The 72,089-nt window shown below is 38.6% G+C and overlaps 7 protein-coding genes across 7 annotated transcripts in view; 2 read left to right on the forward strand and 5 right to left on the reverse strand.

Moving 5' to 3' along the window:
- LOC140243437 (uncharacterized) overlaps nucleotides 1–1,897 on the reverse strand; it is an 8,780-nt gene extending 6,883 nt beyond the window's left edge. Inside the window, exon 1 of the mRNA XM_072323115.1 lies at nucleotides 1,892–1,897. Coding sequence (XP_072179216.1) covers nucleotides 1,892–1,897 — 6 coding nt within the window. The remainder of the gene's footprint in view (nucleotides 1–1,891) is intronic.
- A 6,136-nt stretch (nucleotides 1,898–8,033) lies between these two features.
- LOC140244120 (uncharacterized) lies at nucleotides 8,034–10,737 on the reverse strand. The gene is made up of 2 exons (XM_072323764.1): nucleotides 10,576–10,737; nucleotides 8,034–9,511 (listed from the first exon to the last, which is right to left on the reverse strand). The coding sequence occupies exons 1-2, from the start codon at nucleotides 10,735–10,737 to the stop codon at nucleotides 8,072–8,074; spliced, it is 1,602 nt and encodes a 533-aa protein (XP_072179865.1). The 3' UTR covers nucleotides 8,034–8,071.
- A 15,450-nt stretch (nucleotides 10,738–26,187) lies between these two features.
- LOC140243439 (uncharacterized) lies at nucleotides 26,188–27,474 on the reverse strand. The gene has a single exon (XM_072323116.1). It carries the CDS (start codon nucleotides 27,472–27,474, stop codon nucleotides 26,188–26,190), a length of 1,287 nt encoding a protein of 428 aa, XP_072179217.1.
- Nucleotides 27,475–29,875: 2,401 nt separating this feature from the next.
- LOC140243257 (kelch-like protein 5) lies at nucleotides 29,876–37,740 on the forward strand. Its single transcript, XM_072322926.1, has 2 exons — nucleotides 29,876–29,905; nucleotides 36,294–37,740. The coding sequence occupies exon 2, from the start codon at nucleotides 36,307–36,309 to the stop codon at nucleotides 37,738–37,740; it is 1,434 nt and encodes a 477-aa protein (XP_072179027.1). The 5' UTR covers nucleotides 29,876–29,905; nucleotides 36,294–36,306.
- A 5,967-nt stretch (nucleotides 37,741–43,707) lies between these two features.
- Nucleotides 43,708–44,910, reverse strand: LOC140243440 (BTB/POZ domain-containing protein 17-like). Its single transcript, XM_072323117.1, has one exon. The coding sequence runs from the start codon at nucleotides 44,908–44,910 to the stop codon at nucleotides 43,708–43,710; it is 1,203 nt and encodes a 400-aa protein (XP_072179218.1).
- A 13,628-nt stretch (nucleotides 44,911–58,538) lies between these two features.
- On the forward strand, nucleotides 58,539–59,993 carry LOC140243441 (kelch-like protein 4). The gene has a single exon (XM_072323118.1). It carries the CDS (start codon nucleotides 58,539–58,541, stop codon nucleotides 59,991–59,993), a length of 1,455 nt encoding a protein of 484 aa, XP_072179219.1.
- Nucleotides 59,994–65,431: 5,438 nt separating this feature from the next.
- LOC140243442 (uncharacterized) overlaps nucleotides 65,432–72,089 on the reverse strand; it is an 18,983-nt gene continuing 12,325 nt past the window's right edge. The window contains exons 3-4 of the mRNA XM_072323119.1: nucleotides 68,240–69,563; nucleotides 65,432–65,514 (exon numbers count right to left, since the gene is read on the reverse strand). Coding sequence (XP_072179220.1) covers nucleotides 65,432–65,514; nucleotides 68,240–69,563 — 1,407 coding nt within the window. The remainder of the gene's footprint in view (nucleotides 65,515–68,239; nucleotides 69,564–72,089) is intronic.

A 72,089-nucleotide genomic window follows, 5' to 3' on the forward strand; every position in this document is an offset into this window, starting at 1 on the left:
CTGTTTCACCTTTTTGAGTCCTCATGCACGTAATATCAGATGGTGCGACTGTTTGTTAGTTTTGTGGTGCATGGTCACATGATAATTCTGCTTCTGTTAATATTGCAAATACGTTATATAATGTATATTGTTGAAAGCACTGGCCTCGACTAGCCTGCACGCTATTTCCGGTTCTCTTTTTTTTTTCTTTTTTTAAAGCAACAATGTTGTTTTAACTGGCAGATTAACCAGTTGATTCCACTTTAAAATTATGTTATAAGCTATAATAGCTATAATAGCTGGAAAACATGCTACGTTAGACGAATGAAATAATCTCGGGTCTCCGAAACAAAAACAAAAATCAATAATCTTTTTAATAACATTCAATAAACAAAACACCGCGGAGGGGATCTTCATAGTGATGATGGTGAAACAGAGGGAGATTCATTTGTTTTAATGGGTATAATACCTACAACATCTTTTTTTCCAAGCTTTTTAGCCCTCCATGGACTATTTTGTTAATTTTCAGAGATTTCAAGAGTGACTGTATGTTTCTTTCTTTTTTTTTTAGCCAAAACATATTTTATCCGTTTTAAAGCAAAATGAAAGAGACAGACTCGGTTCCAGCCCCCCCCCCCCCCCCCCCCAACTGTCCCGCGGCCTTTCATTGTATTCCCTGTGACAATCGCTGTTAGGATTTTCTACACTAAGCCTAAAAAAACAAACATTCCAAATGTGTTAAATCAGAGGTACAGCTATATCAACAGAATTGTTCTTTTCAGTATAGCATTATCACACGACGTAGGCTAGACCTTTCAATGTAATCTAATCAGTCATTAAAAGTGAGAAATTTGCAATATACTGTACATAGGAGCATCGAACGGCATGCACAAAACTGTAAAGGCACACTAAAAGTTGACGGATGTATAGTTTGTAGAATCAAAGGCCAGATTTCTGTCAAGAAGCGATGATTTGACGAATGATGTAATCAATAATTTCTCACTTACCAACTCTGTCGCTTTGAATCAAGGTTACAGAGTCACTGATATCATTAACTTTGAATCAGTGAGAGAATGAGAACCAGCGATACGTGAATATCCCGATTTAGAGTAATCAGGAGGTCTGTGTGCAAAAGAAATAATACTGCGGTTCATGTACTGTATATTGCAATGGTGTTGGTGTGATATTGACGCAATAATGGAGGGCTCCTTCACATTTTTAACCTTCCCTACATTGTTTTTACTGGGGAATCCCACTACGATGACAGCGAACCAAAGTTAAACTGCATTGCTTTCGCAGGCATTTGCATATTTGAAAGTGTGTTTATGTGAGGGGTGCGCGCGTGTGTGTGTGTGTGTGTGGGGGGGGGGGGGGTTGCTGTTCACACAACCCCGCTAACTTGTTCGGATGCCCCCCCCCCCCCCGCCTCCTCCATTAGCTCCTTGTCTATCCTCAAATTTATTTTGGTTTGTTTGTTTGTTTGTTTGTTTTTTTGCTTGTTTTAACTGTTCCATGTTCTAGTACGTTTTACAAATAAACCAGAAGGCATAAACAAGAGATTGAAAGTGTGAATTGTCAAATACAATAAGAAAATATATCTTGGTTAATTTCAAGTCAGATACGGATGACTCTTGTGCAAAAAAAAAAATCAAATAGATCGAGATAGATGATGGAAAATGACTATTACATTTTATTCAAAATTGCGCTTAGTAGATTGGAATTTTTTTCAATGATATGAAAGACTCAAATAAGTATTATAACCAGCTAGGGTTACAGATATCTATTCTGAATTGTATAATGAATGTTTTTCCTGAAATAAAGGTATAAGAACAAAAGGAAGAATATTAACACAAGGAATACCTAAACTTCTCACAATAATGATGTTTGTTTTTTAAAATAACTTAAATCTCACCCTCATTGCCAATTAAGCGCCATGGCCTCGGCCCACAAACGATCCCCTCTGGTCCTCGTTCTTATAAAGTTCATGTCCTTCTGGTCGCAGAGGGCATCCGGATGGGGCTTCCACTCCGCTTCATATCAAAATATTTTCTGTTTAATACCCTCTTTCGTAACCGGTATGGATGATGAAATGAAATCTCATAAAAGATAACAAACGCGTAATTTTAGAACAATAATGTGGAACGCACATGAGCTACACATACGACTATAATGATGTGGAGCTACGACGGGGAAGCTTGGCCTTTCACGAGGCGTAAAACTGAATGTTGATCAGCGAGATTTTTCTCCTCCTCAACTCATTATAAGCTCTTTGATGTTGATACACCCATTGCAGGCTTTTTTTAGCCGTTTCGTTCGTTACTCAGACTTACGCAGGCGTTTGATGATCCGTAAGCTGCGCTGAATGAAGACGGTACCAATACTTATTAGCTAGACGTTTATCAGACTTTTTTCAGCACCGTTCATGGCGAAAACTGTTGAATTTCCGGCCGTCTGTTACCTTCTTACGTAGATATTTAGACGAAGGCAAGCGGAATCGTTAAACGGCAGTATGGGGCAGGGGCTTTAGTATTGAACTATATCACTATAGAGAACATGGCTGAAGGTATTACTGGATTTAATACTTAAGACTTATATTCAAATTCTACATATGATTTCAAGCTATTCAACATGAATGCGACATATTTTCATATTCCTATAGAATACTGTGTGTAATAAAAGAGCACTTGTGCTTTACCTCTTTCAAAAGGCAAGAGAAATAATACGTCAGTAACAAATCGATGAATGTGTACTTCTCGTTAAGAAACACAATAAATTTATGGAATACTCTTTGCATCATTGCCTAATATTTGGACGTCAAGAATTGCTGTGATTTTCTTAACCACCAATGACTTCACATGGATTTGACCAAAATAAAAAAAAGTTACTTTTGAACGGATAAACTGATCTTTCTCAAACTTCTCTAAATGTACACCATAAATCTTCCATATGTTAACTTGAGTCTGACCACATATTAATTTCCTTAGGTTATCACTTCGTAGCAACACTTGAGGAACAGCCGCAGTTATAGAGTTGCTAACATGTTTGGACACCGATAAAACAGCACGAACAAGAAAGAGTGGTTGAGATGCGTTTATCATGGCTGACGCATGTATTAAACGTATCAAACCAGACGATTTAATATCATAATACAGTGACATTACGATGTGATCTCATGCATTACTATTTAAAATAGGAGTTTGATTTAAAGGTTTACACTAGAAAAGGAAAATTGTTGTTGTTGTTGTTTTACTTTTTACATTTTATTAAACCCATAAAGAATCACAGTCCTTGCAAATGATTTGCATGATCAAAATAACAAAGTCACAGAACATAAAAAGAGAAGTTAGCGGAGAAAAAAAAAATAAAAAAAGCGAGAAAAAAAAGAACACTAAAACTTAAAAATCAGATATCAAGACAATAGCCCTGTATTATTATAGTACCATAAAGGGACGAGAAAATAGGTGACGTACGGTATATCAGTGGTAAGGCACATGTCTTCGAAAGGGTAACTAAATAAGCCAACAGGATTGCTAAAGATTGCAATAGATAGAACTTTAATTTCCTCATAAAAGAAGGGGAATTTTTACATCATAAGTCAAGAACTCCCATAGGTTGGGCCAGTATTAATAAGTGAACTCTTAGCAAGAATCGTTCGTAAAAGAGGCAAATGAAATTCATTGGAACGTCGAGTGGTCATTCGAAGCGGGAAATTCATGAAATAATTGATTTTTTTTTTAGACCCCAGGAGCACAGAATCAGAGAAGGACGGAAGTGAATTGTTGTACATCCACATAAATTGCCCTATTAATCAAATAAAAACAAATCGTTATGTTTTAACAGCTTTTTAGATTTTGATTTGCTATGCTATGCAAAACACCAATCAATGAACGAACATGTAAATTTCTCGTTCACCTTATCAAAAAAAAAATAAAAACAACTATATATTTCTAAACAGTACTTTCCTTCCTCATTGTTCATATCATACTATACATTCAAAGTCTTTAATTACAACGCACAGGATCTCGCTGTCTGTGTGCTTTCGCCGTTCCAGCACTTTATCAAAACTATGAGAGGCTACAATATTATTATGTATGAGGTTCCTCCAAAGTCCGGGAATGTCTTTTCGTTACAACATGTAGATGGCTGTCATTTCATCCAACACAGACAAGACGGGTAAAGACGAAAGCAAGTTTGGTAATGGCAAAGAAAAAAAAAACATGGCCGAAAGATCAACAATGCGAGAAGCATATCATGGAGATCGATGAAAGCACCGTCCAGTGCGCGTGAATTCACTTTGAAAATACTAGGATATGACAAATTTAGTGTATGCGTATAGCGTTAAATACAACGTCATTGTCCGATTCTATTCGATATCATTATTCAAATTCAATATTATCATTATCCCGAGGAATTTCTCAATATTATGCTCTCTGCATATTTCTCACCCTTGATTTCAAAACTAACCCGTGTAACAGAACAATCTGCCACTTTAATAGATAATATTTTTTTGTAACGTAAACCCTCTTCCTGATTCTGCTATTATACTTATATTTCTGATCATTATGCTATTTATATGTGTTCATCCTTACAGTTAAAGACTAAAATAGCTCAGAATTATGAAAGAAGGCGTAAGTTTACACCTCAGAATATAGCCCGGTTTCAAGAATCTTTGATGAAAATTGACTGGTCTGATTTATATGTGGTGGAAGATACGAATGTAGCTTATGAATTTTTTATAAATAAGATTGTTATTTTGTTAGATACACATATTCCATTAGTTAAAAAGAAGTTGGGTAGTTATAAACGTGATCCAAGATTGCAATGGGTGTCAAAATCATTATTACGTTCAATTAATCGTAAAAATAATTTGTATTATGTAAGTAAGGCTAAAAAAACACAGCAATCCCGTGATAAGTATACTGCATAGAAAAATACTCTCACAATGGTATTGCGTAAAGAAAAAAGGAATTATTATATGAGAAAATTAGATTTGTTTAAAAATGATACGCGTAATACTTGGAAATTGATAAATGAAACATTGAATAAGCATAAGGAAAGAAATGTTATTTCTAAAATTAAGAATAATGGATTTGAAATAAAAGATTTACGTATGATAGCAGAAATATTTGATTCACATTCTTCAACTGTTGGCCGGAATCTTTGTGCAAATATTCCGTTGTCTACTAAAGAATTTTACGATTACCTGGACGTAGGTAATCAAAATTCAATCTTTTTTTCCCCTGTAACAGTATATGAGATTTTAGATATTGTTCATAATTTACCTTCTAAAAGAAGTTCTGGTTATGATGATATTGATAATATACTGTTAAAAATATAATACTTTTGTATCATTGTTACCTTGGTCAATTTATGTACAGTTTGTAAAATAATTCACTTCCTTTAGTTTTTGAAAACATGTTTAATAAGAATAGAAATATTCATAAATTCCCCACTCGTCAAACAGATGAGTATCATTTGCCCCTTACCCGAACTTTATTTACAAAATCCACGTTTATTTACAGTGGCCCAAAATTTTGGAATTCCCTCGAGAAAAATATAAAAGATTCCATTAGTTTGAAATCATTCTCTAGTAATTTAAAGAAATATTTGATTAGCTCATATGTACCCCATGAATAGTTTGACTGTTTGGAATTGTTGTTCTTTTTACTTCACCCTGCATCGAGAATGCTGACCTGCCCTTCGCTCTCTCTACTCCCCCATCTCTCCCTCCCTCCCTCTCTTTCCCTATCCGTATACTCTCTTCTGTGTGTGCACAATGTATGTGGATGCATACATGTGTGTGTACGTGCGTGTGTGTGCGTATGTGTATGTGTGTATTGTGTGTGCTTGTGTGTGTGTATGTGTATACATGTGAAAGCGTATACTTCATGTAACCATCAGATTCGATTGAATGAAAACTGTATACTTTCAATGATTAGCTTGTACGGTACATGTATCGTTGTATTGTGTTATAAAGTCATATATAATTAATGTATTGTAGTAATGTAACGTAAGTGAGGGGACTGCAATCTACAAGTTCGCTTTTTAGCAGCCCCTCAATTTTCATTTCCATGAAGTTATGTATTATTATGTTCTAATATATGTAATCATGTCAAAGTGTATTACCTGTGTTTGATTGGAAATGAAAATAAAAACATGCATGTGAACATGCATGTGTGTGATAAAATTTTTCCTTAAAAGCTAAATTACATTGCAAAATCAGAAGATAATGTAAAGGCAAATCATATACAAACTTCCATGACTTTCCCATGGCATATAATTCTGCATTTCCCAGACTTTCCAGGCCTGGAAGAATATTTTCAAAATTCCAAGACTTTTCCAGGTTTTCCATGACCGTAGGAACACTATCCCATGATCCGAGCTCTGGGGACCCGAGGTACCACTGTGACAGATGTAATCATGTGACAGAGGTAGTCGTGTAGTATAGAAATCATTGCAGTTTGTTTATTTATAGTGACCTATGGCTGGGCCTGTCGATAAAACAAAATTACTAGCAACCTCCATTCTGCACAAAATGTAGAAGATACCTTTCCGAATTGAATCCACTATAAATACTGTTACATTTTCGAATCGCCGTCATATATGCATGCTATGATGAATCATGCTGTGATACATCATGTAGCGTAAAATTTTGAAACTATGTAGTTAAAACAAAACTGTCACGATATTGGTTCTATTCCAAAGTATACTTTCAAGTTCAGATATATATGTTTTTTTTTCGTTTTCTGTTGTCACGCTACCTCTTGTTTTCATCATCGTGTTGTTTTTTTATGATCAAAGCAACATGGATTCGTACCACCAATCGACCACTACATCATGTTCGTTCGGTTCAGGAATTTTTACCTGAAGTTGAGAATTGCAGTTTCCCTTGAGCATTTATGAGATCTATAAACCGACAATATACATTTCAGTTCGAAATTTTAGTATTCAAAAATTTAAGTAAATCAGTGCAACTCGGAGAAAAATGCACTAGTAATAGGTGTTTTTACGAAAAATTTCAAGTTCATAATATCTTTTTAAATTTGTTTGATGTACCAAATATTCTCAATGAGGCGGTTAAGTTTTTTGTTGTCTCAGGATTTTGTTGTCTTTCTTAGCACATCTAAAAGCATCCGGTGTTCTATGTTTACATAGCCATATAGGGATGTGACATGGTCCGCCCTCTTATTATTACAATATCATGCATATCTGTCATAGCTATGGTGTATTCCGAGTGGCTTTGTTGATCGTCAGAGCCCCGTAGAAACCAACACTCAATTGGAGAAGCCTGCTTCAGAGTTTTGCTACATTGAATCAGCACAAAGAATGGCGGAAGATTAATTTACGTAGATTTTAACAATGATTTCATTTTGGGATTATTGTATCTAGTATCTACTGAATCGAACAACGGTTGCCCACTTAAGCAATAGCATCTGAACATTGGCCTATAATACGAACAAGAGAGAGTGAATGAAATAGCCTATACGTTTTGCATGTTTAGCATGGCTGATACATTTCGGTATAGGCCTATAGTTAACATCACATGCAGATTTGTATCTGACTCATCGATCCATTATCGTAATTAGGCTAATGATGATATGATATGATTTATATAGCGCCAAATCCACTCTGCAGAGTGCTCTAGGCGCGGAAGGAAGAGAAAGTGAAGGAGATAAAGGACATACAAATATCAAGTACATGTAATAAGTAGTCAAATTGAGGCTTTAATCATGACGTCTTGCTTTGTCCATGTTCCAAGCAATGAAAAATAACCCAAACAAACAAGTATAATCGAAACCTCCTTCTTGCAATGAACCAAATTGTAACGGTGGTGGTAAAAGTTAACTCTGTCCACCGTTTCATAGATTTATCCATGGGCACGTAGAAACCATTGCAGTTGGTTCATTTACAGTAATGTATCGAAAAAATCAATCCCACCTTTATTTCATGCATACCGTTTCGATTTAACAGCACCCCAGATAGATATCTGACACGTCCTTATGTCATGAAACATAATGATTACAGGTCAATAATCAAACATTTGGAGAGGATGTAGACGTTGGTTTAGGATGTAATTAAGAATTAAACGTTCTTATATCAACATCACGAGATTTTCTGCTGTGATGGTTTCGCTATCGCCATCTTTATCATGTTCACCATCTTCTTGTATTTCGATGATCAAAGCTACACAGATTTGAAGCTCTTCACCCTGTTCCACGGGCTGAGTTAATTTCGTCTTGCAGTTGAGAATTTCTGTTGGAATTGTATGAAATCCTCTATTACGCCTACCGACCGACCCAATATTTTGTGACAATCCTGTGTCATGAAGCGCGGCAAAGTCACTATTCTTGAAGTATCTGGGTGTTTGTTCTCGATGAGAAATTACGACAGCAGTATAATATTTCTGTGTAGCAGAAGGCAACGCTGAACTTAACTTTATTTCGATCTGGTCTTCTGACACTGGGTCTTTTGTCACAAGCACTTTCATCTTGATATCCTTTCCTTGTTCGAAAATCTGTTTCTCTCCAACTACTTTCTTAACGCAAGGAGAAACACGAAAAAACTTGTGCGAACCAACTGTGCCATAAACGTTCCTGTCGTTGGTCATGTGGGATCCTCTAATCCGGTCTTCGGAGCCATCGCTGTTTGGTGGACGGAGATAGAGCCTTGGACCGGGAAACTTCTCTGGTAGCTCTTCGTGCGAGCCTTCGCGAAAGAGTGTCTGTAGCTGCCACACTTTTAAAGATAAATCTGGGAGCTTTTCGGAGGCCCTAGAGAATACAGCAGTGGTTGTCACCTTCAGCAACTGCGCGGCATTCATGAACGGAAACCGGATGCACTTGATGACCTCAACAAACATGTCGTCGTCTTCGCACTGATTGAGCCACGGTTCAATCTTCTCAAAGAGGGCGTACTCGCCCTCAACGACCAAGTCGGGTCCACTGTCCAGTACGAGCAGCATCGTCGTTGCATCGATGTCGAGCAGCTGTTGACCTGAGAGAAAGTTGAAATTCGTAAGAAAGGATTTGTGGCACAGCTTCACGATGTCTGGCATGTTGAACTCTTGAGCTGTCGGCAGAAGCGAAAGCATCGTCACCACGTCACTGCTGTCGATGAACTCATTACAGAGCAAATGAATTTCAGGGATCATATATTTATCGGCCAGTCGGATCAGCGACAAGACGTTGTGACTGGTCAGGGTTACCGTGGCAGTGTACAGGAACTTCAGAAAATCCACAAAAAATAGTGCGTCGGGGTATTCCTCTACGAGCACCTGTCGGATGACTTGTCCAGAAGCGTTGTCGCTACTTTCGTCACAGAGCTCATTGTTGGGTTGCCAGATGGGATCAGACAACATCGTTTTAAAGACGTCACTCCAGGCGCAGAGAACTAGACGATGCGCAAAGAAAGTGCGATCCCCTACGCTAAGAATCAGATCACTAAATTGTTCCTGGTCGTACAATGCTCCAAAACCAGTGTCTCCACCAGGATCCTCCTTTCGAGTTCCTTCCTGCAAATACTTGCGAGCAGCCTAATAAAGGATAGAAATAGATTAACTGATTTACAATACCCGTTTTCACTGCCTTTACCATCAGGCCCTACAGAGTAAAACACAAAACAAGACTATTCAACTTTGGTAACGTACAATTAAATTAACACATGATTTTCAGATGCATACAAACCCATGTAATAATAGAACTATGTCATTACTTGTACGTATTTTGACTTCAGTGCTGACCCGGGATCACACCTCAAAGCACCAGTGGAAAAGGCCCTGTATATATATCAACTATCAATGCACCTTTTTCTCTGGACAAGTTTTATTTGGAAAGCAGGAGACACATTCATTAAAACGTACTGCTCACATCGGATTAGAGTTCAACATTCACAGGACATACGCTATAACAGTCCTGAAACATTTTGTTAGACTTAGGGAGTCTTGGCCGGGATAAATGGGTTCATTCCTCCCCTATCTTTGATATTCAAAAAGTTGAACTTTTGAGATAAAGTAAAGAAAAAAATGATAAAGAAGAAGCATGTATATTGTGCTTGAAATATTAAGGATATGGACTTTATGTACAGATTCACATCTAAGAGTTTACATGTAAAACCGGTTAAGCGCCATTTTTAAACATTTTGAACATGTTAAAGTAAGTCTATCATCAGAATGAAATAAAACCTTTCCAGTGTTTCCTAACTTTTTGCATTAAAAAATATGCAATATTTTCACATTATTTTCCTCTGATTCATTTAAGCAGCTTTAATTTGCAAATATCTCAAAGGGAGTTTTGAGCTCTAACTCTTCATATAACTAGTACAACCTCTTTATCTTGAAAACTCTACGCCTACGGTTCTTTTCGTTTTCGTCCCTATCCGTATGATATTTAAGCTTTGTGTCAATACAGTGCACTCCCGTTATAACAGACACAGTCATAACGAAATTCCGGTTAAAACGAAGCAAAAATTCAGAATGCAGCTTCATCAATTCTACGTATTTTTATTATTTGTTCGGTTATAACGAAATTTCAATATAACGAAAGGACTTCATTATAACGGGAGTCTACTGTATGCTTCCATCACATGAAGAAGATGTACCTGAACTTTTTCAAGTTGTTTTTGGCGCACATGGGAATCATCTTCGCCATTCCTTCCTGTCTCACGTGTCCATCTCGAGCTGAAGTAATCATCACTGTACCTATAATAGCCATCGTCCTCATCGTAGGAGTCGTAATACGGGGAACCATATGAATCGCTCATCTTGAAATTCTTAGGCTGTGAAAAAAAAAGTCATGTGCGACTTTTGTAGAATATTCAGAAAAGTTGCAATTAGAATGATATTCAAATGTTTATATGAGTAACACGATGGTTACGCAATATTATACGCCATCTCTCCTTCTCTTAGTTTCGTAGCCAGGATTTAATCTTGGGGGAGGCTGCGAAGGAGCGAACGACCGAGCCCGAGAGAGCGGAGCAAGGGGGAGCAAGGGGGATGGTGTGGGAGGGGGTGTCGACCCTGGCAGCACTATTTTGATGTAGATTATTTCAACAATAATATTGCTATACAAAGATATCATTTATTATTTGAATAAATTTGTTCTCGCTGAGAATATCACGAAATTCAACGTTCTGACGCATATCTGGAAATTTATCAATCAGAAAAGTGAAGTAAATTTGTGGAGGGAAACAAAGCAGGAGAAGGATGTGGGAGCATAGGGGTATTAAAAGGCCAGAATTCTACGTTAAAAATAGGACGACCTTGTTTCATATAAATGAATTTCACGAAAATATGTCAAGTTTTTTTTTTTTCATACGTAATTATGATGTTAACATGTCTTACGTCAATATTCCTAAATGGGTGTCGGTCGTAATTGGGTAAATTTGTTAGTCGTCATATAAACTTCTTTTATGAAGAAAGTATGGCGAATTTATATGAACAAAATGTCCCCTATTCGTGACCACTATAGCGTTTATTTTTCATAAATTATCCAACCTGTAGGTTACGTCGTTTAACCCAAATATGACATGTATTGGCTCAAAAGTCACGTTTACGCCACTTTGTTATTGATCATGCTTTTCCAAATTTTATGTTTCATCAATATTTGGGTTGAGAAACATTTGATACCTCATGGAATTTTAACTAATATTATCTGGTCACAGTTGAATCCATTTCACCCAGCTTGTGTATGTGCCGGTTTGTTCAACTGGTTTCAAATGAAAGTTCCTGAATCGCATCATGGACCTTTTCATTCTGGTCGAAACCAATGTTATAAACTGGCAAGCGGTAAAATATACCATTTTATTCCACGTGAAACAATTGAAAGAAATATAAAGACCCGCAATAATTGCGAAAGTATCTCTTATCGAATATTATGTACATATTATATGACCCTGCATTACTAAAACAAAAGAAAGTCGCCAGACATAAATTTTCAGTTAAGGGCACATTTTGAAAGATCAAACTCTAAGCTTCAAAATGTATAATTTAATGTATAACTTAATGTATAATTCAATTCAAACGGACTCTCCAAGACTATGTAAATATTGGGAACAAAGCACGCACTCCATGAAAAACTGTTAACTGAGAAACACGGTTCTGAAGTACAAGGTCTACTCAAGCGTTTAATATTTCCAAACCGTGCTATAGTCATGATAGCTGTGCGATGAATGGGACAAAATAGGATGTAAACCTTCGGAATAGCAACAATGAAAAGCTTTTAAGATCAAACTGAAATTGAGCATCCTCTATTAACACAATTTGTCTTTGATTAATGTCAACTTTCATAGCGGTAGATAGCATTATCCTTTCAAAAGTTAATCGTATTGAGTTTGAAGTGAAAAGTGTGCAAAGGATTTTAAAGAAATAAAAAGGGGCCTCTGAGACACACCTGATCTCACTACTCTACAAAAAAAGGTTGTAGGAAAACTGCTGAAAACAAACTTGTCCATTCATTTTATGATTCCAGACTTGTTAATAGGAATATTGAGAAGAGGAATAGCTCTTTCAGAAAATATACAAAACTCAAGATTTGCTTGGTTGACCTGTTTCACCTATTTGAGTCCTCATGCACGTAATATCAGATGGTGCGACTTTTTGTGGTGCATGCATGGTCACATGATAATACTGCTTCTGTAAATATTGCAAAAGTAATACGTTATATAATTATTGTTGAAAGCACTGGCATCGACTAGCCTGCACGCCATTGCCGATTCTTTTTTTAAACCAACAATGTTCTTTTAACCGGCAAATCAACCAGTTGATTTCAATTTAAAACTATGGTAAAAAATACTAAAACATGCCAGGTTACACAACTGAAATAATCTTGGGCCTCCGAAACAGGAAAAAAAAAGAAATCGATATATTTTTATTAACATTCAATAAACAAAACACTGGGTGGCGGAGGGGATCTTCATGATGATGGTGAAGCAGCGGGAGATTCATTTGTTTTAATGGGTATAGGGCCTAAAACATTTTCCCCAAACATTTTAGCCCTCCATGGACTAATCAATGTAATCGCTGTTAGGATTTTCTACACTAAGCCTAAAAAGACAAACATCTTAAATGTGTTAAATCAGAGGTACAGCTGTATCAACAGAATTGTTCTTTTCAGTATAGTATCATCACACGTAGGCTAGACTTTTCAGTGTAATTTGATCAGTTATTAAAAGTGAGAAATTTGCAATAGGGCATATACTGTCCATTTATTGGAGCATCGAACGGGATGCACTATACGGTAGAGACACACTTAAAAGTTGTCGGATGTATCAATAGTGCGTAGAATCAAGGAGCTACTACAGACATGGAGTCCCAACAGAGTAATTTACGACCGAACTCTTTACGCAACGCGCTTAACTTCAAAGTGCCGCAGCGACGTTATCACCAAAATCTTACCCGCGGTGACAGCTGCAGCGCGCTTTCAAGATCAAGTTCGATGCCGCAGCTCTGTCCGTTAGTGGAGGAGAGTGGAAATTGTCGAAACAAACACACGTCTCTTTTGTGCATGCGCAGTCCATAAGTCAGCCATTTTAGTATGCGCAATCGAAATCATCGAATCCACAACAAAATTTCGAATCTGGTAGTCGTTATTTCGCGAAATTTGGACCTGAGATGGGTGAGTTATGATGAAATATGTATAAAAACATGCCATATTACCTTCACTTTTTAAATTCCTCTACATGAAACATGACTTTTGTGGGAACTTTTAAAGTAATTTCGTTCGAAAGAGGATACTTCAACCTTTCGAATGCAACCGAGCATGAGAGTGCCAACAGGTGCCAACACATATTAAAATGCATTGGAAGTGAGCTGACGGTGGGCGACACTGTCGTCTGCTCACGTCTTCATACAGTCCCATTTGTTCATATTTGTGTTAGTCGTCAATTCATGACAAAGTTTTGATCTCTGCCCAAACTCAGACTTGATTACGAATACGATCCATATTACCTTCGCTTTTTAAATTCCTCTACATGAAACATGACTATTGTGGGAACTTTTAAAGTAATTTCGTTCGAAAGAGGATACTTCAACCTTTCGAATGCAAGCGAGCATAAGAGTACCAACAGGTGCCAACACATAATAAAATGCATTGGAAGTGAGCTGACGGTGGGCGACACTGTCGTCTGCTCACGTCTTCGTACAGTCCCATTTGTTCATATTTGTGTTAGTCGTCAATTCATGACAAAGTTTTGATCTCTGCCCAGACTCAGACTTGATTACGAATACGATTATCCGTTCATCACGATTAATTAACTTTAGTCTTAAGATTTAACTTAAGTCTAAGAATATGAATAAAACTAAATTGTTACTTAGTTTACTATAGATCAAAATTTAGAGTAAGAAGCTTGATAAAATAAATATGTGATACTCAGTCATGTCTTAACTCACGAAATTCGCGAAAATAAAATCGCGAACATTTCAGGTAATTCAGTAGAATCTCATTTTGTCATGTTTTCCCAAGCTAAGTCACCAATGAAACTCTTAACTAGATCTAGATCTTAGTCTTAGAGTTAAAACTTAAATCAGTAAATTTAAGCCGTTTCGGCTTTCTCCTTTGCCTTTCCATCCCATGCCATGGTCTGTTCCTTTCCCCTAGGAGCTATTTTTTTTTAGTAATAGTACTGTAGTAGCTCCTTGCTTTCCCTCATATTTTCACAACTACGGACACGAAAACATGCAGGTGGGTACCTGTAGCTGTAGTGCTGTACTGTAGTGTAGAATTGGTGTATAAAGACCGATTTGGGGAGGCCAAAAATACAATGAAAATCGACATACTGTTTGAATCAATCTCAGAATCATCGGGAACCAATTCCAACTGTTCGATTTCTAACAGGTTACACAATTCATTGTCCGCAATACCGTCAAAACCCGCCATATCGAACAAATGTTTGGACGGTACACAATTAACGAATTGAACAAGCAAAATCAAGCAGTTCGAACGCGATCGATCGCATGCATTATGCAGCGTCTCCCAGAAACCGCACAAATATCAACCAATTCCGCACTTCCCCCTTCAAGCACACATTTCCGAATTACGGATTACAAGTGGGTTTTCCCCGATGAAAACGCGATCGCTCCGTAATGTTTATCACAACGCAGTGCGGAAACCACCAAAGCGTGCGATAGAAACGCCAAACCCGGGCGATTATGCCACGGACGTGGACACAGATGTCGTAAATCACGCTCGGCTCCCCGCTGCGTATACGCGCGTTCGTCGGAGCGGCATCGAAGCTAGATCAAAGAAGGTTGGCTGGATGGGACTCCATGTCTGTAGTAGCTCCTTGGTAGAATCGAAGGCCAGCTTTTTGTTAAGAGGCAATAATTTGACGAATGATGTAATGAATAATAAATTCCTCACTTACCAACTCTTTGAATCCAGGTTACAGATTCAATGATATCATTAACTTTGAGTCAGTGAGAAAACAAGAACCATGCAACACATGAATATCCCGATTTGAGAGTAATCAGGGCGTCTGCATGCATAAGAGATGATACTGCGGTTCATGTATACGGCAGTGGTTCTGGTGTGATATAATGTATAGACGTGATAACGGAGAGCACCTTCACATTTTTTTTTTACCTTCCTACTGGGGAATCCCACTACGATGTCAGCGAACCAAAGTCAAACGGCATTGCTTTCGAAGGCATTTGCATATTTGAATTACGTTTGTGTGTGTATGTGGGGGGGGGGGGATGCGTGTGTGTGTGGGAGGGTTTCTGTTATTATACAAGCAACCCCATAAACTTCTTCGAATCCCCTCCCCCTCCGTTAGCGCCCTTCTATCATCACATTTATTTTGTTCTGTTTGGTTTTGTTTTTCATTGTTCCACGTTACACGTTTTACAAAATAAGTCATAAACATAAGAAATTGAAAGTGTGAATTACCCCCGAGGGCAATTAACCTCAGAAAAATACTGGTTAGTGATAAGGTTAGAGTAAAGATTAGGATTAGGGTTAGGTTTAGAGTTAGAGTTTGGGTAAGGGTTAGGATTCATAGGTTCAGGTTGAGGATTAGGATTAGGATTAGAATTAGGGTCAGGATCAGGGGAAGGGTTGGTGGTAATTCCAATGGACTAATTGCCGTAGACCCGCACTGTCGAATACAACAAATAAGAGAATTCATCTTTATTGATTTCAAAGCAGGGATACGGATGATTCTGATGCAGAGTTCAAAAAGGGTTAGATAGATGATGAAAAAATACATACACATTTTGTTTGAATATTACATTAAGTCGATTATGAATATTTAAATGACATGCATGCAAGACGCAAATGAAAAATACAGTAGGCTTAAAGATATCTATTATGAATTGTATAATGAATGTTTACCTGATAAAGATTTTAAAAAAGAGAAAAATACTAACACATGGAATACCTAAAACTTCTCACAATGACTTTTTTTTTCATAGCCAAGCTCCATGCCCTCTCGGCCCACAGACAATCCTTCTGGTCCTTGTTCTTAAAGTTCTTCTCCTTTTGGTCACAGAGGACATCCGAGTCTGAAGGTTGTTCCCTGCATGGGAGAAGGATTTGGAGGGTTCTGGGCTCTGGCTGGAGCTTCAGCTCCATTGCTCTAAACTAGCCTGTCAAAGTAGTCTTTTCTCAGCCGACATGAATGCAATAAAGTGTTATCCAAAGTAACATACATGTAATTTTAGAGCAATCGATGTCTTTTTTTTTTTGGTATTTCTGTTTTTATTGAAAATTATAACAATTGCCATGAATCAAAGTACGTATCATACCTGCGAAAGTATAATGCTCAATGGAGCATAGGGAACACACACTCAAGACAACACAATATAATACAATACAACACAACACAACACAACACAACACAACACAACACAACACAACACAACGAAAATGTCTCCCTGCATATGCAGTGGAGTCCCACCATAACAAGCGCCATGGAAATAAATTACGTTCTATAAAATGATAATTGTTTGTTTTAATCGGTTTCCCCAGTTATAATTGGTCTTAAAAAAATCCGCATTTCATACTTCCCCTAATCTGATTTTTCACGGGACCTGCTGCTGTACCAGTTAATGCTTTTACGCAGGCCCCATCATATTTTTTCGCATCATGACCACAGTTTAATTCGCACGCATACAGACCTTGTGTTTATACCAAATCAAACTTCTCTACATTCCGATGAAGTCTCATCTAAATTATGTTTTGTATAATTTTCGTATTTATATACTTTATTGTGATATATGTGAGAAATATGAAAATAAATTGAAATGAAATGAAATGAAATTACATGTATTGAAATCAAACAATAACAGGGAAAAGCATTCACAATAATCATTTTGAGATGACGGTCGGGTGCAACTTTTGAAAAAAGAATCAAATACAGATTTATCGACTAAGGTAAGCTCCCCACCAATCTCTCTAACATAATAACAAGGGCAAATTGCCCATCATTCACTCCAAAAATACTAAAACGACTCTGCCTAGGTGGGGGCTCCACTGCATATTACCCATGTGACGTCTGCACAAAATTAGAACAAAGTAATATGCCTTTACTGATTAATCACTGTGGTACATATACGTAAAGGGGGAAGAGGAATCAAACTATTATATAAATGAAAGTGTCCATTCTTTTAAATGAGAGCCCAGTTTACCCCTTTTCTTATCTATTTTTTATTCAAATTTTTGTTTCAAAGGATTGAAAATTTAAATCTACTTGCTGAAATTTGCAGCTAGAACAATCGATGTTGAGCGTCGATGAGCTACGACTGCTGTGATTAGGCTATGGGGTGAGCTGGTTTTTTCGCTTGTTTCGTTCCGACAACTGCGGCACTAAAATTTCTCCACAGCTACGTGTAAACAAATAACCAAAAAGGCTACAGGAAAAAGTTCGACACAAACCCTCCTGCAGTATTTTGGTAATTTAGGGGGAAACAGTGAACTTTTTTGTCACTGAGGAGCTGAATATGTACACTTTGCCGTGTACGATATTCATTCGCGAACGATCATGTGATGTATGTTATCCAATCCGAATCGAGAATTATTGTTTACGAGTCAAAATGGCCGCCCCCTGTGAGCCTGTCGACGCGTCTACGTCGTCTGCTCTGCCGAAAATTAAGATAGACGAAACCTATTTTGTGTGCCAAAGAGTGGATCACATTGAGTGGGGGCCCGGCGGAGACCGTGAAATCGCAGACCAGAACGAAGTGATTCAGCTGCTCAGGGGGACTGCTGCAACCTACATGTACATAGGATAATTTACAGGTTAGTTTACGTGCGTACAGTCGTAGCAGTCGACACTGCAGTGCAGTCTCATATATGCGTAATGACTACAACTTAGTACAACGTTAGCTATGTTATGAACGTTGCTTGTGTATGTTATAATGGACGCTAATGTTGTAGCTTAGCCGTTAGCGTGTCTGTTACATCTTAGATAAATTATCTTGAATTTCACCTTGGCATGGCATAGCGCCGTTATAATGTAGCCTAGATGAATTTTACATGTTGTTCTAGATGTATAGCCAACAGCCCAGGTTAGGTTGATGTAGCTGATCGGTGATATTGTTTTGTAAAAATCTTGACACACAGGACTGGATTGAAAAAGGTCTAAACTGCATGTAAATTTATGTTTTCATAATCATGGCCATGGAGTATTAATATTAAAAATCCATCCTGTCTCTCTCACCCCGAAATCGGCGAATCCCCCCTCAAAACACACATTTAGCATCTCATTAAATTAACTTATTAATATTTGATATAAATAGGTCTAAAAAACCAACAATGACAATAATGACATAATTTCAACAATTAAACTCCCTAAAACATATGATTACCATTATGTTGTGCCAAATTATAAAGCAGTGGCACTGGGTGGCGGTGATAGTGAAAGGCCAAGGATTCTACTAGTATTAATGATGATAAGGCAGTTGTATTCATAATTATGATAATTGATATTGCATGTGATCAGGTGCTGAAAGCTGTAGATGTCATTTAAAATCAGTAATTGCACTGCAAGTACAAGTTGAAGTAGTTGATGATGACAATGATCATGAGGTGTTAATGATTACCTGGCATAGTACTAGGGCCTATTGGTAATTACAAGATTCAAATATTGGCAGTCAATAGTCTACCGTACATTTAATGATATATTGAGTGTAACGTTCAACCCCTCCCCCTAGCGTTTAGCCTTTTTTCCCCCTAACAAAATCCAACGGCTAATCATTGCTGTTCATTTCTCCATTGTATTAAATAGGATTCCATGAAACGTGCTACAAGAGGTTTATAGATAGCAAACGCCTGAATCTCGCTAGGAAACGAAAGCTGAAGGAGGAGCCTGGTCCGTCAGCAGGAGCATCTGTTTCCTCCCCTAAGACGCTCACATCAAGATCAAGATTTTCTTCTGGAAGCTCTTCAGGTTCTGCTGTGTTGCCTGTAAAATGCATCATTTGCAACAGAGTCAACCTGCTCATTACTTGCCAAGGGAAATAGGTCAATATGATTAATATTGAGGCATGAAAACATTGTCATGTTACTATAAGTTGTCCTTGATAAAATGGAGCAATATATATACACCACTGAAACATTCACACACATACACAAAGAACTTCAGTGCAAAGTTCAGAAACAACAGAATGTACTGTATATGCACCAATGCTTTGGTCAATGTGATTAATGTTCAAGAATTGACATCTTACCAAAGTTGTGCATTATAAAATGTCTTTGTAATACAGATTGCTTCCTGTATTTTGAATGCCAATGTTTATGCAACATGTTTTGACTCCTTGCCTCAGTATGTGATTGTTCGCCCTTTAGTAAACATTTCTGCCCACTATTATGATTTGATTAGGGTTGAATTATTCTAAGAACAAAGATGTTTTCCTAAGTGTGGTTTTTTTTCATAAAACTGAATGACTACGATTAAAATTTGTTTCTCCCACTCTGGGGAAAAAAATATGTAACTATTATTCATACTGAAACAGAATGTTAATGTAGAAAGGTCAGTACAATCACACAATGTAGGTGTGAGTACAAAATCAGTTTGCTAAAACTAATACCAGCCAAATGAAAATTGTGCATAAGTTGAGTCAGGTTTGCACAGATCCTCTGATATTGGAAGTTAATTGCAATGTTATCATATTTTTTAATGCCAAACCTGTTTTACTCTCTCCAAGATTTTCAGGTACACATTGCCTCCAATACAGAATCCAGCAGTTTTCACTCATGAATGGGTAAACTATAATATTGCCTTTATTTTATATATTGGCATTTTTCAAAACTTTTACACCCTTTCAAGGATATTTGGACCATGGAATGTTCCAGAAAATTTATTAAAACTAGAAAATTTGACTGATTATCATTTTGAGCTATCTTACATGAAAGGAGGTAGTGTCCCACCAACCTAATGATAGCAATGAAAACTTCAGGAAATCTTAAGAAGATTAAATTTTCGAAAGTACTGTAATATTTCATGAACAACGTGATTGCTATGTGATCTAAATATATTAAAGCTTCTTAAGAAGAAGAAAAGAAAAACATGTTTACTGATAAACAATATGATCTGTTTAATAGTAATGTCTCATGTGTGTAAATGAGTTTGTATGTGTGCGTGTGAGTGTATATAATATGTCAGCGTTTTTATGCACGTGTGTATGTGTAATGCACTGATCAATACATGTATTATAATCATTGTGTGTGTTCATGTTTATGATGATCTTTTTTATGATGCTGATGTGATAAATGGCCAAGGCATGTAGAATAATATTGTAATACACTTGGGTATCTTCATAACTATGTGTGTGCGTATGTGTGTGTGCATGTGAAGGTGTGTGTGTGTGTGTGTGTGTACAATAAGATTCTCCCATATGCATGCGGACACACACACAAACAAACACTCTGTTTTTTTGGTTTTTTTTGCCTTGAATGATTAGTCATTTGATTGATAACATGTCTTTGAACAGAATATAAGGCATTTGCCTTGACCTCTGATACACATCAGGAAAAGCTGAAACATGAGATATAATGCAATTATTAAACCAAAACTTCACTTTTTTTTCTAGGTACTATATGGTTAAAAGCAGTGCTTTACAAAATGTGTATATGTATTTCAGCTTAGAAACACTATGGGAACTATACAGCGGCTAGCAGCCCCATACGCATAACTGCGGCCAGCAGCCCCATACGCATAGCGTCATAGGGCTGTGAACTGTAGCATACAGGATCATGACGGATATTTTATTGCGGACAAATATCAACTTAAAATCGGGAAAAAAATCTTCAATTTGAAGACTTATTAATAAATTTGAAGTATTGATAACAGAGTTCGTGCAAGGTTAGCTTCTGCAAATAGTTCCTTTCTGTTCAAATTGATGACTAAATGTGACTCGGTCGAGAGGAAACTGGGAGAGCTACACTGAATTGACGGCCAGCGCATGCGCACACAGACATCATATCCAGTCAATGGATTCGAAATTTGTGCGCAGTGATGTGTGCGCCTGCGCTGACCGTCAATTCAGCGTAGCTCTCCCAGATTCCTCTCGACCTAGTCATATTAAGTCATCAATTTGAACAGAAAATGACTATTTGTAGAACCAAACCTTGCACGAACCATGTTGTCAATACTTCAACCTTACTTGTAAGTCTTCAAATTGAAAAATTTTTGTTCGATTTAAGGTTGACGTTTGTCCGCAACACTAGCCTGTCATGATCCTAGATGCTACAATCCGCAGCCCCATTACGATATGTGTATTGGGCTGCTGGTCGCAGTTTATAAAATATGGATTTTCGCAAAAACTGCAGGATATTTCGAGGAGAACTTTTTACTGTATATTTAGGATGTACAAAACATCACCTTTCCGCATTCAAAAAGTAGTGCCAGTGTTGCTGGAACGAAACCCATTTTCTAAGCCTCTTTTTCCGCTTCACCCCATGGCCTAGATGAGGCAAAGGGCGGAGCTTGGCATATCGCTAGGCGCAAACTGAATGCTGATACACGTATTGCAGACGTTTTTCAGCCGTTTCGTTCGTTACTCATACCTAAGTAGACGTCTATTAGTCGTTACATATATTTTTTTCTACACCGTTCATGGCCAAAAATGTTGAATTTCCCGCCGTCTAACACCGTTTGCAGTAAATATTTCAGACGGATGCAGACGGAATTGTTAGACGGCAGTTATGCTTTAGCATTCAACTATACCAGCAGGGGCGGATCCAGGAATTCTGTAAAGGAGGGTGGGGCGCAACTAATATTTCTGGTGCCACTTCCGGGTTTCATTTCATTTTTTTTCTTTTTATTTCTTTTATTTTTAACGATAAATAAAGGGGGCGTGCGCCTCTTGCGCCCCCCTCTGGATCCGCCACTGATCAGTATGGAGAATGGCTGATGTACTAACTATTTGATTTGATACTTAAGACCTAGGCCTGTATTCAAATAATATACCAGGTGTCACGCTATTCAACATGTGTGCGGTATATTTTCATATTTCTATTATACGGTGCATATTCAGAGAACACTTCTCTTACCTCTATCAGAAGGCAGGAGAATTATGTCAGTAACAAGTAGAATGCATGTGTATTTTTTTTTTCATTAAAAAGAAATAAATATACGGAATTCTCTAAATATTATCTTTATACTGTTGCCCTACTTTGACGTCACGCACTGTTGTGTTTTTCTTATCCTGTGATGGCTTGATACGTATTTAATCAAAACTTTAAGAATTCGTAAACCTTTTGAACGGTTTACCTGATTTTCCTAAAACTTCACTGATGTACACCATTTGCATTCACTTAATCCACATGTTAACTTGAGGTAAATTACCCTTTAAGTTTTTGTAATACTTTTCCTTTATGACGTTATATTTTCTTAGGATATCACTTGCTACCAGCACTGGAGGAAATAGCTAACATTGTGGAACAACTTTTACAGTTGTTTGAAACCGTTTAATCAGGCAGCCGCAGTCGAACACATGGCCGGTGTCACAGGCGATCTGTTCCGGCCAGTAGATAAGTTCCGCCGGAACGAATCGGCGGAATTTGGCCAGTATATCGGATCCCCGGATCCAATCGGCGGGATATTTGCCTCACCGCCGATACGATCCCCCACCGTCGATTCGATCAGGGTCTCCACCGTACAATGTAAACAAAGTGGTAATGGGGAAACACCCCTTCAGTAAAATGTACTCTTCTAGTCTCCCTCCACAGTCAATGAACTTCTCCAAATCTCTCTATAAACCAGTCAATCGAACAAAGTTGCCAATTTGAGACCCGGACTACAAAGCGATTCCTTTTTTTTTCTCTCTCTCTCCCTAGTCTCTTTCGTCGTCATGGTGGCATGATACTGTACAGGGCTCACACCTGTAAATAAAATGGACTGTCCCAGACCCCTTCACAAATTCGTACCAAAGATACCAAAATAAATGAAGAAAAAAATTAATTAAAAACAAATGACGTAGTTTGGCAAAAAAACTGAATAGCTGTAGATATTGAGTATAAATTCCTCTACAAACTGCATTTTGGTTGGAAGATGAAGCTTTTCTGATGGAATTTGAGGGGACTATATTTCATTGGGTACGTGTACGGAAAATAGGTGATTTTTTGAGTGAAAAAAACTCGTAGTGTGGCTTTGCGGACCCTTGGACAGAATTTGAGCAGAAGAACCCACCCTGGAAATTTGATGGATGAAAGGTAATATCTCACTTATCCAGGTTAGTGATGATGAAACACCTCATTTCTCCCAACTATTTTACAGAATTTTTTGAAATTTGAATTTTAACACACGTCTCTATGGGGAATTATTTACCCGTGTGAGCCCTATAGAGAATGCACGCAATACATGCAAGTCTATGGGAAGTACAATGTATTCATCCCATACAAGCTCTGCTGGTTTATGTTGATCTTGTATTGTGTCAGATCTCGTCCTCCCTCCCTCCCTCTACCTCTCTCCTCTACCCTCCCCCCCCCCCCACAACTCTGCCTTGCTACAATTTGTTTTCTTATTATGTTCTTGTGATACTAGATCTTAGTTCATAGCAGTCATCAGTATCACACAACTTTGAATGACTGTTTTATTCTTGTATTGTGTATCTTGTATTGTGTCAGATCTCTTCCTCCCTCCCCTTCTCCTCCCTACCCCCCCTCTCTACCTCTCTCCTCTACTCCCCCCCCCAACTCTGCCTTGCTACAATTTGCTTTCTTATTATGCTCTTGTGGTACTAGATCTTAGTACATAGCAGTCTTCAGTATCACACAACTTTGAATGACTGTGTTATTTTAATGTATTTCCTTGTTTTGGCTACCACTGAAACAGCTCAAAATACATAAAGTTAGTCTGTTTGACAAAACAAAGACTTATGAAGTACTTTGTAGGCTATATGGTGATGATAACACCCCCACAATCAAGGATAACTGCCTGGATCTATGTATTCATCATATGAAGAACTGATCAAAACTGCAAGATTTATTTAAAAAAAAAAAAAGGGCATGATTTTCAAAAGTGTCCCTTTGAGAAGCTTTATAACCCTTAAATGTGTAATTTCTCATATGATGTAGGGGCAAATATCATCAAAAACACATTTATGATGTTAAAAAGTCAAATAAGAAATATGACCTCCACTGTAGAGAATGCACGTAATGCAAACAAGTCGATGGGAAGTATTCATCCAACACAAGCTCTGCTGGTTTATGTTGATCTATTGTGTCAGATCTCTTCCTTCCCCCCCCCCCCTTTCCCCTCCCCACCCCCCACCCTCCCCTTCTACCCCCCCAAAAAAAAAACAAAAAAAAAACTCTGCTTAACTACAATGTGTTTTCTTATTATGTTCTTGTGGTACTAGATCTTGGAAAAACTAGTCATCAGTATCACACAACTTTGAATGATTGTGTCATTTTAATGTGTTTCTTTGTTTGGGCTACCACTGAAACAGCTCAAAGTACATTAAGTTAATCTGTTTGATAAATAAAAGTGTTTTACAGAACTTTGTAGGTAATAAGGTGATGATGACACCCCCTTAATCAAGGATAACTACCTGCATCTATGTATTCATCTTATGAAAAACTAATCAAAACTGCAAGATTTATTTTTGAAAAAACTCCAATGGGCATCATTTTCAAAAGTGTCTCTTTGAGAAGCTTTATAACCCTTGAATGTGCAATTTCCCATATGATGTAGGGGCAAATATCATCAAAATTACATTTATGATGTTAAAAAGTCAAATAAAATGTAATTGTAATAAAATGTAAATAAAATGGAATGTCCCAGACCCCTTCACAAATTCGTACCAAAGATACCAAAATAAATGAAGAAAAAAATTAATTAAAAATCAGTGATGCAGTTTGGCAAACAACTGAATAGCTGTAGATATTGAGTATGAATTCCTCTACAAACTGCATTTTGGTTGGAAGATGAAAGCTTTTCTGATGGAATTTGAGGGGACTATATGGCTGCATGTACAGAAAATAGGTGATTTTTTTTGAGTGAAAAGAACTCGTAGTCTGGCTTTGCGGACCCTTGGACAGAGTTTGAGCCGAAGAACCTGCCTTGGAAATTTGATGGATGAAAGGTTATATCTGACTTATTTAGGTCAGTGAAGATGAAACACCTCATTTCTCCCAGCTATTTTACAGAATATTTTGAAATTTGAATTTTAACACACGTCTCTATGGGGAATTATTTACCCGTGTGAGCCCTTAAACGAATGTTACCGCGAGATCGTTTTAACAGAATGGGTATACGTCAGGGTGATGTCGGGGTACATTGCGGAGTAATTACCCTAGCTGGCTAGGGTAGAATTTGGCAAAATTTACAGCGACAACTTCGCAGCAACATTTTGCAGGTACCGTACTAACCAGCAGGGTAAACAAAAAAAAAATGATTACCCGGACGTTGTCACTGTTACTCTTGTTTGAAAGGCTCTGTTAAAACGGGGCTTATTATTACTGATGGAAGAGACTGCATTCACAAAAGGTGTTCTATCGATGTCTTCTAAACACCTTGCAGTGCAGAAATATACTAATCATGGATAGTAGCGAAAAAATGTAATTCATTGATGTATTCAAACAAATGAAGAAATAAGAAGTCAATTGGAACTTGCGTGCACAATATATAGTAAATGATATGACCTACCGTTTTGATTTAGGACCACTGAGAGATATCTGACATAAACCCTCCCAAAGATGAGTCATGCTGGGAAACATCATAACATAAAGTTTAACAACTTAACAGTTCGTTGAATCTATCTCGACGTCGATTCTAGTTTTCAAAATTGCAATTCGTTCCTGACATATCGTCGCTTTCTGATGTCACCACGCTTTCACTTTCGTCGTTTTGTGATGACACCACGCTTTCGCTTTTGCTTTCGTCGTTTTCTGTTGCCACGCTTTTGCTATCGTCATCTTCATGCTCTTCCATGATCAAAGCTACATGAATTTGTAGTACTGCATCTTGTTCGATCGGCTGATTTAATTTTGTATTGACCTTGAGAATTGTAGGAGGACTACGTAAAGACCGACGTTTGAAGGCACTCGCCTTAAAGTATTTGGGTTTCTGGTTGGGCAGGCCAATTCCCATGGCAGTATATGTCTGTGTAGGAAAAGGTAACTCTATCAATCTTACATTTATTTTGATTTGATCTTGTGACACTTTTGTCAGAAGCACATCCAGCATAATTCGGTCTTGTCTTCTAAAGATTTGTTTCTCTCCAGCTACCGTCTTAATCCACGGAGAAACATAAAAGAACTCATTTGACCAAGATTTGACGATGACAGTCTTCTCGTTGGTCCTGTTGGATCCCCTAATCTTGTTTTCGGACCCATCGCTGATTGGTGGACGGAGATATAACCTTGGACCGGGAAACTCTTCAGGTAGGTCTCCGTGAGAGCCTTCGCGGAAGAGTGTCTGCCGCTGCCACACTTTGAAAGGTAGATCTGGAAGCTTTTCTGTTGCCCTCGAGAATACAGCAGTGGTTGTCACCTTCAGTAACTGCAGCGCATTCATGAACTGAAAGCGGATACACTTAATGATCTTAACAAAGACGTCATCTTCTCTGCATCGGGTGAGCCAAGGATCGATCTTCTCAAATAGGACGTACTCACTTTCTACAACCAAGTAGGGTCCGCTGTCAATTACGGCAAGCATGGTCTGTGCGTCGATGTCGAGCACCTGCTGACCTGAGAGCAAGTTGAAATTTGTTAGAAGGCATTGTTGACAGAGCTTGATGACGTTTGGCACGTTGAATGCTCGGGCCTTCGGCAAAAGTGAAAGTATCGCCACCACGTCACTTGAAATATTGCTAATGAACTCATGACAAAGTCTGAGAAGTTCAGGCGTCATATATTTATCGGCCAGTCGGACTAGTGAAAAGACGTTGTCGCTAGTGAGGGCCACGGTGACTGTGTAGAGGAACTTCAGAAAATCCTCAAAAACTAGTGCGTCGGGGTCTTCCTCTACCAGTGTCTGTCGGAAGACTTGTCCAGAAGTGCTGTTGCTACTTTCGTCATAAGGCTCATTGTGGGGTTGCCAGGTGGGGTCAGACAACATCGTTTTAAAGACGTCACTCCAGGCGCAAAGAAGTAGACGATGAGAAAAGAACGTGCGATCCCCTACGCTAAGTATCAGATCACTATACAGTTTCTGGTTGCATAATGCTCCAAAAAGAGTGTCTCCACCCAGATTTCCTCTTCGAGTACCTTCCTGCAGATACTTGCGAGCAGCCTATAAAAGTACAATAAAAAAGTACAGGTGGGTGAATTTTCCTTGTGTAGTACTTGGATAATATGTCTTTGATTTTTAGCCGATGTACGTGTTCACTACCTTTCGAAGAGATTAAACAAATAGGCCTAAACGACAAAATTGAGTAAAATTATCAAAATAAATTATTATCTTCTTCTTTGATGGGCTGCTTATCGAACACGACTAATCAATAGCCTATACATTTTAATTTCCAACGCAAGTTCACTTTTCTTGCATTCTTGCAGACTATTACCAAAGAAGAAAATAACAAACATGATTTGGGGGCGGGGGCATGGTGTCTATTTGTATGTTCTATAACGCTGCCAATAGGCCTCATACCTATTAAGTTTGTACAAAAGTTGGCCATGAGTTTCAAAAAGAAGATAAAAATGTGCAAACATGGCCCTGCACGCGAATATGGCTTTGACTGTTTACAACGCTCTCAGAGAGGGCCCTTCCTTCACTACTGAAGCATTTCGTGGTACATCCACCCATTTTTACAGGAAAAATTAAGAGGCTATATTGTGAGTCAGGATTGTAGTTGGCATGTTTCTGTTTAAGCGTCATATGACATATCTACGGAACAACAGTGGTCCAACTGCATATGAATTTTGAAAATTAAGTACATACTGAGAGCAACCCTAAAGAGTAAAGCAGGGTTTATGCATTGGCTTATGGGTTCACGATCTTGGAGGGTATGGGGCGAATATATTATATTAAAGGCATCCGCTCCGTCTCTTTATTTGTGTTGTAAAAAGGTGGATTTCCACATGAAATATTGTAGGTAACGTAGTAGCACCTTAAACTATAAAAGATGTAACACTCGATGTTTTTAAGTATGAATATGTAGTATACTAGAAATATATACACATACAAAATATATGGATTTTTTTTCTTCCCGTCTTCATCAATGGAGACTTCACAGTACTTATGTCCCATATCAGTAGATCTATGAATTCCTTATTGTGTACCTGAAAGTCTTCACGTCGTTTCTTGTGTTTATGGGAATAAATTTCATCTCTCTTCTTGGTCAGAAGTTCCAAATGTTCGTCTTGTGAATCAAATTCGGAATAATCACTGTTGTAGACAGACCCCGAATCCTCATCGTTGGAGTAACGGCCGTCACGATACGGGGAAGCTCCAGAATCGCTGGACATCTTGCATTTCTTTTCTAAAAAAAATAAAAATAAAAAAAAGAATAGTTATGTGCAGGATACTATTCTAAAGAACAGATTTCACAAGTATGATAGCCTTATGCGCAGAACCATACGTCATATCCGTATGAATGTTGGCCTTCTCCCTTTGTCTTGAAATACAAAAGTGCCTATACAATTAGTGCGAGTTGTAACGTATGTCGTCGTTCCATCTCTTTGTGTCTTGAAGGCCCCTTGGCCTTTTAGGAACTCACATTCCGACCCTCCCCCTTTTTTTCTTATAAGCTATAGCAAACGCTATATCAGGCACTCTGAAAACTGTCTTATTGTATGAAATGCAGACTTAACTTGCTCTCACGCACTGTATCTATATTTAATTATATAAAATAGCATACATACTTATGATACAGGCCGGCAGTGCATGACAAAAGTTATAGTGCACGTAAAATATAACGATTGCAGACGATAACCCACTATCGATTTGATATCGGTTTTTGCTCCCTCATTTTAATCATCGAGTACTGAATCCCGCACCTCATCGACGCGATTGCGCCACAACCGCGATATGCTTTGCTCGATATTATCGTTATTCTCGATTCTCGCTGGCTATGCCAGCAACTTATCTGTGTGGGACTAAACTATTAGCGGTAGATTCAAACATGGAAGCTGAAATGAAGAGGTTCACTACTTTTACAGAGACTGATCTATATAAACAGTATCTTAGACAATAAGGACACAAAGGATGCCATCAAATACGCCCTACGAATTTTGGACTCCTACTGTTCTGAAAAGGAATCAATCCGACGGATATTGAGCAAGTCAACCCAAGATTTGTGCCGCTTTCTCCCTACATTCTACGCGGAAGTGCGCCGTGGAAATGGGTAGCGTGTGTACGGTATACGCTAAGCGCTCTTTGATTACGCTACGCTATGAACTTTTACTACGACATTTACAACACACTCTCGGAATCCACTTGTGCAGCAATGGTGACTTCAATGATGCCTGGCACGAGCCTTGTGTTTAAATCCAGTAGACCCCTAATCCTACAAAACATCATCTAGTCCTGGTCCTGGACCCACAGTGCAGTAAGTAAACTTAGGGCGTCTAACGTGTTACTGTTAGATCCATGGTAGACCTATTGTAGGATCAAGTGTTAACTAACGTTAGCTCTGTCGCTCGTAAGTGAGTAGACATGATCTAGTAGTATAACGTTAGGCCAGGGCCCCTAACTTTAGACCTAATCTATCGTAGGGCCTAGAAATCGTTAGATATTAATAACCACGTAGACCCTAACACGGCAGGATTTTGTCTACACAGGTTCAAAGAAAATGGTATTATTGCTTGTCTAGACACGTGTAGGCCCTAGAGTCTTAAATGATCTAGGCTTTCGTATTTTTTCAATTTATCTTGTTCTTGCCTGGGTATGTATGCTATTTTATATAACACATAGTGCATGACATCTTATTGCACTATAACAAGTACCAAGCACCTCCAAATTCTGAATTTGCCCTCAGGCAATTATATTCAATTCGGCCTGCGGCCTCATTGAATATAACTGGCCTTCGGGGCAAATTCAGAATTTGTCGGTGCTTATATTGTTATAGTGCACTCAGCCTCATGCACTATATATATAATAGAACTTATACCTCGATTTATCAACCATAGGTGGTGTAATGGAAAATCATGTTTACGTCTCAGTTTACATCAAATACGTTAGAAGTATTATAAAGAACTTAGACACTGTAGGTAAACGTGGCATTTTTACGTAATGATAAAGTTTTGAAAGGATTTTTAATGGGGTGGCTTTATCTGGTCAGTAGGAATCAGTGAGAATGCTGGGGGTGATTGTTCAATCCTTGTGGGATTTATTTAAGAGTACCTTATGCAACGTATATCTATTGTTGTTTGAAAATTATTTGCTTCAGAATGGTCTCATATTCAAGTAATGTGCAGTTCATTGTTTCCAGGTTAGCATGCCTGTACAGTGCCGGGGCGATCGTTAGCGGGCCGTTAACGATCGCCCCGTCACTGATCAGTTTAATACTAGCCATCCCCTTTAATGTCGAATGAAATGTATACGTTTCAATTATTTTGCTTCTAACTTGTTCATAGGCATAATAGCCTATGAGGTAAATTCGCATCTGGTCATAATAGTACCTGTCAGTTTCTACATATAGGCATATCATGGTTTTGTATTGTACAATTTCATTATCTTACATGGATACCCATCAAATAATTTCGTTTTTATGATTTATGATTTACTCCATTCTTTTTTTTTTTACGCTAACCGCGACCGCCCTCCAAAATATATTAGTCACGAGCCTGTATATAGAGGGTGGCCCAAAAAGAACGGAACACATAAGATCTTTAATTTCAGCTATATTGTTGCTAATATGTCACTATTTTGCATACTATTGGAAAGGCCATTCCTTTTTCCGTATAATGACACCAAGTTCTTTAATTTTGGTTAATGCGTTATAATTTTAGAACCATTTTTGTCAACCCTTGCAATTTTCAAAATTTGATCATTTTGCACTCTCAGGGATACCGAAACCAACGAGAATTGGGCTTTCCATAGAACCAGTAGCGTTCACAATGTGCGGAATGTGGGGCGGACGGTGTTATTGTCGTCAGGTCGTCTCATTCACAATGGTAACGGACAATGACAACCACATTCTACACATTAGCCGGGTTCACACGTACAAATTAGCGGGATGACGATCGCGATGCTCATCCCGAGTTTTTTTGCGAGCGTCCACACGTACCAAATTAGCGGGATAGCGATCGCGATCGGTATCCCGCTAATTTGGCGAGCGTCCACACGTACCGAATTATCCCGCTAATTGCCGATAGAGATAACAGCAAAGCCTGCAAACTGGGTCACACAGCGCCCTTCTCTATCACCACCTGTGCGCACTTTCCTTTGTCCATTGTCTTTTACGCGTCAGTGGTGTGGTTTGCGCGCTGTTGTTGTTGTGCTCCAAAGAGGTGAAAGACCTCTTCGCAGAGGCCTCGTTGCTGTTGTGATGTGCGCATTGCATGATGGGATGTAAAAACTCGAGATTCTAATCCCGACCGTTCACACGTACCAGCGCGGGGCCAATTATCCCGCTAATTGACGAACCAGCGCAAGATTTCTTGGGATTAGCATCGCGATGCTTATCCCGCTAATTTTCGGGTTTTTTCTGTCCACACGTGCAAAAAACTCGGGATGACGATCGCGATGCAAATCTCGAGATTTGTATCCCGCTAATTGGTGTACGTGTGAACCCGGCTATTGTGAACGTAACTGGTTCTAAGGCAAGCCGAATTCTCCCCGGTTTCGGTATGTCTGAGAGTGCAAAATGATCACATTTTGAAAATTGCAAGGGTTGACAAAATCGGTCCTAAAATCATAACGCATCCACCAAAATTAAAGAACTTGGTGTCATTCTATTGGAAAAAGAATGGCCTTTCCAATAGCGTGCAAAATAATGACATATTTGCAAAAATATTGCTGAAATTAAAGATCTTAGGCGTTCCGTTCTTTCTGGGCCACCCTGTATATATATATATATATATATATATATATATATAGATATATAGATATATATTTATACATATATACATATATATACCTTTTTCATATCTCGTAGATATTATTATATATAACGCTATTTCCAGCCATAGAGGGAAATGCGGAATAAATGATAGTTTGGGGAATTTGGATAAAAAACATAATAATATTCAGAAAACATGCAAATATTTCCCTTTTTTGAAAAATATGCGTTAATATGGGCTCAAAGAAGCATTCAATAATGGATTGACAAGAACACAAAATGCATCATATACCACTATAAATTCTGTATGTTCACGAGAAAATACGACTTTTTAAAGAAAAAGCAGACATACCTACATTGCCCCAGTGACCCGTTTTCTATGCACAGGCAATATATACACCCATTTTTTGCATCGCTGGCAACCTCCCCCAAAATGTATTGATGGTACAGTCCTCAATCTACACACACTATAGGGCCTACGCCTTCTGTGTCTCATTTTGGAGTAGTCCTTCGGCCCTAGATCACTGATAAGGCATTGAAAAACTTTGTCAAAAAATTCCCGTTTTGAGCGAATTCCCCTTTAATTAAATACCTCTTTTTCGAACGTGATATAAAGTCGCCCTAAATGACCGTTTTATATATTATGTATACAATATTACGTTCGTTTAGTTCGGCTACTATTGATTCTGCATTGCTTTATCAGACTACACTCTAAGAAAGATATAGGTTCAACTGTGCACCTTTCAGACCACAAAGATTCAAAGTTGCATCCGTAAAGGTGCTATGTTGTGCCACACGTAGGTCTTGAATGTGCAAATTTAAACCAGCCCCACCTCCCTGTTTGAACCTTTTTTTTTTTTTTTGGGGGGGGGGGGTGTAGACCTATCAGAGAGGACCACAACCTCTTATGCGGTAGTAAGTACTTTTATTTCAAATGGCATTCTTGATATTTCAAATCTGCTGATTTCGTGGGTTCTGGAACCTAGACTCAATGCAAAATAACACAATATACGAGGATAATGTACACCTCGACTTATCCTCCCATATAGTGTTATAGTATTAGATATTTGGTAACAGTCACTGCAATCATGTGATTTATTTGTCTTTCAAACCTAACCAGGCCGATGCCTTACATTCTTTGAGTCAGCTTGAGAATGCAATGAATGATGTTTATTCATGGCTGAACTCACATTCTTTGAAATTGAATACGGATAAATCTGAGTTTTTAATGTTTGGTTCGAAGACACAATTAGGTAAACTTGACATAAATTTCATTTCCTTTTCCGGCATGTCAATTAGTGTGTCTCAAACCTGTCGCAACCTGGGTGTAATGCTAGATTGTAATATGACTATGTCTCATCAAGTTTCTAGCATTTGTAGATCTGTAAGATACCAACTTCGCAATATCGGCTTCATTAGAAAAATTGAACCGATCTTCTACCGAAAAATTAGTCCATGCTTTGATATCCTCTAGGCTCGATTTTGGAAACTCTGTCTTATTTAACTTACCACAAACTCAGCTCTCCATGCTACAGAGGGTTCAAAATGCGGCAGCACGCATCATTACACTATCCAAGAAGCACACTCACATCACCCCTATTTTGAGATCACTTCATTGGTTACCAGTCAAAGATCGCATTATTTTTAAGATTTTACTTCTGACTTTTCATTGCATTCAGGGCGCTGCTCCTCAGTATAACATTGACTTACTCCATAATTACATCCCTGCTAGATCTCTACGCTCATCCAACTCCGGTTCTCTGATAATTCCAAGATTCACTACAATATGGGGCACACGTGCCTTTGGCCATGCTGCTCCCACCTTATGGATAACTTACCTTCAGCCGTAAAAAATTGTTCTTCATCAGACTCTTTTAAAAGCAGTCTAAAAACTCACTTGTTTAAAGCCTCAATTTGATTATTCATTACATGTATTTGATATTAAATGTCTTTATCTCCTTCACTTTCTCTTCCTTCCGCGCCTAGAGCACTCTGCAGAGTGGATTTGGCGCTATATAAATCATATCCATTATTATCATTAATTATAGAACTTCTCGCACGTTTTGATAAGAACATTCTAAATACATTATAGAACTCTCGATTAAGTTTTGTATTTCAAAGATTACAATAAGTACCTTCATTTTGGTCTAATCAGTCTGAGTTACACAAACACAAAAAAGAGGACAACGAATGCATGGGAACATAATATTATCATAATTATAGGAATCATCCGAACCGCGCACAAGAACTTAAGGCACATTTTTGACAGATATTGTGCGTATTTAAGAAGCAGTAAACGGCTACCTTCAGATGATAGCTTGACAATTACTGGTTTGAAGAACGACGTATCACTTACCAACTGTGCTGCCTCGAATCCTTGTACGAATAACGATGAAAACTCTGATTTAGAGGGGACATAATATATAGGAACGCATGAACCAAAGATGAAAGTAACGAGGACATAATGTACGTATGGAATACAAAAGCTTCTGCGGTTCATGTACAAACATGTATGTTGCAAGAAGAGTCAACGTTCGGGATAATAGGTGGCTTTATCTCGAAAGGGGGGGGGGGGGAGTGGGGCTTGCTTTTTTTTTCTTTTACATGGTCTTCTGGCAAGAATCCAATGCGAAAGGAAACGCGGCCAGCACGCGCGGTGCACTATAAACAATAACCGGGCATCCGGAGACTGCGCAGTATACACGATACTGCAAATAGTCACAGCTAGAACTTGAAAAATGGTGAAGTGGGGAATTACAGAGTTTCATGTGAACTGTTAGTGTTTCACAGCGTGGAGTATGCCATCATACTCGATCATCTAGAGTAACCCGTTAAGACATATTTCCGTACATTTAGCTGGGCACGTGGGCGCAGGTGAAATTAGCGAAGGAGTGAGGAAGACGGCTGCAATCACACTGAGAAATTTGATTCGGATCAGCCACTTGCTGAACAGTAGATGTTCCTGACAATTAAAGCTTGTCCGAGAGGCTTGTGCGACATAGAAACAATAGCTACCGGTATTTCATCTAAATTTGAGTGAAGGTACCGAAGTACAGTAGGCTACTACACTACAGGTTGAGTGGATTGCTCGCTACAATCGTGACAATGTATTGAGGTCCTTTGAGGAAAATATTGAACTTCGCAGATTCGGGATTACCGACATATTTTGTTAGCTGATTGCCCTCTGTTTATATAATTACCTTGCGTAAATTGTAAATTGCCTATTCAGTGCATAATTTGCTTATAATTAATGGAAACACATACTGAAACAGCTCCTAAATTGTGTACATATAATACTACCTACCCCTTAATGAAATCTCAAAAATGTTTTTGTGTCTTTTGATATGTCATTTAAGTGACTGCTGTAGAAATGAATATTTCGTGCCTTGTTCTTTTTTTAATAGATGATTATAGACAGAAGTACGATATCAAGTAAAAAAAAAACAACGCAAAACTACATGTTAGTAGACGTTCGTCTTTATATGCAGTGCGGATGTGGCTACATATGGTACGTCATAATAATTTGTGGTAAACTTTCCTTTTGTAATGTTGTTTGAAGAGTTATGAAGAAAAAACCAAAATGGGTTGAAGTTTCTGAGCGCAGAGAGAATATGCCAAATACACACAGATAGTGAGAATGAATTATTTTGTTAGTGACAACAGAATGTCGGCTGTGAAGAAACTGCTCAGTACTGTATCAGTGTCGAACCGAAAGATTATCTGGCAACCTTTAAAATTTCTGGATCATATTCACTCTATTGCATGTCAACATGTGACCCATCACTTTGGAGTGCATGCATATAGAAGGCATTTAACATTCTGAAACGACTAGAACAAGAAGTCTGATTAATATTTTCCCCAGTATAGTTTTGTATTTCCGATTCTACAAGATCACCTTCATTATCCAATGAATCAATGACGTTCTAACACACAGGTATTCCTGAAAGATGGCTCAGGAGGTATTGTACTCTTGCCAAGGGGCACTTTCTCAAAAGCTGAAGGTATATTTGAAGAATAGTGAATTATCAGACATTTCCGTTAAGGTCGGATCAAGACAGTATCCTGCTCATCGCCTGGTTCTCGGTGCAGCAAGTAGAACCCTTGCGAAGATGATGAAGGAGAATCCTGGAAAAATCCTCCAGTTGAAAGCAGATGACACGGAGGGTGAGATTGAGGTCTTTGAGCGGATGTTGTGCTACATGTACACTGGCGAAATTACGTTTTCAGGAGAGAACATCCGAATGATGATTAGTTGGGCTGACCAACTAGCTCTGCAGGAATTGAGCAAAACAGCACAGGATTGGTTGTTTGAATCGTTGCGTGGTGACAGTGTGGTGGGAGTCATCAAGTGGTTGAGGGAAACTGATGAAGGTTGTTTCAATACTCTGAAGGACCGTTGCTTCCAAATCTTGGCTCACTACTTCGAATACACACCAGAGACCTCATGGCTAGGACTCTCAGCGGACGAGGTTCTGGCCATCATAGAGAGGAATGACCTTGTTGTGGCTGATGAAGAAACTGTCATCAAGAGGATAGATGCCTGGCTCTTGGAGCATGGACACATTGAAGATATCAAGGAGTTATACTGGAAGATGGTGAAAAAGATCCGACTTCTGTGGGCTGCCGAGCTAGTCACTCTGAAGAAGACCTCACCACTGGTGCAATTTGTTGATAGAGAGTGTCCGCACTTGGTGTCAAAGGCATTTGAGTTCCGAGCACTCTCCCTCGAGTTAGGCGACGATGAAGATATGACAGCACAGGAAGATTGCTTCCCATTGCGTAAGGAGGATGCTCAGCCAAGACTATACCTTAATGCTGCACCATTTGGCCAGGACAGATACACTTGTTCTACGGGAGGGACTCAGGACAAGTTATTTCAAACCCTCCCTGTAGAATCTCGCAAAGATGCGTGGAGCAGCGTCCAAATGAAGTACGGGTTATGGACGGACTCCTCCTTGAAGATGACAGCAAAGATGGAGTCCCAAAAGTCAGGCGATGTTGAGGTATGGCGTGTGAAATATGATTTCGCATTGCCCAATAATCGAAACGATGACGAGCTGCTTGTAGGAATCGGAACAGCCCAAAAGAAATACTTTAGGTTCGCTATTGTGACCACGAATCACGATGCAGATGCTGAATTTTACCTGCCGGACAACCCAGTTGTGACGGTGTACCAGGGTTCCTTGCAAGACGTTTTAAGCTTAAAGGAGGTGTCACATGGCCGCTTTAGAGAATCCCGTCATGTCATCACCATACGCACTCCACCTATATTTGCTGGGAGAAAGCCCGCCAAAATTAAGGTAATGACTTGCATTTATGTATCAAATGAAGATGACACGCAGACCCTGAAGTGTGAGGATCAATTTAATACACTGGACTAGCGATGGAGACATGCCATTGAGAAACATTTCCATAGAATTCTCACATATGAATTTTCCATCCAAAGTTCATTTTGTAAAACAATATTGGCTGCTCGTAAACAAACTCTCATGCAGTCTTATTCGTAGCCAGTGAACACCATCATACATATTATAATCTTTTTTGTTTGTTTGTTTTGACGTACAATGAGATTTTTTTTCCTATAGGATTCTTCAAATGGCATTGCATTAAAAAATGTGTCTGTTTTCTCTTCATGACTTTAAGTACTGGAACGTTTTCTTTGAAACTGTGAAAACTGTAAGACATCGTACCAGTTTTTGTATGATCGTGTGTTTTGCTTTTGTATGAGACATCATGTCTGTTAAGGTAGGATGCAGGACTTGTAACTTGACCTCTGATAAACATAGTGTAGGCCTACGTGCTATTAGTTTTAATCAAACAAATCTTGGCAGTATTTGTCCTCGTCCAGGCAAAGCAATCACGTTGGCTCCTCAATTTCTTTACGGATACATGAAAGTTTTTGCTTGTTTTATTTTTTCCTTGTCGGAAATGTTACTCAAGGAATCAGAAGAGGAAGTGATGATAAAAGAATGACAGCAATCACTGGGAAATGTTGTGTACACGAGTCACTTCTGGTACGGTGGGGGAGGGTGTAGAGGGGGAAACGCTTGGTAGCCTCTTGAGATCAAGACCTATGAGATACACATTATCAGCATACAGTTCATGGATGGGACTGAAGAGACATCTTTACCATTTTACCATTACTTTGCCGTCTTTTAAAAGTAGGTTCCGTTTACATTGTCCATCAAGGATACTAGAAGATGCCCCTGGCATAGGTACAGTATTTACAAAAGGAAAAGAATTCAAAAATTCAACTTTCTCATTCAGGCAAATGCATCCATCGTAAACATCGTACACTCTTTAAGCTTCACTGTAGCTGTATTGAGCTTTCTTATACCAGCTGCCCGAAACATTTTTGACTGAAAAAGGGGGGAAATTGAAACGAGGACTTCTGCCATGGTGATGCCAGTATTTCACCTCCCGATTTTGGTTCCAATAACTTATTAAATCAGGTTGTGTCCAGTCACACCAAACGTCCCAACAATATGAGAAGGGCTCGGGGAGTATGGGGAGATTTTTTTTTTTTTTTTTTGCATAATATCGTACACTGTACCTATACAGGGTGGCCCAGAAAGAACGGAACACCTAAGATCTTTAATTTCAACAATATTGTTGCAAATATGTCATTATTTTGCACAATGTTGGGAAGGCCATTCATTTTCCAATTGAATGACACTAAGTTCTTTAATTTTGGTAAATGTGTTATGATTTTAGGACCATTGTCAACCCTTGCAATTTTCAAAATGTGATCATTTTTGCACTCTCAGAGATGCCGAAACCAGCGAGAATTCGGCTTGCCATAGAACCAGTGGCATTCACAATGATATTCACAATGACATACACATTATTTGCAATGATAACGGACCTGGCAACCACCTCCCGCCCCGCATTCCACACATTTTGAAAATTGCAACGGTTGACAAAAATGGTCCTGAAATCCTAACGCATAAACCAAAATTAAAGAATTTGGTGTCATTCTATTGGAAAAAGAATGGCCTTTTCAATAGTATGCAAGATTATGACATATTTGCAACGATATTGCTGAAATTAAAGATCTTAGTTGTTCCGTTCTTTCTGGGCCACCCTGTATAGATATGCCAAAAAAAAAAAGAGGAAAAATTCCCACTTCAAGGTGATCTTCACTCCATGTGTTGGCATCGTTACAGGAGTAAATTTGCACAAACTGGAAAGTAAATTTCGGTAAGATTTGACAAATAATGAGAAGGATACTTATTGGATACTAAAATGTCACAGACTTAAGAGATCGAGGGAGAGAGAGATTGGTCACACATTTACGTCGACAGACTGTATACATAGCAGATTGTCATTCCGGTTAATCTAATTTAATCTAATACAACTTCATAACTAATTTCTACTCAACCCCCCCCCCCCCCATTTACAGCAAAACTCTATACTTTGATGATATGTCGAATTTACTTTCTGAATTTGAATTTCTTTTATAATTCAAACGTCAGTACATACATATGAGTGGAAACTAACAGGGCACTCCTGATAAGGTGATAACCGAAAACACGGTACATTTGTCAAATCAGTGGAACGTTCAACAGATCTGTCTGTTAGAGACCACTCTATGTATCTGTAGCACCATGATTAAGAAAAGTTACCTTTCACTTTCCTGAATGGGGTAGACTGTTGACCGCAGTAGTCATTGAAAGTGTGTTCGAGAATCACTTTAGGATACAGAATCCTCGCTCTTTTCAGTAGTATACAGTGGTATAGGTATATGAATTTAAACCACACCATGTACAAAGGCAGACATTTGACATGAATATAAGTTGAAGTATTGTTGAGTTTATTTGCAACTGTAATATGGGGGATTACACATTCTGACGTTATAGCAGTTTCAATAGCTTTCTATGAAAGTATCCGTAGAAGAAGTGCTATCTAATTTAGGCATTGATTAACCACAATGCAGTTCACAATTTGCACCGTCTGTGTTTTCCTCTTATTTAAACATGGAGTAGTATACCAATTATCTGCGTGAAGTCAAGGCTAATTATTTCGTTTTTTCTTTTTTCTTTTTTTGTACAAATTAGTGATATTCATTTTGATAAGGCTTGAATGCAACGACATTGTAGAGGTTCTAGAATTTAAACAGTTAACATGGCAAATGTCATGTTACAAGACATTCTCTCTCCTGAATGTATTTAAACATCATTTCTTGCAGTAAATATTATATCATACAATGCTTCATCAGCATTGGTATATGCTATGTTGATGTTGTAGTTGCATGACTGATTAAATACTAATCACAACAAGACAATGGCATGTTACGTAAAAACCTATTATAGAATATGACTTAACACACAAGAGTACGGAAGCATGCTCGTCCACATTACCACGCAGCTTGCATATAGCTTGTAGTGCATTCATAGAAGTAATACTGTATGCGATTCGTCGATTCATAGTTAAGCAATGTATACTTAGTGTCACAAACAATATTAGGCCATACAGCCAAACTGATGTCAGTTGAAAGTTCTGGTAGATAAATTTGATCTAGTACTCCTTCGTAGAAGTGTGTATTACAACCATAAAGAATGGTCTTATGTGGAATAATGTACACTGTCTAAAGTAATAAAGTCCTTCTTGTTTGAAGGTATGCAGTGTTCTCAGTGCACTATTCATGACGTCTCCTACTATTAGTGCATGCAAGCATGCATATTGTATCAAATATGATGTGCTCACCACACAAATGCCAGACCAAGGAGGTTGGGTATCTAGGCCATTGGTGGAACACGTCAGCGAAATTTGAGGAAAATTGGACAATCTGTTCAAAATTATAAATTGTTCAAGATTCGCTGGCTGACAAGACTACTTGTCATCACTGTAGGACAGTAATTAAACGAATACTGTACAAGGAAAATTAATGATAACTCACGCTGTCACGTTTCATGAAACGCACACATTCAATTGACTTTTTACTGTCATTTGTTGAGAGTAATATTATCCATCTGCTTTCTGAAAGAGGGGAGTCATGTGCTCTGTCATGCTAGAAATGTGACAGTTTATTTTGATAATAAGATACAGTATGCCATCCCCCCCCCCAAAAAAAAAAACAACAAAATACAATCGGACTTTCGCATTGATCTCTTTCAAAATGATTTAACAATCTGAAACTATAACTTTTTATCTGCATTTTGCAGAAAACCCTCATTTAATTTGGTTAAGGTGTCATAGAGAAATATGGATCGTTGTAAAACATGTCATGGGTCCGTTTCTTCCAAGTTCAGCACCTGGATGCTCGTGGAACTGTGAATACAATGTACAAAACTGGGAGGGAAGGGATTCCTGACATGCTCTACAAAAACCCTCATTTCTCTTTGACCACTAAAGCAAATCGGAAGAGGTTTTCTGTAAGATTTGGGTAATAAATTAAAGTTTCATACCTTGAAATTGCATTTGGATTAACTACCTTTAAAGTTATCGTTGCTGAGGCCCGTTATATTTATTTTTTTTTTTTGGGGGGGGGGGGAAGGGGGGAGGGACATATGGTAGCGCCCACATACTAGTAATATACATGTATATTATATATATATATGTAGATAAGTTCTTTCAGGTTTCCAATATTCGATACCAAATGTTTATATATCACGTCATATCATATCTCATATCAAGATGAAATAAAAATGAAGTTTGAAGTGATTATGTATAATTATTATGTATATCTATACCAGCTATCAAACCGTAACCAAACTTTTAGTTCAGTCGGGTCTTCTGGAAAAGCTGAATCCATTATCATAAGGAGATGGCAACACGTAAAATTCCAATCGTAGGCGTACGTTATAGAAATACCGAGCGTGATATTTACTTCATATTTTTATTTTTCTCTTCCTCTTTTTACGTTTTCGTTTTTCATGTTTCCACTACATGCCTACTTGGTACAAAAACTTTAAAAAATGGCTTCCATTATAAAATATTGTTTTCATGGAAATCTATCACAGTATTTATCACATTTAAACAGTTGTAGTTAGAGTCTAACTTAAGAACGATTGTCCATTCCAGTGATGTGATTGTGTTAACACGAACCAGGACGTTTATAATTAAGACAACGTCTTGCTTGACTGGACATATTGCACGTATAATTATTCAAGTTGTTCAAGTTGATTTATTTCATTTTCAAAAAACAAATAATTAGAAATACAATGAAACACTCGTATATACAGATGTCAGGAAACCAGTACCACAATGCGATTAACAGAATAACATTGTAAGAAAGATACATAAAAATTATCGACAGAGAAAACAAATAAATTTTACGTCACAGTGGTACAGGAAGAAACAAAATTGCTGGAAATGGAGGGGACTGCTAAAAGCAGAGCTTGTAGAATGCAGTCCCCTCTTAAAAAAATAAATCTAATTGCAAAAAAAAAAAAAAAAATCCCTCAGCGGTAGTAAAACAAAAACAAAAAACAGAGTAATACACACATACATGCACATAAGGACGCATATTAACAAACACAAGGCGGCTCTCTTGTAAGGGAAAAATGATGAGAGGATAGAAAGATAGTAAAGAAGGTAATAAGTCAGAGGTGGACAAGGGGGAGGGGAGAGGAGAGGGAAATGGTGGGTCATAACAGTAAAGAAAAAATGAATTATTAGTTTGCATATGAAGTTTTTGAATAATTCTTTAACTTCAAAGAAAAAGTATCGAAACTTAGAGCTTCTGTTATATTATCAAGCGAATTCCAGAATTTCGGTCGAGAGAAGGAGAATACAAGAGAATTATTGATTAAGCAACTCAACGATTCACCATCATAATCATGATAATGTGCTTTTATGCTTTAACCATGTCCACGACTAGTATGATCTGATAATTTAACAGCTTATATGAGAAGGAAAGTTAATGCTATCCAGTAAATGACATGTGCATGAGTTAATAAACTCTGCACTGGGACACAAAATGACCTGCTAATCACGGAGAAATACACTCGTGTCATAAAATCACTTGTGGTTTTTTCACAGCGAAAAAAAAATACAATTCTTACACATACATTGTCTGCATCTTTCTTGATATAACCTTAAAACCATGCACTGTATAGGTTGACCATAGCGAGAAACAGAGAAAGCACTACCTGTTGGTCATGTACCTTGACGCATGCATTGAGAAAAAAACCCAACAGTTACAGCTTATTTCTCTACGCTTTTACTTTGAGAGTACATAATTTGATAAATAAAACACAGTTCGGACTTGATAGCAGTCTTAAATTAGACTACAAATCATTTGACACGATCTACGTACGATGAATCATATACTTAGAAACATTATAACGTAAGGTTCCATAATTTTGTGGTCTATGAAATCATGTACTGACGTGACTCCTGTAATTTTACGTCACCTTTTTGCCGCTGTCACGTTTTTGCTTTTTAAAGATCAAAGCTACATCATGGATTCGTAGCTTTTCACCTTGTCTGATGGGCTGAGCAAATTTTGCCTTGCAGTTGAGAATTGCTGTGTAAGGGGATCTATTTTGTTTCGACCGACGATTTACAGACGACATTCTACGTCGTGATTCTGAGCCACTGGCCTTTAAGTATTTTGGTGTTTGCTTGGGCTGGCCAATTGCAATGGCTGCATGATATTTTTGTGAAACAAAAGGCAACTTTGACCTTAACTTTATTTCGATCTGATCCTGTGACACCTTTTTCACAGTCACGCGCAGCACTTTGTCTTTTCCTTTCTGGAAAATCTGTTTCTCTCCACCTGCTTTCTTGATCCAAGGAGAAACATGAAGCCGCCTCTGCGAACCAACGGTGATGGCAACGCTTTCAAATCTGGCATCTTGCCGAATCTGATCTTTGGAGCCATCGCTGTTTGGTGGACGGAGATACAGCCTTGGATCTGGGAACTCATCCGGTAGTTCTCCGTGCGAGCCTTCGCGGAAGAGTGTCTGTAGCTGCCATACTTCCAAAGGTAAATCGGGAAGCTTTTCTGAGGCCCTCAAAAATACAGCAGTGGTTGTCACCTTCAGCAACTGTGCGGCATTCATGAACGGAAAGCGGATGCACTTGATGACTTCAACAAAGATGTTGTCGTCCTCGCACTGATTGAGCCACGGCTCAATCTTCTCAAAGAGGGCGTACTCGCTCTCGACGACCAAGTCGGGTCCACTGTCCAGTACGAGCAGCAACGTCGCTGCATCCATGTCGAGCAGCTGCTGACCTGAGAGAAAGTTGAAATTTGTTAGAAGGGATTGGTGGCACAGATTGATGACGTTTGGCACGTTGAATGCTCGGGCCTTCGGCAAAAGCGAAAGCATCGTAACCGAATCACTTGAACTGATGTCGATGAACTCATTACAGAACCCATGAAGTTCAGGGATCATGTATTTGTCGGCAAGTCGGACCAGCGATAAGACGTTGTCAGTGGTCAGGGTTACCGTAGCAGTGTACAAGAACTTTAGAAAATCCTCGAAAACTAGTGCCTCGGGGTCTTCCTCTACCAGTTTCTGTCGGATTACTTGTCCAGAAGCGTTGTCGCTACGTTCGTCACAAAGCTCATTGTGGGGTTGCCAGGTGGGGTCAGACAACATCGTTTTAAAAACTTCACTCCATGCGCAGAGAACTAGACGATGAGCAAAGAACGTGCGATCCCCTACGCTAAGAATCAGATCGCTATACAGTTTCTGATCGTATAATGGTCCAAAGGCAGTGTCTCCATCACCCAGATTTCCTTTTCGCGTGCCTTCCTATACAAGTACAACAATAAAGTACATAAATTTCCATTGTGTAGTGCAATGTACTTGGATAATGTGCCTTTGCTTTCTAGATGAAACGTTTTCACTTCCTTCTCGAAAAGATTGAACAGATTGGCCTAACTGGACAATAGGTGAAGTTATCAAAATGCCATGTTGTTTGATGGACTGCTTATTACACACGATTAATCAATAGCGTAGAGACGTTATGATTAGACAAGAGAGGGGGAGAGAGAGAGAGAGACAGGGGCAGTGGGTCTAGCACTCGGCTGAATATCGCAAGTTTACCTTTCGTGCATTCTTGCAGGCTATAAATTCCTCAGAAGAACATAAATTGGGGGGGGGGGCGCTTTGGCGGGGGACAGGTGTATGGTGCCCGTTCGTAAACATTCTACCATACTGGCAACAACACCTGCCAAGTTTGCATAAAATGTTGATTATGTGTTTCAAAAAAAAAGATCAAAATGTGCAAACAGGTTTTGAATTTGGTCCCAACCCCAAGCAATCTGCGAAGGGGGCCATTTCCCATAACCTGATACCACTCTCGTAAATTCCAATGTACTTTATATTTTTAAGAGAATTCTGGTCTCCCTTTTTTTTTAATTCAATTCAATTTCAATTTATTTTCATATTTCTCGATGAAAAAAAAATACATCAAATATTACAAAATTTAATAATACATGATATCCAGCCGGGAGGCATAATAGAATATTGCAAACATGATAAGAATATCATAGTCGATCTATGAAAGTTATAATATGAGAATGAATGCTAAAGAACTATGATGGAACCAAGGAGGTTTTAGAGAATGGAGTCACAACCACCTTATTTCTTTGCTAGATGTTCGAAGCCGCCGCTCAAAAATATTTGAAGCATGTGCCAAACAGGATCTGCCGCGCAGATACGAAGACAATTGACTCGTGTCTCATTGCATAATCACTAGCCACTTTCAAAGGAAGATATGTCTTGTGATAATAATTACTTTTCGCTATCCCTTCTTATAAAAGGTAGGTGGTACAGACACGAGGATGTGCGAATAGAAATTGAGCAGAATATGCTGAAATAAAGATGAAAATTACTCGACTGGGCATACCTGGGCACTAATCTGATATATCTATCAATAAAGAATTATACTTGAAGATTACTCCATATTAGTTCCATTTGTGGAAATTAAGCGGAAAAGTGATAAAACCAGCTTTCCAGTATGGTACAGTTTTAAACATTTTCACATGATACAACTCTGATTTACACTTTTGCACAAATTTCTGGACGGGATTGACTTTTGTTTTACATGCTTTATCATTAAGTGAAATTTCATTTCATTTAATGAATAAATAAATAAGCAAAATATGGCCAACATTATGAAAACATTCAAAATGAATCTTCAGATTGCTCAGCAAGACGGCGGCGTCGAACATCGATCATCAAAGGCACAAGTGCACCTGTGGAATTCTTTTGTACATCAATAGAAATCTGACAACTGTTTGAATATTACAGCCAGTTCATGTACAAAACCTCGTTGATGGAACCTACCTAGAAGCAAGCTCGTCGAGCGTAGGTCCCAGTCATTAAACTCTCATTTGGGAGACTTTGGGACCCCCAGGGGGGCCGCAAGTGGGGCATGATGCCAATTTACAAATACAAATATAATATTCAAACATCCCAGCAAAAACACCTGCCAAGTCTTGTAAAAATTTGACCATGCGTTCTTAATAAGAGGAAGAAAACGTGAAAACTGGCCCATTAATATAGTCCCTACAAGGGCGCAGAGGGGGCATTCCCGTATCCGCCATCAACACACTTGAAAACGCAATCACCACACATAGCTCTTTTACTTCAGGTTCTAGAGATTGTGCTCATTTGTTTAAATATAAGATTTTCCAGAAGATAAAAATCTGAAAATTGGGCCCCAATTTGGCCCTCGGGCCAACCCAGGATCTGCCATAAACAACGTCAACAAGAAATTACAGTCACCAATGTACAAACTCAAAGCCCTAACCAAGGAGGTTTAAGAGTTGGAGTTCCAACTGGCTGTAATTACTCAAACAGTTGTCAGATTTCTATTGATGCACAAAAGAATTCCACAGGTGCACTTGTGCCTTTGATGATCGATGTTCGACGCCGCCGTCTTGCTGAGCAATCTGAAGATTCATTTTGAACGTTATTATAATGTTGGCCACATTTCACTTATTTATCTATTAAATGAAATGAAATGTCACTTAATGATAAAGCATGTAAAACAAAAGTCAATCCCGTCCAGAAAGTGGTGCAAAAGTGTAAATCAAAGCTGTATCATGTGAAAATGTTTAAAACTGTACCATCCTTGAAAGCTGGTTTTATCACTTTTCCCCTTAATTTCCACAAATGAAACTAATATGCAATAATCTCCAAGTATAATTCTTTATTGATAGACATGTCAGATTAGCGCCCGGGTATGCCCAGTCGAGTAATTTTCATCTTTATTTCAGTATTTTTTGCCCAATTTCTATTCGCGCGTCCTCGTGTCAGTACAACCTACCTTTTTACGACGGGATAGCGAAAAGTAATTACCATCACAAAGAAATATCTTCTTAGAAAGTGGCTGGTGATTATGCAATGAGACACGAGTCTATTGTCTTCCTATCTGCGTGGCAGATCCTGTTTGGCACATGCTTCAAATATTTTTGAGTGGCGGCATCGAACATCTAGCAAAGGAAATGAGACAGTTGTGACTCCATTCTCTTGAACCTCCTTGCCCTAACTAAGCTCTAACACTTCTGCTTTTAGAGAAGAAGATTTTAAAATATTTCTTAATTTGGGGCTCATGGAACAAATCGAGATCCTATCCCCCTGGGGCTGAAACTTGCCAAGTTTTGGGGAAATTTGACCATGTATTTCTTAAGAAGAAGAATGCGAAATTGTTTAAAGGGAAGATAAACCCCAAGAGCAATGTGGATTGAGTGAAAGTAGCAACATTAGTAGAACACATCAGTGAAAGTTTGAAGAAAATCGGACAATCGATGCAAAAATTATGAATTTTTAAAGTTTTGGTGTTGGAACCGCTGGATGAGGAGACTACTAGAGGTTATGACGTATGAGTGGACAACAATACCAAGAAAATATAAAGAAAATACTACAAAAATCTATTTTTCATGAAAATTACAATTTCCATCAACTTGATATTGACATATGTTAAGGGTAGCAATTATTCCCCCTGCTTTCTGAAAGTGGTTGTTCCATTGCTCTTTCATAATTCTAGAAAAGTGAATTTTTGTTGAATTTCATTTATATTTTCTTTGTATTGTTGTCCACTCATACGTCATATCCTCTGGTAGTCTCCTCACCCAGATGTTCCAACACCAAAACTTTAAAAATTCATAACTTTTGAATCGATCGTCCGATTTTCCTCAAACTTTCACTGATGTGTTCTCCTAATGTTGCTGCTTTCACTCAATCCACATTGCTCTTTGGGTTTACCTTCCCTTTAATATTTAATTACTCATAGCAATAAATATAGCTCTATCTCTCTTGTTTCTGAAGAAGTTTTTTTTTTAATGTTTGATTTGGCGGCTTTGGGGTCCTCTCCCCCCCCCCCCCCTACAGGAGGGGGGAGGGGGGGAGAATGGTGCTCGTTTGAATAATTTGAGATCCTACAACCCCAGGGATGCTACCTGCCAATTTTGGTGAAAATCTGTCATGGGGGTTTTCAAGAAGAAGCTGAAAATGTAAAATGTTTACGCACGACGCATGACGGACGATGAATGAGCGCAACAGGTTACTTGAGATCTTCAGCTCAGGTGACCTGTACAAATCACATTCACAAAGATGGACGAACATACCGAGTGCTGAAATTCATCAAGCGAGAACAGATAGTATGAAAGGAGCCCAACCCCCTTAAATTACATGATTGTGTACCTGAATGTCTTGACGTCGTTTCTTGTGTGTATGGGAATAAACTTCATCTCTCCTTTTTGTTGGAAGTTCCAAATGTTCGTCTTGTGAATCACTTTCGGAGTAATCACTGTCGTACACAGACCCGGAATCCTCATCGTAGGAGTAATTGCCGTCGCGATACGGGGAAGCACCTGAATCGCTGGACATCTTGCGTTTCTTTGTTAAAAAAGAAAGAAAATAAAAGGTTATATTTTAAGCAGGATTTCTTTATTCATAAAGAACGGGAGTAAGGTACACAGCTAACCTTCGATGCTCAGAAGCATACGCGCGTATCAACTGTTGACCTCCTATCTCGCCTTGTCTTATGAAAATAAACAACAACTCTCATTATGTACCCGAAGTAGAGCAAACAACGAATCAATCAATCATGCAGATTGTTTGCCTGCATGAATTTGATTACCATATTGTTTACCAAGCAGATCATACATGCATTTGTACATGAAATGACATATCAGAGCCGTTGAAATAAAAATATAAACTTCCCAGCACTCTGTCTGCCATCCTGAATGTGCAAATATGAAGCGACTGCATGCTTAACTACACTGCGAACTTGTATTTTGTTCACTAAATAAATGAAATTCATCAGATTTGGACCCATCCACATCCAATAATCAAGGCATAGGCGTGTGGACACATAATTTTGACCCCAGCAACAGTGTGTGCAATTACCATAATAATAATGTGTATACTCGAATATCACTGTCTTGTATCACGTCGGGGTCACCAAAGTAGGGACTAACATTATTGGGAAAGAGAAATGAAGTGAAATGAAATGAAAAAAAAAAAAAAAAACTTTCACAATACGCTTAAAATGTAATATAAGTTCTCCTTCTGGCACTTCCTCTTGGCGATGCAGAAAACATCCAAAATACTAAAATACGAATATTATTACATAGGAAGTTACCACTTGTAGACAATAATCATCTCAGAAAAAGGTAAGCTTGAGTAATAAAGGATGAATAATTGAAAATGACTTCTACAGGGTTATAGACCTATCACATATCAATATCCTGTTAGAATTCAACATTTTCAAACATTAAAAAAAAATAATGTTGTATCCGAAGGGTCTGAAATGCTATTCCCGGACTTTCCCGAAATGTCGTGTTAACTCCCGCAGTTTCCGATCTGTTTATGATATGTGAGCTACATGGTCAGTGTTCTATGAGAACACAGATCTCACTGCCATTGCGTAGATGGACCACCGCAGTTACCACAACAGTTTCCACACAAGTTCATTAACGTCTTATATAATTAAAGTAATTATCATAAGTTGGAACAAAGACGTATCCTCTATAGTAATTGGTTGATGTTGAAAGAGCTCCACGTGATTATAAGTATTTTTAGCTATGTCAGAACGCTGGCATGCTTGACACTCCATGAAGTACTATTTGCAAAATGACGTCACTCTGTGAAATGTAACAATTTCTAACAAAACAATTCTGACGTCACAAAGCAATTATGACATTGCGCATTGCTTCGTAGCTTCACTCTGTGAAATGAAATATTTTCGATCAAAACAATTTGTAATATCATAAAAGCATTTCTGACACCATGTGCTGCTTTTAAGAAGCAGAGTAGGGTCCCTTCACAACATCGCATCAGAGACACGACTTCTCGAATCGCATCTCCCCCCATTGCCCGTTTCCCCTTCTTTTGTTTAACCTTTTTGAACCAAAATACTAGTAATTATTACAGTTTGCATAATTTCGAGTTTCTCGCTAAAACTATAGGCCTCGGCACCTCTAAAAGAACTATTCGCTTCGGGACTGCGCCCCTCAGTAAATAGTTCTTTTGGAGTCACCTCTGCCCATAGTTTTAACCAGAAATTCCAAAGGCAAAGTATATTTAGTATACTATATAGTTGCGCTTCATAGGCGCAGTGCGTATAATACCGTGACCGTACGAAATCATTACACGTCGCTTTGCTTGCTCATTACTTGTCGCGCAAAATCCAGTGTGATTTATCCATGGCTTAACCACACATGGGGTTTCTCCGACCTTCAAACCTGCATGAGAGAAGAATTTGCTATTTCTCCGAGTATTTTTATCTTTTTTTTCTATGTTTTCGATATTTGTTGTACCCTTGCTTCTCATCTTAATCTTTACACTCGACTTTAATGCTGAACATTGCTGAAGGGACTTACACTCAACAAGCTTGCTTACTGATGTAGGTTTCCTCATATTTCTTTAGCATAATCTCACATTCCAACTTTCATAGATTGACCACTTTGTTCTATATGTTTGGAATATTCTATCATGCTTCCTAGCTGGATAATATCATTCATTATTTAATTTTGTTATATTGGATGTTATTTTCACCGACAAATATTAGAAAAAATGGAATTTAAATAGGAAATAAATATCAAGAAAGAAAATTGGTCAACAAGTTTTCTTTTGTTTTCCCCCATCGCATACCCACTGTAGTATACGAAAATTAGTTTGTCGCATCGATATGGCGCTACAAAATCGGTGTTCTTTTGGTTGGTGTTGTCTGTCAAACACGAAGCACATTTACACGAATACCCGTTTACATGAAATGCTCTGCTCAGAGAGGATGGGATAGCGGAGAGTCCATTTAGGGCTCATATATGCGATCCTTTGAGAGACCCAATTGCCTTTTTTTTTTCTGCCTCCGCCACGAAATGTCACTCGAGATATGTTTTCCGTTCGTCCGTAATCGATTTTGTGGATGACGTGACTTAACATCGATTTGAGGTAAGAAACTGGGTATAATGTATTTGCATGAGCAGACGAGCGTCGCGCCTATCGGGTTGTTGGCGAACGAGTTTAAGATCAGAGAGCGTTTAGGCCAAGGTCAAATTCCAAAATTTCACTTTTCACCCCGTGTATGCATGTCTCTCTACAATACCTACGGTTGGCCTTTTTCATGAAATAAAGTGTATTCATGAATTACGATACAATGTCAGGAAATGTTTAGGGCCATGGGGTTAAAGGTCCAGAGAAAATACTACATTCACTTTTTTTTCTCCCTGAATATATTTCCGAAATGAATCATGAAATTTTACCAGTTTCACCATCTTTCTTAAATTGTATCCTCATTAAAGGGTGTGTACAGTTCTGGTCGAGGTGAGGATTTAGCTTTTAACGTTTTGCGAGATATTCAGAAACCGCTCTATGAGATGTCAAAGAGCATGCAGTTCTAAGGGGTATCAAAAGTTTATTTGATGAAAATCGGCTTTGAAATGGCCGAGATATCCAAAAACAAGGTGAAACAAAGAGATCCTAATAAAGTTGTGGCATGTCGCCTTTTATTATTAGCACTTTTTTGGATATCTCAGCCATTTGAAAACCAATTTTCATCAAATAAACGTTGAATCCTTCTTAAAATTACATGCTCTTTCATATTTCATAAGAGGCTTTTCATTATCTCACTTTAATAGGAATGTTGAAAACATGAATCCCCACCTCAACCAGTACTGTACAGTCCCTTTAAACTAAGTATATATACATTATTGGTATCAAAACAGTAAATTGTGTTCGGTGAGAAATAAGATCAAAGGTCAAGGATTAAAAGTCAGGGGTAAATGTCAAAGATGAAGACTAACTTAGTGCTACAAGTTTGTTAATGCCCCCGCAATTGTGAAATTCCTCAAGATTTTGGAAGTGTAAAACATCATGTTTGATCAGCTGAGACTTCTCTGCTGAAAATGGTCATACGACCATGAGTGCACAGTGCACAACAAAATCAAACAGAACTGATGAAGATTCCGATAAAATTATTTATATCTGAAACTATTTTGCCATCCAGTTACAACTTAGTTCAAGGAATATATGCCTATAGGCCTAAGCACCTTCAACGCTTTTTGGGGTTATGCCATCAAACTTTCAAACATGTAATTTCAATTTCTTGCTAACTGTCTCACATCATCAAGATCTATAGACCTATAGGGAAAAATGCTATAAGAGCTTAAACATATCAGATCATGCATTTGCTATTTCTAGTTTTACCTGCCGGTAAACAACTAACTTTAGTAACCTCTTATTTATTTATTTATTTATTTATTTATTTATTTATTTATTTATTTATTTATTTATTCAGTTTTCTTTACCCAGGGTAGCGCCATCAGTGGTTTACACTTATTTTTTTTTTGACATTCTATAAATGGAGTTAAGGTTTTTCTTTACTTTTGGATACTTATATACGAAGAATATGATCTCAGGTCGCTCGCTGAACGTTTTGAAGTTTTGCTTTGTTTTCAATTTTCAATTGATCCGTCTGTCACCATTTCCTTTATATTAAGTGCCTCTGTCTATTTTACCATAAAGTATCTTCCCAGGGATGTATACCTCAGCAGGCGCATCGCCATGCATGACCTCCCACAACCTGTTGATGCGGTAATGCAGTATTTCTAATTTGAAAGATGGTGGTTTTCCTGATTTTCAAATCTGCCGATTGGGTAGGTCCTGGTTTAAAGGGATTGTATAGTTTTGGTTGGGATGGGGCTTCAGGTTTCCAACATTTTTTTTTTACTTTTTGGTGAGATAATGAGAAACGTCTTATGAAGTATGAAAGAGCATTTAATTCTAAGAGAAATTCAAAGTTTATTTGAAGAAAATTAGTTTTGAAATAGCTGAGATATTCAAAACAAAGCTATCCTAATAAACGGTGGGACACACCTTTTGTTAGGATCGCTTTGTTTTATTTTGTTTTTGGATATCTCACTCAGCAAAACCGATTTTCATCAAATAAACTTTGAATTCCTTTTCGAATTGTATGCTCTTTAACAGTTCATACCGTATTTCCTCCAAGTATCGTGCAGAAAGTTAAAAGCTGAATCCTTAGCTCAACCAATATAAATTCCCTTTAACCTGGACTTAATACGAAACAACATAATATACGGCACATGGATTAGGCATCCTCCTTCCACATACATGTAGTTTTCTTTAACCAATAGTCAGGTTTGAGCATCAAGTAGTTGGTAACACTCACTGCATTGTTTGAAATATAGTACGAACATTCCAAATACCAAAAAATTCTTGATAAAATTTGGCATTTCAAAATTACAATAAGTTTGCTTATTTGTTAATTTTATTCATACACGGGTTAGAATACCTGCACTCTAATTAAGTACCTTAATTTGGGTCTAATCACTTTGAGATACAAAAGAGAGGACAACGCAATACATGGGAACATATAAATCATGAAAATCATCCGAACCGCGAAAGGCACGTATTTTTGTCAGATATTGTGTGTATTTTAGAAACGGTAAACGGCTACTTTCAGGTGATAGCATTGCAGTTACTGGTTTGATGAGCGACTTATCACTTACCAACTGTGCTGCCTCGAATCCTTGTACACAATAACGATGAATCTCTGATTTAGAGGGTATTATAGGAACGCATGAACCAAAGATGAAAGTAACGAGGACATAATGTATCTATACGTACAATACAAAAGCTTCTGCGGTTCATGTTGCAAGAATTGGAGAGTCAACGTTCAAGGTGATACATGGGCTCGATCTCGAAACGGGGGGGGGGTCGCTTTCTTTTTTCTTTTACAGTGTATACTGGCAAGAATCCCATGCCAACGGAAATTGGCCAGGGTATACTAGAAACAATTACCGGGTATCCGGAGACTGCGCAATACACGAGACTGCATGCATCGTCACAGTCGGAATTTCAACAGGTTGCATTATATGGGTACTGGGGAATTCCAGAGTCCTCATGAACTGTTTGTGTTTGACAGCGTGGGGAGTCTAATCATACTCGATCATTTAGTGTTCAACTTAGACTTATTTCCTTCCATTAAGCTGGCCATTGTGCACAGGTTGAATTAGCGAAGGAGTGAGGAAGACGGCTACTATCACACTGAGAAATTTGATGCGGATCAGCCACTTGCTGAACAGCAGATGTTCCTGACCACCGAAGCTTGTCTGAGAGACTTGTTCGACATAGCAACAACAGCTACCCGTGTTGCAACTAAATTTGCTTGAAGGTAGGCCTACTACAGGTTGACCATATTGCCTGTTACAATACACTGAGGTACTTAGTTTGAGGAAAGCACTAAACTTTCCAAGCTTGGCATTACCTATTGTCAGTACATGGCCAGGGCCGCTCTTATATTTCTTTCTAATACTTTTATACTTTAATAGTGGCCGTAAAACGGCCTATTCTGTTTAATGGTAACGCATGAATAAATGAAGCAGTTCCTGAATTGTATAGATAAATGCTACCTGGTCCCTTTATCTCAAATATGTTTTTGTCTCTTTTGCTATGCCAATAGTGACAGCTGTAGAAATACATATTTCGTGCCTTGTTCTTTTTTAAAAGATAATCATAGACAGAAGTGCAATCTAAAATCAATCAAACAATGTTAAGCGTTCGTCTTTACATGGAAATTTCTTTTTTTATACAGTTGTTGGCAAAGTGTTGAAGAAAAAGAGCAAAATATGCCATATACCTGGTGGTGAGTAAAGTATAGATGTTCCAGCCCAATGCCATCAGATTTGCATTTGAATTAATGAGAAAGCGTTCCAATTCAAGCGATTTTCGTCAACGCTCTACTTCATTCAACTTAGAGAGAAGTTCATTCAATTCAACGACGCAAAGATTGCATTCAATTTCGCGCCAGCAGGATAGACGTTCAGTGTCGTCCCATGTATCAATCTTACTTTAATTTATATACACATACAACTTCGAACTATAATTTAATATTTGAATTCAATCAACATTAACAACCTCTATTTCAAATGATTTATTTATACATGTCTACTTCCCATTTTCAATATTGAAAATTCAATTTTATAATTTGATTTTTATTTTAAAGTTTACTTAATCAGTTATTTTTTATTCATATTTTAAGTATTTCTCATCTTTCTTCCAATTTCAATTTATTCATTATCAATAATATGGATACAATACTTAAGGTATTGTCATGATTTATCCAAAAAAAAATCACGAGCAGCTCTCAAAGTTGTGCATTTGTGAGTGTATGCTTATGAAAGTTTTACTTCGTTTGACGGTTTGTCGTAGGAATGACAAATTTCAGTATAGTTAAAGGTCGATCCCATTTGACAGTACGTTAAGTTTAGATTATTAGCTCAAACAGATGAGTTACTACGAAGAACATGCAGTAACGAAAAACCCTGCCCATATGCTGTAAATGCTTGCCTATTCGTGAATTTGAATATTTTAACGTTCATCATGGCAGTGCTGATGCGAATTTGAATGCGTTTCGCGTGCAATTTTAATGTGAACGCGCATTTTAAACGTTTATGTGAGAAAATCATCAGATATAGAATGCTAATGAAATTAAAGGCCGTGTCACACCTTTCCGGGCAAGCCTTGCGTGCGACTTGCAAAGAAGAATTTTTACTACCCGGAGGTCCCTGGAATGAGCCGCACATGACAGTACCTACTACGTTTCTCACCCGTAGTCACCCGGAGGTGTGCACGCAAATCTATTTACCCGCAACCATGTTTAAGGCCGTGTCACACCATTGCGGGCAAGCTACGCGGGCTTGTGGCGAGGAGGTAGTTTCCAGCACGTAGAAGATTTTCAGCGGGCGAACAAGAATGCTTGCAATTTTCATTCATGCCTTGTCATACCGTACGGGGGAACTTCTGCGGCTTGACTTGCGGGGAAACAAATTTACTCCCCGGAGCTCTCCGCAGTTGGTCCGCACCTGACAGTATCTAGCGCGTAGTTGCCCGGAGGTGCTCACGCAAGTCCGATTTAACCGCAGCCAAGTTTTGAGCATGACCAAAACTTTTTCCGGGTGAGTCGCGGGAATGCCCGAAGAGGTCCACGCAGAACGCCAGTAGGAGACCCTTAGCGGCAGTACTTCCCAGGCAATTCCCACGCAGGTACTTCGCAGTCCCGTATGCAGCCAAGATAATGAAATTCTGTGAGATTTCAGCCATTTCATTAGAGGAATTCCTTCACTGAGTTGTCAGCCCCCACGCGACTGGTGCAAAGGTCATACAGTATACTCGCAAGTATAACGCGTCCAGCAAGCGCTGACTCGCACAAATCCTTTTCCGCCTTCAGGAATGTCCAGTATGCTAGAAAATCCCTACACGTAACAAGCCCGAGTAGCTTGCCCGGAAAGGTGTGACAGGGCCTAAACACGGTTGCGGGTAAAAAAAAAATATGCGTGCGCACCTCCCTGCGACTACTTTTGAGATACATGCTAGGTACTGTCATGTGCGGATCATCTACGGGGACCTCCGGGTAGTCAAAATTGTTCTTTGCAAGTCGCACGCAAGGCTGGTGTGACACGGCCTTTAGGCCCTGTCACACCTTTCCGGGCAAGCTATGCATTCTGTTGCGTGTAGGGATTTTCCAGCATACCGGGATTTTCTGAGGGCGAACAAGGATTTGGGCGAGTCAGTGCATGTGTCTTACTTGCTGGACGCGTTCTACTTAAATTTTACTTGTGGGCATACTGTGTGACCTTTGAACCAGTCGCGTGGGGGCTGACAACTCAGTGAAGGAATTCCTCTAAAGGAATGGCAAAAGTCCCACAGAATGTCATTATCTTGGCTGCATACGGGGCCTGCGAAGTACCTGCGTGGGAGTTGCCTGCGAAGTGCTGCCGCTAAGGGCCTCCTATTGGCGTTCTGCGTGGACATCTCCGGGCATCCCCGCGACTCACCCGGAAAAAGTTTTGGTCATGCTCAAAACTTGGCTGCGGTTAAAATCGGACTTGCGTGAGCACCTCCGGGCAAGTACAGGCGAGATACGTGCTAGGTACTGTCAGGTGCGGACCAACTGCGGAGAGCTCCAGGGAGCAAATTCGTTTCCCCGCAAATCCAGCCGCAAAACTTCCCCAGATACGGTATAACAAGGCCTTGAGCATGCTCAAAACTTGTTCCGAGTGAGTCGTGGGGTTCGCTCGCAGAGGTACACGCAGAACACCAGTAGGAGACTCTTACCGGCAGCACCTCGCAGGAGTTGGCTCTCACGCAGGTCATACGGAATGCACGCAAGTAGAAGCTAAGTAGCACGCGTCTAGTAGGTAGAAACAAATGCAAAAATTGCAAACATTCTTGTTCGCCCCCGGAAAATCTTCTACGTGCTGGAAACTACCTCCTCGCCACAAGCCCGCGTAGCTTGCCCGGAAAGGTGTGACCCGGCCTTAAATCAAATGAGTTAGCGTTTTTGAATGTCGATCTTGGTGATCATTCAAATTCACTTGAACTCGAATGATCTCATCGCGTAGAATGCGAATCTGATGAAATTTGGCGGGAAAACCTGTGTTATGTCAGTGACGAGGACAGAATGTCAGCTACGATGAAATTACTCATTGTGTCTCTCTTGAATTGAATTATTACTTGACAACCCTTCATATCTCTGGATCATATTCACTCCACTGCATGTCAACATGGGGCCTAACACTTTTGAGTACATGCAAATAGCATGCGTTTAAAATTCTGACACGGCCAGGAGAACAAGAAGTGTGATTAACAAGTTCTCCAGTATATGTTTTTCTGTACTCATAAACTTTCCAACTTTAAGATCAGCCTCTTACCAATGAAGCAATGACATTTTACACAGGTATTCCTGGAAGATGGCTCTGGAGGTATTGTACTCTTGCCAAGAAGCACTTTCTCAAAAGCTCAATGTTTATCTAAAGAATAGCGAACTATCAGACATCTCTGTCAAAGTCGGATTAAGACAGTATCCCGCTCACCGCCTGGTCCTTGGTGCAGCAAGTGGAACCCTTGCAAAGATGATGGAGGAGAATCCTGGAAAAATTCTCCAGTTGAAAGCAGAAGCCACGGAGAGTGAGATTGAGGTCTTTGAGCGGATGTTGGGCTACATGTACACTGGCGAGATTAAGTTTTCAGGAGAGAACATCCGATTGATGATTGGTTGGGCTCACCAACTAGCTATGCAGGAATTGAGCAAAATAGCGCAGGATTGGTTGTTGGAGTCCTTTCATGGTGACAGTATGGTGGGCGTCATCAAGTGGCTGAGGGAATCTGATGAAGGGTGTTTCAAGACTATGAAGGATCGATGCATCCAAACCTTGGCTCATTACTTTGAATACATACCAGAGACCTCATGGCTAGGACTCTCAGCGGACGAGGTTCTGGCCATCATAGAGAGGAATGACCTTGTTGTGGCTAATGAAGAAACTGTCATCAAGAAGGTGGATGCCTGGCTCCTGGGGCATGAACACGCTGAAGGCATCAAGGAGTTGTACGGGAAGATGGCCAGTAGGATACGACTTCCATGGGTGGGAACTGCCAATCTTGTCTCTCTGACGAAGACTTCACCACTAGTCCAATTTGTTGACAGAGAGTGCCCGCATCTGCTGTCGAAGGCATATAAGGCCCGCGCTCTTTGCTCCGAGATGGACTATGATGAGAATCCAACAGGACAGGGAGACTGCTTCCCACTGGGCAAGGAGGATGCGCAACCAAGACCATACCTCAATGCTACATCATTTAAACAGGAAAGACATAGTCATCCCTCCAGAGAATCTCAAGACAAGAAATTTCAAACGCTTCCCGTAGAATCTCACACAGAGGTACCGTGTAGCATCCAGATGAAGAATGGGTCATGGACAGACACCAAATTGGAGATGACTGTTAAGCTGGAGTCCCAAAAGTCAGGTGATGTTGAGGCATGGCATGCGAAGTACAATATCATATTGTGCGACAGTGTGTACGTTGAGGACGTGTACGGGTACTATAATGAACCCTGCAGAGCAAGAATACAACACAAGGGAAAATACTACAGGATAGCCATTGTGACGACAAGTAGCGACAAAGATGCTGAATTTTACCTACCGGACAACCCAGTTGTGACCGTGTGCCAGGGTTCCTTCCAGGATGTGTCACACTTGGAGGAAGTGTCAAATCGCCGCTATCGAGAATCCCATCATGTCATCACTATACGCACTCCACCCATCTTTGCTGGGAAGAAGCCCACCAGAATCAAGGCAATGAGTTTTATTTACATAACGAATAAAGATGATGACATACATGAAGATCTATCTACAGTTAAAGTGACATGATGGGATGGGATGGGAATGATTTTAATGAAGTTCAAGAATAGCGCCACCCTGTGCCAGACTTTATTATGACGTGTCGCCCGCGTTTGTGGTTTTCGCCACTTCTGGCAGAGACATATGAGCGGTATGTATGTAGATATGAAGCAAGCTGGCAAAGATCAGGCAAGTTTGTGTGATGCACACATTACAATGATCAAATCCAAATTTTCTATGTAAAGTTCTTTTTTTTTTTTTTTAGTGTGTGTGTGTGGAAAAATATTGGATGCACTCCAACATATAGGCCCTGCTTTGCAACCTTATGTTTAACCCATCAAAGACGATCCTACATTGAAAATGCACCTGTACACTACTTTTTAATCAGAAAAAAAAAGAAAAGAAAAGGCAAGTTTGCCTTAATTCCTCAAATGGCATTGTATATAAAGAAACTGTATCTTGTCGGCTAAAGTCAATTTTACTTTTTCACTTGAATCATAAAAGTGTGAGAGACAGTGTTACAGCTTTGGCATGTTTCTTTTGTTTTTGTGATGTCTGTTAGGATGTATCATTTGTAATGATCCGCACAGTCTTGGTGTACTGCTAGTTTTAATATAGTAAGTCCTAGCATTCTTTCCTCATCTGAAAAAAAAAAATGTTAACCATGTAAATTTCTTTATGGTGACTTGAGAGTTTATCTTTTTTGGTGGTTGTTTTGTACTCTGCTGGACATGCCACTCAAAGAAACAGAATAGAAATCAATAAAAAAGGAACGATCGACTACTACCACTGGAAAATATTGTGTGTATGGGTTGCCCATAGGTCTGTAGGTGGGCCGTGGATGGGGAGATGTGGAGGAAAAAATATCAACAAAGAACAGTAGGTAGCACCTTGGTTTGCAGGCTGATGTGGTACATACAGGCATTCAGTACATGCAGCGTATGAATGGGACTGAATAGGTACATTTACCATTTTACCATTTACTTTTTCTTTTATTTACCATTTCTATATAAGAGGAGGTGCCTTTTATGTCAGGGCTGCGGTTGTACACAATGCCCCAAGTATTACAGTAAACATACTGTAGAAGAGAAAAAAAAAAGATTTGAAAACACGATAACAACGTTCCTTTCGGAACTGTACATAAGAGTGTGAGCTGCACTATACATGTAATTATCTTTCTATATAGGCACTACCTTGCAGCTACCTGAAACATTTGTGGCAGAAAAGACAACGAAAATTAAAGCGTGGACATCTGCTATTGTTATTGAAGTATTTTATCAAATCAAATCAGATTCTACCCTTTCATATACTAACTAATTTCCACTCCTTACCACAACTATCACTACTCTATACTTTCCCATGTAAAATATACTTTCTTCATTTTGAATTTCTCTCATAATTTAAATTTAAGTTCACGTGTGAGTGGAAACGAACTGGACACTCTTAAGGCGATGGCACATTTGTTCATCTCAGTTTCGTATAATTGATAAGATGGTTTGGTGAGAACATGTGAAACGTTTGTGACCGTCTTCTCTTTACCCGAATTTCAATGAAACTTTCAATGATTTGTTTGTTAGAGATTATCCTACATGTAGTTTCATGAAATATCAAAGTTATCCTGAACATAAAGTTGAACTTTACTTTCAGTTTCCTCAAAACAGACTGATGGCTGCAGTGGTCTAGTAAAAGTACCCGTATGTTCCAGAAATGGCTTTAGGATACCTATCCATAGCTCTCTATGGATTCTCTTTGATACAGTACGTGGACTTCGTGACCGGCGGTTTTCATTTGTGATATTGAAATTTCATTATAACCGAACAAACAAACAAACAATAAAGAACACAGAGTGGATATTTTTGCAGCCTGAAGTTTTGCTTCATTGTAACCGGAATTTTGTTACAACGGTGTTCGTTATGTTAAACGGGAGTGCACTGCAGTAGAAATGTATAAGACATGAAACCAAACCATGTATGAAATGTAAAACCATGAAATTTGACGCGAATGGAAGGTGCAGCACTATTGAGTGTATTTGCAAATGTAAAATGGGAATTACCCATTCTGCAGGTTATGATATTTATTTACAGACACCATGTATACCTGCAATTGAATGCTGTGGCTACAAAGGATTTAGAATTTTGACATGTCAATTAGTAAATCACATGTTATGGAAAAATAGTTGATGTCATGAATTGATTAGCTAATTATTTTTGTACAGCAAAACACCCATGCGGTGGTGTTCGATTACACTTAGCACATTACGCTGTTGTCGTTGACTGCATAATCAAAATGCTAATGAAAACATGGCGATGGTATGTAGTAGAAAAACTAAATAATTTGGCTGCTGATACAGCAGTTTACATGCAGAGGCTAGCTTGCTTATTGATATTCTCTATAGGGATGGTGTCACAAACTGCAGTGCATTCACTTTATAAAAGCACACTAATACATGTCTGTGCTTGGTGACACAAAAATATCATTTAGATCAATCTGCTTCCAGTTGAACCGCTGCAATTTCATCCAAATTCTACCTTTGCCATTCCATTCAAGTGAAGTTGAATTGTACGAGCATAATTTATGCACGTAGAAATCTATTAAGTTTTATTTGGACTAATGTACACTGCTGATATTCCAAGAGTCCAAAGCAATAAAGTCCTTCTGTTTTCAAGTTGTGCAGTGTTCCCTGTGCATTATTCATAGCGTCCTTTACCTTTCATGCATGCGAGCATGTATCAGATATGATGAGCTCACAGCCTCGTTCAAAGGTTGGTGTTGGGAAGGTTTGAAAAGTAGCAAGAATTGTTTGCTGTTGTTGCTGCTCTTATTGTTTATTAACTCGATATTCTGACTGATTTGAGCAAGAGGAGGTAATAATATAGTCACGTGATTTATACAATAAGTATTGCTTCCAAGTCACAATCCGGCCATCGCTCCTCTCAGGGGTATACACCTATACCTCTGACCTGTAGGAACTTGATTTCTTCTCCCAGCATGCCCTTCAGGATGAATGACCCTTGGTAGGAAATGCTGTGCCTCTCGGATCAACGAATAGGTTTCTGGCATTTCAACAGAGATATCAACATAACATAACAAAACATAACATAACAGAACATAACATAACATATCATAACATAACATAATTTAGTGAAAATAGGCAATTTTGCCATTACCAATCCCAACCCCCTGCCCCACTAACACACACACAGACACACACACACACACAAGGAAAATAAAGGATCCATCTGGGTGGGACTATTAATTTAATGTGTTTGCATAGTAAGCTGTCATAGTTTCGATGAAGGCTAGAATGGCGGAAACACACAGACAGCGATGTCGTGAGCACTATCATGAGATACTTTGAATGTAGTATATGACCAATGAAGAAGAAAATAGCTATTTTGAAATATATATTCCCTTTTGATTAGTAGATCAAAAAGGTCATGTTTGTTCGTTGATTGGTGTTTGCACAGAATATTATCTGAGGTTCCTCCAGAGTCCGGGAAAGTCTGTTTGTTGCAACATGTAGATGGGTGTCATTTCATCCAACACATGCATACAATACCGCCAGAGACAAAAGCAATTTTCGGAATGGCTAAAACATGGCCGAAAGTTCGACAATGATAGGCATATCATGGAGATCGAAGAAAGCACCGCCGGGTCTATGTGCATTCACTTTAGAAATAATAGGATATGACAAGTTCAGTGTATAAAACTATTTCATAAATAACATTAAATATAATGTCAATGTAAGAAATAAATGCAATCACTTTACGGAAGAAGTGTCTTCAGCGCTTTCCTTGATGGATATGATAGACTGATGAATAGAGGAAGCTTATATATATATATATATATATATATATATGTATACATATACATATATATATATATATGTATATATATATATGTATACATATACATATATATATATGTATATATATATATATATATGTATACATATACATATATATATATGCTGTGCAAACACCAATCAATCGGGATATGTATATTCACATATAATGTATATATAGGGCACGTGTAAGGCACGTGACCTTGGTGTCATTATCCAAGATGATCTTAGTATGAAAACTCACATCAATAACATATGCAAATCTGCAGCCATAGGTCTATACAGGATTGGAAAATTGAGACACTTTCTCGATAAAGCAACTACAGAAAAACTGGTTCATGCGTTTATTTTTAGTCATTTGGATAATAATAATGGTTTGCTCATTGGAGTTCCAGACTCTCACCTGAAAGGACTCCAACGGATACAAAATTCAGCCGCAAGGCTTGTGACACGCAAAAGGAAATTTGATCATATAACTCCCATTCTTCGTAGTCTTCATTGGCTGCCCATAAGAGCTCGTATCAGGTTTAAGATTTTGACCCTTGCATTCAAATGTTTTCATGGAAATGCCCCTGCCTATCTCAGTGAACTCATCAAGCCATATCATCCTGGTCGTAATCTGCGCTCAAAATCAAAAAATCTCCTCTCTGAAATAAGTGTCAAATCTAAGACATATGGTGATAGGTCTTTTGGAAAAATGGCACCCTCATTATGGAATAATCTCCCTCTCAGTGTTAGATGCATTACAGATTTTGATAAATTCAAATCTGTGTTAAAAATTCACCTTTTTGACAATTGTTGATTACATGTTTGAATTAGAGAAATATGTGATAGATTTTGTTTCATTATTTTGTACACGCATCGAGACTATTTGTATGGTATTATGCGTTTCTAAGAACTGACTATTATTATATTATCATTATATATTCATGATCTGACTGCTGCAAATGGATGCATTGCGAATATCAGCTCGACATCATAGATCAGCAAACAAAACCTTAACTTTCGAAATCTACGATATACCAGGAAGAGTTTTTCGCTTCATTGACATATTGACATCACAATTCATTAATCTTTGAAGGGCGTGTCGCGAAAGTACACGTGTATTCCAGAAGGCATATTCTGTCCATCACAAAAAGTAGAACAATGTGACGTCATGAATTGAATGACGATGCCATCCGATAAAATAAACGCTGCCTTCCAGTGATGGAAATTTAAAACCCCACCGTAAATTATTAACGCGCCTATCTTGGCTCTTAAATCATATTAAGGCCTACTCAAAGTCTTGGACACGTACAGAATTACATGCTTAACATTAATCATGGAATTTAATATACTCGTGTCCTAAAACCAATTCGTTGATCCACTTTCAACCTTTATTTGTACTATATACAATTCCGATTTGTACCACATGAGACTGCCATCACACTATAGGTGTTCTTATGATCTGACCACCACAACGACGACGATGACCACTGTACGTGTACTAGATTTAATGATGGACAGTGGCGTAACATTATGCATAACTGAAGTTTATTTATTCATAAAGTGACGGAACGTGGAAAAAAAAAAACAAGTCAAGTCTCCTTTCTGCGCCATTTATCACGACGTCGGATCTAGCAAGTCAAAGTATCCTTTCATGTTCAGACATAAATATTTTCGTCATTTTGTTGTTTTCTGTTGTAACGCTTTTACTTTCATCATTGTGTCTCATTTCCATCATCGAGCTACATGGAATCGTACTATTGCACGTTGCACTTTCGATTCAGGATTATTTCACTTTAAAGGGCTGGTAGAGTATTAGTGGAGATACAGATTGAGCTTTTAAACTGTTTTGAGAGACACAAAGAAACCACTTATGCAATAGTAAAAGGGATACCATTTTAAGAGGAATTCAAAGGTTATTTGGTGAGAATCGGTTTAGGAATTGCTGAGACATTAAAAAACAAAATAAAACAAAAAAACTGGTAATAGAAGGTGGGTCCCACCTTTTATTAAGACCGCTTTGTTTTGAATATCTCAACTATTTCAAAACCAATTTTCATCTGGAATCAATGCTCTTTCATATTTCAAGAGGTTTCTCATCTCTCGCACACACACACACACACACACAAAGATGTTAGAAACCTGAAGTTGGGTCTCAATCAAAACTATACCAAACATTTAAGTTTACATGACAAAGTGTCCCTTCAAGTTTAATGAAATCTTACATATTTATATACACTGTACCGAGAATTTTCATTTAAACTCGAATTTTCAAAAATCTGATCGAGTCAGTTTAACGACATACACGTTATTGGCGTATTTACGTTTTTTCGCCTTTTACGAAAAATTCAAGTTCAATCTCTGTTCGAATTTGTTTAGTGAACCAAATCTTCTCAATGAAGTGGTTCAGTTCAAGGATGTGGTTGTCTTTCGTAGTACATATAAATGCGTTATGTATGCATTCTACAGGAGTGTAGTAATATCGCCACAGCGATTTCACACGGCCGGCCCTCTAATAAAGCGAGCATCATGTGAATTCAGTGTGTCTTTTTGGTCCCCAGAGCCCCGAAGAAACAAACGCTCGATTGCAGACGCCCACTCAAATAATATCTTTCTACAATCAGCACAAATGGTTACAGGTTAATTTACTCAACTATTTCATTGTTGTGACCACGTCAAATGCTTACATTTATATCATCACAATTATACCATGCAGCTGTCCAATAATGGCATTATCATAATGTCTTCCAAGTCTTCTCGAAAAACGATCATCCATAATGTATGAGAAGATGTCCACATGACATTGCATGAGACACAAAGTCACCGTTTCATCCATGGACACCTTTTACAGTTACGACGTTACCATTTCATGGACACTTTTTTACAGTTGCAAAGTCACCGTTTCATAGACAATTTTTACAGTTACAAAGTCACCGTTTCATGGACACTTTTTACAGTTACAAAGTCTTCATTTCATGGACTCTTTTTACAGTTACAAAGTCTTCATTTCATGGACACTTTTTACAGTTACAAAGTCACTATTTCATGGACACTTTACAGTTACAAAGTTACCATTTCATGGACAATTTTTTCAGTTACAAAGTTACCATTTCATGGACAATTTTTACTTTTACAAAGTCACCGTTTTATGAACACCTTTTACAGTTACAAAGTCACCATTTCATGGACACTTTACAGTTACAAAGTCACCGTTTCATGGACAATTCTTACAGTTACAAAGTCACTATTTCATGGACAATTTTTACAGTTACATAGTTACCGTTTCATGGACACTATTTATAGTTACAAAGTCACCGTTTTATGAACACTTTTTACAGTTACAAAGTCATTTCATGGACGCTTTATACAGGTATTTGAAACGATTGCCGACGAGAGCAATACGATAAAACAAACAATATGAATGAAGTCCGTTTAGCATGGCAAAAGCGCTTTAATAGTTTAAATCACATGTATCTATGTATCAAAATAAGATTTTCACATATTTTTGTTTTCATTTTTTTAAACTACAGTGGGATGTTGTTGTTGTTCATTTTCCATCTGTGAAGATGGCTGGATAGCCCATATTCAGCTACACTAAGCTGGTCTTCCATGGGGTCCAGTTGGTTGTGGGGTGGGACCACTTCACCGGGTTAGACACCCTGCTCTTTGCGATGAATGAATGAAGCGGGATCTTTTACGTGCATGAGCTGTGACTCTCTCATACACGGGACCTCCATTTTATGTCCTATCCGAGGGACAGAGTGTTTTGCCTCTTGCTAGAGGGGACGGTATGTTTACACACAACATTGCTCAGTCCAGACTCGGGTTCGAACCCGGGCCGCGTGATCGTGAGGCAGACGCGCTACCGACTGAGCCAACTCACCGCCCTTATAATTATAATATAATGATGAGGGTTTGCTTTGTCCATATTCATAACAATGTCACCTGTAGGAAAGCCTTTCGCTATACTCAGTAAATGATTTTAGCCCTGTTAGGCCTGCTTATGATCTGGCACACAAAATGATTCACTTCATATCTATCATTGTGAATATGGAAACAAACTTGCGTCTTGCAATCAACCGGATTGTCACGGCGGGGCGGGGTAGAAATTTACACTGTAATAGTTTTAGCCATGGACAGTTAACTGTAGCGCAGAAACCGTAGGAGCTCGTTCATTTGTAGGAATGTATGGACAAATGATAATTTCAATTCTATTTTCTGCGCTTATTATAATAAGAGAGATATCTCAGGCGATATCTCTTTTCGATTTTGTATAACACTGAGAGGCACAATATGACACGCGGTGCTGTGAAACACTTTCAATGATTCAATGATTAACATGAATAATGGTGCAGCATATAAAATGAAGGTGAGGTACCCTTCATTGTAATAATGTCAGCATCTCAAATTTTCTGTTATCAAGGATTTGCTGTAGTCATACATGTATCTTCCTGCATTTCGGTGATTAAAGCTACACAGACTTCTAGCGCTTCATCCTGCTCCACGGGCTGACTTAATTTCACCTTGCAGCTGAGAATTGTAGTTTCCCTTGAAAGTTCTCGGATATATTTCTCGATTTTCTGCGGCGATTCTACGTCCTGAAGCGCGACAACGTCACTGACCTTGATATATCTGGGTGTTTGTTTTGGTTGAGAAATTGCGACAGCAGTATGGTATTTCTGTGTCTGAGAAGGCAACTCTACAGTCAACTTTATTTCGATTTGATCTTGTGACACTTTTGACACAAGCACACGCAGGTATTGCTCATTTCCTAGATTGAAAGTATGCTTTTCTCCATCTACTTTCTTAGTCCATGGAGAAATATGAAGAAATCCCTTCGAACCAACCGTAACAGCAGCATTCCTCTTGGAGCCATAGCTGCGTAACGGTTTATGGAGATACAGCCTTGGACCTGAAAACTCATCCGGCAGGTGTCCTTGCGAGCCTTCGCGAAAGAGTGTCTGTAGTTGCCATACTTTTAAAGATAAATCTGGAAGCTTTTCTGAGGCCCTTAAGAATACAGCAGTGACCGTCACCTTTTTCAACTGCAGGGCATTCATGAACTGAAATCGGATACACTTGAAGATCTCGACAAAGATGTCGTCGGCCTCGCATTGGGTGAGCCACGGCTCAATCTTCTCAAAGAGGGCGTACTCGCTTTCGACGACCAAGTCGATTCCACTGTCCAGTATGAGTAGCATCGTCGCTGCGTCGAGGCCGAGCAGCTGCTGACCTGAAAGCAAGTTGAAATTTGTGAGAAAGGATTGGTGGCACAGCTTCACGATGTCTGGCATGTTGAATTCTTGAGCTGTCGGCAGAAGTGAGAGCATCGTCACCACGTCACTGTTGTCTATGAAGTCACAACAGAGCCCATGAAGCTCAGGGATCATGTATTTATCGGCGAGTCGGATCAGCGATAAGACGTTGTGACTGCTCAAGGTAACCGTGGTAGTGTACAGGAACTTCAGAAAATCCTCGAAAACTAGTGCGTCGGGGTCTTCCTCTACCAGCTCCTGTCGGGTGACTTGTCCAGAAGCGCTGTCGCTACTTTCGTCACAAAGCTCATTGTTAGGTTGCCAGGCCGGATCAGACAACATCGTTTTAAAGACGTCACTCCAGGCACAGAGAACTAGACGATGTGCAAAGAATGTGCGATCCCCTACGCTAAGAATCAGATCACTGTACTGTTCGTGGTCGTACAGTGCTCCAAAGGCAGTGTCTCCACCAAGATTTCCCCTCCGAGTTCCTTCCTGCAGGTACTTGCGAGCAGCCTAGAAAGGATAGATTATAACCTTGGTGATTTCTTTTTCTATTATTTAGTGTTTGATAAGATAGCATTTATCAAATGACATTACTCTTGATCACTAACTTTACCATGGCAGAGTAAAGCACATGACAAGACTAACGTACAATACCAATAATATATAGAAGTTTTGCAGGTAGTGGGGCTGGGGCCCCCACTTTTTTTCTCACCATACATAAGAATACATAGAGTGTCACCACATGCCCCCCCCCCCCCCACACACACACATTCTTTTTTTTTTCACCCCGGAAGTGCGAAAGTGTCACTAGAAGCAGTGGTGGATCCAGAGGGGGGCGCAACTGGCGCACGCCCCCCTTTATTTTTCGTACAAAAAACAAAAGAAATAAAAAGAAAAACAATGAAATGAAACCCGGAAGTGGCACCAGAAATATTAGTCACGCCCCCCCCCCCTTTACAGAATTCCTGGATCCGCCCCTGAGAAGAAAAAAAAAATAGCTAGAAACCTTGAAACCCGTAAGTGGTTTTGTTTCGTTTTTGCTTTTGTTTTTGTTTTGTTTTTGCTTGTTAGCTGATGAGACCCGGAAGTGGCACCACAAGTATAGGGAAGTGCACCCCCCCCCCCCCCAACACACACATATACTTTAATAATTTTGAAAACGGTGACGCCGGCCATGTACATATTCTCTATAATCCAGTGTTGCCTAGGAGATGATACCGCAGATGTTTGCATTCAGTGGAAAAGGCGCTTTATGTAGAGTGCGCATATATATATATAAAAAAAAAGGTAATCCAACTTTGGAGGGCTGCTATTTCATAATTGTCAGCTATGGAGAGCGCAATGTTGGCTGTGAGGAAAAAAGGGGGGGGGGCTTTTCTTCTTTCCATTGATACCTAATAATGTTGACAAACGTCATGCATGACTGAGCACATGAACTTAACAGACAACAATGACAAATTGCATTTTTCCAAGTTTGCGTGTTATTGCGAAGGAACAATGCATGTCTCACTGCATAGATGAGATCTGTAAATGAAAGTGGTCAAATCATTAGGCCAGCCTGCACGACAGCAGTTGCGTGTTTTAGGGTTTCTTCTCACGTTTTATGGTTAATAACCTTCAACATGGCCACCATGTTGATAACTTGGTCCTTCCCATTAAGGCGAAACCATTATCTATCTTACTCTCTTCAAATTCAAGACACGCTTTGTCACTGGGAGCTATTATGTTTCTCATTCAAAATGGCTGAAGGGATAAATGTGCCTTTTCATTCCGTATTTGATGATGAGTTTTTTTTATCTATTTCGACCTTCTACACCAGAATATGATTTCCTAGATGATGTAGTATCTAATTCGCATACATCTTTTTATGATAAGTTAGTTGCCGATAATATGAACTCAACAGCTGAAGAAATGCAGTATGATTTTGATGATTTAACCCAAGCCCCATTATGTAGTTATGTTACTATGAATCAATTTAAAGAAATTCGTAAGGGTTTATGTAGGACACATTTTCGTTGATACATTTGAATATAAGAAGTTTAAGTAAGCATTTTGATGAATTACAGTTATTGGTGGATAACCCAAATAACCCTTTATTTACAGTGATAGGACTAACTGAAACATGGCTATCTTCATGCCCCAAACGATCTTTCTCGCTTGAAGGATATAATGTTTTTGTGAATAACAGACCCGATCGTTCTGACGGTGGGGTTGCCTTACATGTTTTAAGCAGTTTTGAATGTATTGTTTGTGAAAAGTTGAGCAAAATGAATGATATTGTGGTGTCCCTTTTTGTTGAAATTAATGTTCCTGGTAGTAAAAATATTGTGATAGGTATTATTTATAGACCCCCAAATTCTAATAACAAAGATTTTTTATCATATCTCATTTGCTCACAAATCCTTTATTTGCTAACTCAGAGTCCTTTATACTCGGTGATTTTAATATTGATTTGTTAAAACATACAACAGACAATATACCGGGTGAATTCCTTGATACATTCTTATCCTTTTCTTTTTTACCTCTTATTTCCAAACCAACTCGTGTTTCTAGTCATTCGGCTACTTTGATTGATAATATTTTTTGTAATGTTTTAACTTGTTGTTGTTGTTGTTTTATTTCCGTACTAAAAAAAAAATCAACACATTTCATTCATAAAGGTCACTACAGAAAAAAAATACATACGGAGGGTAGCCCATTTTCAGTAGTGACAATGACAGTCACTTCTGGTCTTCCATGGGGCCCTGTACACAAAGATTTCATGCAATCAAGGACTGATGATGATAGAATAAAATATACACAAACACAAATAGAACGGTACATACATTACTACATTGTAACTACATATATACCATATTATCACACATTGTTCAAAGGTTTGAAGCACAAAAAAGATCAAATAGAAAGGATTTCGGTTTTAACTAAATTGAACTTAAAAACGGGTAAAGAGGAAATTTGACGCAAATCATTGGGTAAGTTGTTATACGCTGATGCACCTCTGTATGAAAAAGATCTCTTACAATAATTAGTTTTTGG

The sequence above is a fragment of the Diadema setosum genome, chromosome 20 (genome assembly GCF_964275005.1).
Source record: "Diadema setosum chromosome 20, eeDiaSeto1, whole genome shotgun sequence".
In the NCBI taxonomy this organism is placed as follows: Eukaryota; Metazoa; Echinodermata; class Echinoidea; order Diadematoida; family Diadematidae; genus Diadema; species Diadema setosum.

What these genes read in the sequence shown, in the direction of transcription:
- LOC140243440 (XM_072323117.1), bottom strand. Translation starts at nt 44,910, where the DNA reads ATGTTGTCTGACCCCACCTGGCAACCCCACAATGAGCTTTGTGACGAA.
- LOC140243257 (XM_072322926.1), top strand. Translation starts at nt 36,307, where the DNA reads ATGGCTCAGGAGGTATTGTACTCTTGCCAAGGGGCACTTTCTCAAAAG.
- LOC140244120 (XM_072323764.1), bottom strand. Translation starts at nt 10,737, where the DNA reads ATGAGCGATTCATATGGTTCCCCGTATTACGACTCCTACGATGAGGAC. An exon ending in AACAACTTGAAAAAGTTCAG is followed by an intron (nt 9,512 to 10,575) that starts GTACATCTTCTT and finishes ATCCTTTATTAG; the next exon opens with GCTGCTCGCAAGTATTTGCA.
- LOC140243439 (XM_072323116.1), bottom strand. Translation starts at nt 27,474, where the DNA reads ATGTTGTCTGACCCCACCTGGCAACCCCACAATGAGCCTTATGACGAA.
- LOC140243441 (XM_072323118.1), top strand. Translation starts at nt 58,539, where the DNA reads ATGGCTCTGGAGGTATTGTACTCTTGCCAAGAAGCACTTTCTCAAAAG.